Below are 72,089 nucleotides of genomic sequence, written 5' to 3'. Positions count from 1 at the left end.
CTGGACATTTCATTGCACTCCAGAGAGAAAAAATACAGCTCCACTCACCAGAACACCGACACAAGCTTCCCTAACCAGGAAACCTTGACAAACCACCTGTACAAACCCACACACAGTGAGGAAACGCCGCAATAAAGAGAACTCCACAAACTGCCAGAATACAGAAAGGACACCCCAAACTCAGCAATTTAAACAAGATGAAGAGACAGAGGAATACTCAGCAGATAAAGGAACAGGATAAATGCCCACCAAACCAAACAAAAGAGGAAGAGATAGGGAATCTACCTGATAAAGAATTCTGAATAATGATAGTGAAATTGATCCAAAATCTTGAAACTAAAATGGAATCACAGATAAATAGCCTGGAGACAAGGATTGAGAAGATGCTAGAAAGGTTTAACAAGGACCTAGAAGAAATAAAAAAGAGTCAGTATATAATGAATAATGCAATAAATGAAATTAAAAACACTTTGGAGGCAACAAATAGTAGAATAACAGAGGCAGAAGATAGGATTAGTGAATTAGAAGATAGAATGGTAGAAATAAATGAATCAGAGAGGATAAAAGAAAAACGAATTAAAAGAAATGAGGACAATCTCAGAGACCTCCAGGACAATATTAAACGCTACAACACTCGAATAATAGGGGTTCCAGAAGAAGAAGACAAAAAGAAAGACCATGAGAAAATACTTGAGGAGATAATAGTGGAAAACTTCCCTAAAATGGGGAAGGGAATAATCACCCAAGTCCAAGAAACCCAGAGAGTCCCAAACAGGATAAACCCAAGGAGAAACACCCCAAGACACATATTAATCAAATTAACAAAGATCAAACACAAAGAACAAATATTAAAAGCAGCAAGGGAAAAACAACAAATAACACACAAGGGAATTCCCATAAGGATAACAGCTGATCTTTCAATAGAAACTCTTCAAGCCAGGAGGGAATGGCAAGACATACTTAAAATGATGAAAGAAAATAACCTACAGCCCAGATTATTGTACCCAGCAAGGATCTCATTCAAGTATGAAGGAGAAATCAAAAGCTTTTCAGACAAGCAAAAGCTGAGAGAATTCTGCACCACCAAACCAGCTCTCCAACAAATACTAAAGGATATTCTCTAGACAAGAAACACAAAAACGGTGTATAAACTCGAACCCAAAACAATAAAGTAAATGGCAACGGGATCATACTTATCAGTAATTACATTAAACGTAAATGGGTTGAATGCCCCAACCAAAAGACAAAGACTGGCTGAATGGATACAAAAACAAGACCCCTACATATGTTGTCTACAGGAGACCCACCTCAAAACAGGGGACACATACAGACTGAAAGTGAAGGACTGGAAAAAGATTTTCCATGCAAATAGGGACCAAAAGAAAGCAGGAGTTGCAATACTCATATCAGATAAAATAGACTTTAAAACAAAGGCTGTGAAAAGAGACAAAGAAGGTCACTACATAATGATCAAAGGATCAATCCAAAAAGAAGATATAACAATTATAAATATATATGCACCCAACACGGGAGCACCACAGTACGTAAGACAAATGCTAACAAGTATGAAAGGAGAAATTTAGAATAACACAATAATAGTGGGAGACTTTAATACCCCACTCACACCTATGGATAGATCAACTAAACAGAAAATTAACAAGGAAACACAAACTTTAAACAATACAATAGACCAGTTAGACCTAATTGATATCTATAGGACATTTCATCCCAAAACAATGAATTTCACCTTTTTCTCAAGCGCACATGGAACCTTCTCCAGGATAGATCACATCCTGGGCCATAAAGCTAGCCTTGGTAAATTCAAAAAAATAGAAATCATCCCAAGCATTTTTTCTGACCACAATGCAGTAAGATTAGATCTCAATTACAGGAGAAAAACTATTAAAAATTCCAACATATGGAGGCTGAACAACACGCTGCTGAATAACCAACAAATCACAGAAGAAATCAAAAAAGAAATCAAAATTTGCATAGAAACGAATGAAAATGAAAACACAACAACCCAAAACCTGTGGGACACGGTAAAAGCAGTCCTAAGGGGAAAGTTCATAGCAATACAGGCACACCTCAAGAAACAAGAAAAAAGTCAAATAAATAACCTAACTCTACACCTAAAGCGACTAGAAAAGGAAGAAATGAAGAACCCCAGGGTTAGTAGAAGGAAAGAAATCTTAAAAATTAGAGCAGAAATAAATGCAAAAGAAACAAAAGAGACCATAGCAAAAATCAACAAAACCAAAAGCTGGTTCTTTGAAAGGATAAATAAAATTGACAAACCATTAGCCAGACTCATCAAGAAACAAAGGGAGAAAAATCAAATCAACAAAATTAGAAACGAAAATGGAGAGATCACAACAGACAACACAGAAATACAAAGGATCATAAGAGACTACTATCAACAATTATATGCCAATAAAATGGACAACGTGGAAGAAATGGACAAATTCTTAGAAAAGTACAACTTTCCAAAACTAGACCAGGAAGAAATAGAAAATCTTAACAGACCCATCACAAGCATGGAAATTGAAACTGTAATCAAAAATCTTCCAGCAAACAAAAGCCCCGGTCCAGATGGCTTCACAGCTGAATTCTACCAAAAATTTAGAGAAGAGCTAACACCTATCCTGCTCAAACTCTTCCAGAAAATTGCAGAGGAAGGTAAACTTCCAAACTCATTCTATGAGGCCACCATCACCCTAATACCAAAACCTGACAAAGATCCCACAAAAAAAGAAAACTACAGGCCAATATCACTGATGAACATAGATGCAAAAATCCTAAACAAAATTCTAGCAATCAGAATCCAACAACACATTAAAAAGATCATACACCATGATCAAGTGGGCTTTATCCCAGGGATGCAAGGATTCTTCAATATCCGCAAATCAATCAATGTAATACACCACATTAACAATTTGAAAAACAAAAACCATATGATTATCTCAATAGATGCAGAGAAAGCCTTTGACAAAATTCAACACCCATTTATGATAAAAACTCTCCAGAAAGCAGGAATAGAAGGAACATACCTCAACATAATAAAAGCTATATATGACAAACCCACAGCAAACATTATCCTCAATGGTGAAAAATTGAAAGCATTTCCTCTAAAGTCAGGAACAAGACAAGGGTGCCCACTTTCACCATTACTATTCAACATAGTTTTGGAAGTTTTGGCCACAGCAATCAGAGCAGAAAAAGAAATAAAAGGAATCCAAATTGGAAAAGAAGAAGTAAAACTCTCACTATTTGCAGATGACATGATCGTCTACATAGAAAACCTTAAAGATTCCACCAGAAAATTACTAGAAATAATCAATGACTATAGTAAAGTTGCAGGATATAAAATCAACACACAGAAATCCCTTGCATTCCTATACACTAATAATGAGAAAACAGAGAGAGAAATTAAGGAAACAATTCCATTCACCATTGCAACGGAAAGAATAAAATACTTAGGAATATATCTACCTAAAGAAACTAAAGACCTATATATAAAAAACTATAAAACACTGGTGAAAGAAATCAAAGAGGACACTAATAGATGGAGAAATATACCATGTTCATGGATTGGAAGAATCAATATAGTGAAAATGAGTATACTACCCAAAGCAATTTATAGATTCAATGCAATCCCTATCAAGCTACCAACAGTATTCTTCACAGAGCTGGAACAAATAATTTCACAATTTGTATGGAAAAACAAAAAACCTCGAATAGCCAAAGCGATCTTGAGAAAGAAGAATGGAACTGGAGGAATCAACCTACCTGACTTCAGGCTCTACTACAAAGCCACAGTTATCAAGACAGTATGGTACTGGCACAAAGACAGATATATAGATCAATGGAATAAAATAGAAAGCCCAGAGATAAATCCACGCACATATGGACACCTTATCTTTGACAAAGGAGGCAAGAATATACAATGGATTAAAGACAATCTCTTTAACAAGTGGTGCTGGGAAATCTGGTCAACCACTTGTAAAAGAATGAAACTAGACCACTTTCTAACACCATACACAAAAATAAACTCAAAATGGATTAAAGATCTCAACGTAAGACCAGAAACTATAAAACTCCTAGAGGAGAACATAGGCAAAACACTCTCTGACATACATCACAGCAGGATCCTCTATGACCCACCTCCCAGAATATTGGAAATAAAAGCAAAAATAAACAAATGGGACCTAATTAACCTTAAAAGCTTCTGCACATCAAAGGAAACTATTAGCAAGGTGAAAAGACAGCCTTCAGAATGGGAGAAAATAATAGCAAATGAAGCAACTGACAAACAAGTAATCTCAAAAATATACAAGCAACTCCTACAGCTCAACTCCAGAAAAATAAATGACCCAATCAAAAAATGGGCCAAAGAACTAAATAGACATTTCTCCAAAGAAGACATACAGATGGCTAACAAACACATGAAAAGATGCTCAACATCACTCATTATCAGAGAAATGCAAATCAAAACCACTATGAGGTACCATTTCACACCAGTCAGAATGGCTGCGATCCAAAAGTCTACAAATAATAAGTGCTGGAGAGGGTGTGGAGAAAAGGGAACCCTCTTACACTGTTGGTGGGAATGCAAACTAGTACAGCCACTATGGAGAACAGTGTGGAGATTCCTTTAAAAACTGGAAATAGAACTGCCTTATGATCCAGCAATCCCACTGCTGGGCATACACACTGAGGAAACCAGAAGGGAAAGAGACACGTGTACCCCAATGTTCATCGCAGCACTGTTTATAATAGCCAGGACATGGAAGCAAGCTAGATGTCCATCAGCAGATGAATGGATAAGAAAGCTGTGGTACATATACACAATGGAGTATTACTCAGCCATTAAAAAGAATACATTTGAATCAGTTCTAATGAGGTGGATGAAACTGGAGCCTATTATACAGAGTGAAGTAAGCCAGGAGGAAAAACAGAAATACAGTATACTAACGCATATATATGGAATTTAGAAAGATGGTAACAATAACCTGGTGTACGAGACAGCAAAAGAGACACTGATGTATAGAACAGTCGTATGGACTCTGTGGGAGAGGGAGAGGGTGGGAAGATTTGGGAGAGTGACATTGAAACATGTAGAATATCATGTAAGAAACGAGTCACCAGTCCAGGTTCGATGCGCGATACTGGATGCTTGGGGCTGGTGCACCGGGACGACACAGAGGGATGGTGTGGGGAGGGAGGAGGGAGGAGGGTTCAGGATGGGGAACACATGTATGCCTGTGGCGGATTCATTTTGATATTTGGCAAAACTAATACAATTATGTAAAGTTTAAAAATAAAATAAAATTAAAATAAATAAATTAATTAATTAAAAAAAATAATCAAAGGATCAAACAAAGAAGAAGATATAACAATTATAAACATATATGCACCCAACCTAAGAGCACCTCAATACGTAAAACAAATGCTAACAAGCATGAAAGGGGAAATTAACAGTAACACAATAAGAGTAGGAGACTTTAATACCCCACTCACACCTATGGATAGATAAACTAAGCAGAAAATTAGCAAGGAAACAAAAACTTTAAATGATACAATGGACCAGTTAGACCTAATTGATATCTTTGGATGCTTGGGGCTAGTGCACTGGGACGACCCAGAGGGATGGTATGGGGAGGGAGGAGGGAGGAGGGTTCAGGATGGGGAACACATGTATACCTGTGGTGGATTCATTTTGATATTTGACAAAACTAATACAATTATGTAAAGTTTAAAAATAAAAAAAAAAAATACAAAAAATACAAAAAAAAAAAAAAAAAAAAGACATTTCACCCCAAAACAATGAATTTCACCTTTTTCGCAAGTGCACACAGAACATTCTCCAGGATTAATCACATTCTGGGCATAGGTCTAACCTTAATAAATTCAAAGAAAATTGAAACCATTTCAAACCTCTTTTTTGATCATAATGTGGTAAGAGTAGATATCAACTCAAAGAAAGGCAATGCCAAAGAATGCTCAAACTACCGCACAATTGCACTCATCTCACATGCTAGTAAAGTAATGCTCAAATTTCTCCAAGCCAGGATCAGGAATACGTGAACCATGAACTTCCAGATGTTCAAGCTGAATTTAAAAAAGGCAGAAGAACCAGAGATCAAATCGCCAACATCCGCTGGATCATGGGAAAAGCAAGAGAGTTCCAGAAAAACATCTATTTCTGCTTTATTGACTATGCCAAAGCCTTTGACTGTGTGATCATAATAAACTGGAAAATTCTGAAAGAGATGGGAATACAAGACCACCTGACCTGCTTATTGAGAAACCTATATGCAGGTCAGGAAGCAACAGTTAAAAGCTAGAACATGGAACAACAGACTGGTTCTAAATAGGAAAAGGAGTATGTCAAGGCTGTATATTGTCACCCTGCTTATTTAACTTATATGCAGAGTACATCATGAGAAATGCTGGACTGGAAGAAGCACAAGCTGGAATCAAGATTGCCAGGAGAAATATCGATAACCTCAGATATGCAGATGACACCAGCCTTATGGCAGAAAGTGAAGAGGAACTAAAAAGCCTCTTGAGGAAAGTGAATGAGAAGACTGAAAAGGTTGGTGTAAAGCTCAACATTCAGAAAACTAAGATCATGGCACCTGGTCCCATCATTTCATGGCAAGTAGATGCAGAAACAGTGGCAACAGTGTAGGACTTTATTATTATCTTTTTTTTTTTTTTTTTGGCTCCAGGATCACTGAAGATGGTGATTGCAGCCATGAAATTAAAAGATGCTTACTCCTTGGAAGGAAAGTTATGACCAACCTAGATAGCATATTCAAAAGCAGAGACATTACTTTGCCAACAAAGGTCCGTCTAGTCAAGGCTATGGTTTTTCCAGTAGTCATGTATGGATGTGAGATTTGGACTGTGAAGAAAGCTGAGCACCGAAGAATTGATGCTTTTGAACTGTGGTGTTGGAGAAGACTCTTGAGAGTCCCTTGGACTGCAAGGAGATCCAACCAGTCTATTCTAAAGGAGATCAGTCCTGGATGTTCTTTGGAAGGAATGAAGCTAAAGCTGAAACTCCAGTACTTTGGCCACCTCAGGAGAAGAGTTGACTCATTGGCAAAGACTCTGATGCTGGGAGGGATTTGGGGCAGGAGGAGAAGGGGACGACAGAGGATGAGATGGCTGGATGGCATCACCAACTCAATGGATGTGAGTTTGAGTGAACTCTGGGAGTTGGTGATGGAGAGGGAGGCCTGGTGTGCTGCAATTCATGGGGTCACAGAGTCAGACTCGACTGAGTGACTGAACTGAACTCAACTGAATAGGGAAAAAACTATTAACAATACAAACATAAGGAGATTAAACAACACAGTTCTGAGTAACCAACAAATCATGGAATAAATCAAAAAGGATATCAAAATATGCACAGAAACAAATGAAAATGAAAACACGACAACCCAAAACCTATGGGATTCAGTAAAAGCAGCGCTAAGGGCAAGGTTCATATCATTACAAGCTTACTTCAAGAAACAAGAGAAAAATCAGATAAACAACCTAACTTTACATGTAAAGCAACTAGAAAAAGAAGAAATGAAGAACCCCAGGGTTAGTAGAAGGAAATAAATCATAAAAATTAGGGCAGAAATCAATGAAAAAGAAATAAAGGTGACTATGGGGCGGAAACGAGAGGAGTTACCTGGAGCCATGGCTGCGCGGGCGCAGGAGGGCCTAGAGGAGCTATCCCACATTGAAGGTCAGGAAGGGTGGCGGTGAGGAGATACACGTCGTCCAAGGTAAGGAGCAATGGCTGTGCTTTGCTGGAGCAGCCATGAAGAGATACCCCACACCCAAGGTAAGAGAAACCCAGGTAAGATGGTAGGTGTTGCAAGAGGGCATCAGAGGGCAAACACACTGAAACCATACTCACAGAAAACTAGTCAATCTAATCACACTAGGACCACAGCCTTGTCTAACTCAATGAAACTAAGCCATGCTCATGGGGCAAACCAAGACAGGTGGATCATGATGGAGAGACCTGACAGAATGTGGTCCACTGGAGAAGGGAATGGCAAACCACTTCAGTATTCTTGCCTTGAGAACCCCATGAACAGTATGGAAAGGCAAAATGATAGGATACTGAAAGAGGAACTCCCCAGGTCAGTAGGTGCCCAATATGCTACTGGAGATCAGTGGAGAAATAAGTCCAGAAAGAATGAAGGGATGGAGCCAAAGCAAAAAGAATACCCAGCTGTGGATGTGACTGGTGATAGAAGCAAGGTCCGATGTTGTAAAGAGCAATATTTGCATAGGAACCTGGAATGTCAGGTCCATGAATCAAGGCAAATTGGAAGTGGTCAAACAAGAGATAGCAACAGTGAATGTCGGCATTCTAGGAATCAGTCAACTGAAATGGACTGGAATGGGTGAATTTAACTCAGATGACCATTATGTCTACTACTGCAGGCAGTAATCCCTCAGAAGAAATGGAGTGGCCATCATGGTCAACAAAAGAGTCCGAAATGCAGTACTTGGATGCAATTTCAAAAATGACAGAATGATCTCTGTTTGTTTCCAAGGCAACCCATTCAATATCACAGTAATACAAGTCGATGCCCCAACCAGTAATGCTGAAGAAGCTGAAGTTGAACGATTCAATGAAGACCTACAAGACCTTTTAGAACTAACACCCAAAAAAGATGTCCTTTTCATTATAGGGGACTGGAATGCAAAAGTAGGAAGTCAAGAAACACCTGGAGTAACAGACAAATTTGGCCTTGGAATACGGAATGAAGCAGGGCAAAGACTAATAGAGTTTTGCCAAGAAAATGCACTGGTCATAACAAACACCCTCTTCCAACAATACAAGAGAAGACTCTATACATGGACATCACCAGATGGTCAACACCGAAATCAGATTGATTATATTCTTTGCAGCCAAAGAAGGAGAAGCTCTGTACAGTTAGCAAAAACAAGACCAGGAGCTGACTGTGACTCAGAACATGAACTCCTTATTTCCAAATTCAGACTTAAATTGAAGAAAGTTGAGAAAACCACTAGACCATTCAGGTATGACCTAAATCAAATCCCTTATGATTATACAATGGAAGTGAGATATAGATTTAAGGGCCTAGATCTGATAGATAGAGTGCCTGATGAACTATGGAATGAGGTTCGTGACATTGTACAGGAGACAGGGATCAAGACCATTCCCATAGAAAAGAAATGCAAAAAAGCAAAATGGCTGTCTGGGGAGACCTTACAAATAGCTGTGAAAAGAAGAGAAGCAAAAAGCAAAGGAGAAAAAGGAAGATATAAACATCTGAATGCAGAGTTCCAAAGAATAGCAAGAAGACATAAGAAAGCCTTCTTCAGCGATCAATGCAAAGAAATAGAGGAAAACAACAGAATGGGAAAGACTAGGGATCTCTTCAAGAAAATTATAGATACCAAAGGAACATTTCATGCAAAGATGAGCTTGATAAAGGACAGAAATGGTATGAACCTAACAGAAGCAGACAATATTAAGAAGAGATGGCAAGAATACACAGAAGAACTGTACAAAAAAGATCTTCATAACCCAGGTAATCACGATGGTGTGATCACTGACCGAGAGCCAGACATCCTGGAATGTGAAATCAAGTGGGCATTAGAAAGCATCACTACGAACAAAGCTAGTGGAGGTGATGGAATTCCAGTGGAGATATTCTGAATCCTGAAAGATGATGCTGTGAAAGTGCTGCACTCAATATGCCAGCAAATTTGGAAAACTCAGCAGTGGCCACAGGCCTGGAAAAGGTCAGTTTTTATTCCAATCCCAAAGAAAGGCAATGCCAAAGAATGCTCAAACTACCGCACAATTGTATTCATCTCACACGCTAGTAAAGTAATGCTCAAAATTTTCCAAGCCAGGCTTCAGCAATATGTGAACCGTGAACTTGCTGATGTTCAAGCTGGTTTTAGAAAAGGCTGAGGAACCAGAGATCAAATTGCCAACATCTGTTGTATCATAGAAAAAGCAAGAGAGTTCCAGGAAAACATCTATTTCTGCTTTATTGACTATTCCAAAGCCTTTGACTGTGTGGATCACAATAAACTGTGGAAAAGTCTTTAAGAGATGGGAATACCAGACCACCTGATCTGCCTCTTGAGAAATTTGTATGCAGGTCAGGAAGCAACAGTTAGAACTGGACATGGAACAACAGACTTGTTCCAAATAGGAAAAGGAGTTCGTCAAGGCTGTATATTGTCACCCTGTTTATTTAGCTTATATGCAGAGTACATCATGAGAAATACTGGACTGGAAGAAGCACAAGCTGGAGTCAAGATTGCCGGGAGAAATATCAGTAACCTCAGATATGCAGATGACACCAGCCTTATGGCAGAAAGTGAAGAGGAACTAAAAAGCCTCTTGATGAAAGTGAAAATGGAGAGTGAAAAAGTTGGCGTAAAGCTCAACATTCAGAAAATGAAGATCATGGCATCCGGTCCCACCACTTCATGGGAAATAGATGAGGAAACAGTGGAAACAGTGTCAGACTTTATATTTCTGGGCTCCAAAATAACTACAGATGGTGACTGCAGCCATGAAATTAAAAGACGCTTACTCCTTGAAAGGAAAGTTATGACCAACCTAGATAGCATATTCAAAAGCAGAGACATTACTTTTCCAACAAAGGTCCATCTAGTTAAGGCTATGGTTTTTCCTTTGGTCATGTATGGATGTGAGAGTTGGACTGTGAAGAAGGCTGAGCACTGACGAATTGATGATTTTGAACTGTGGTGTTGGGGAAGACTCTTGAGAGTCCCTTGGACTGCAAGGAGATCCAACCAGTCCATTCTGAAGGAGATCAGCCCTGGGATTACTTTGGAAGGAATGATGATAAAGCTGAAACTCCTGTACTTGGGCCACCTCATGCGAAGTGTTGATTCATTGGCAAAACTCTGATGCTGGGAAGGTTTGGGGGCAGGAGAAGAAGGGGATGACACAGGATGAGATGGCTGGATGGCATCACTGACTCAATGGACATGAGTCTGAGTGAACTCCGGTAGTTGGTGAGGGACAGGGAGGCCTGGCGTGCTGCAATTCATAGGTTCGCAAAGAGTCGGACACGACTGAGCGACTGATCTGATCTGATCTGATCTGATAGCAGTAATCTACAAAACTAAAAGTTGGTTCTTTCAGAAGATAAGTAAGATAGACCAACAATTAGCCAGACTCATCAAGAAAAAAAAAGGAGAAGAATCAAATAAACAAAATAGAAATGAAAATGGAGAAATCACAGCAGACAATGCAGAAATACAAAGGATCATAAAAGACTACTATCAGCAATTATATGCCAATAAAATGAACAACGTGGAAGAAGTGGACAAATTCTTAGAAAAGTATGACTTTCCAAAACTGGACCAGGAAGAAATAGAAAATCTTAACAGAGCTATCACAAGCATGGAATCAAAACTCTAATAAAAATTCTTCTAACAAATAAAAGCCCAGGATCAGGTGGCTTCACAGCTGAATTCTACCAAAAATTTAGAGAAGAGCTAGCGCCTATCCTACTCAAACTCTTCTAGAAAATTTCAGAGGAAGGTAAACTCCCAAACTCTTTCTATTGCACCATCATCACCCTAATACCAAAACCAGAAAAGATGCCATAAAAAAGAAAACTTTAGGCCAATATCACTGATGAACATAGATGCAAAAATCCTCAACAGAATTCTAGCAAACAGAATCCAGCAACATATTAAAAAGATCACACATCATGACCAAGTGGGCTTTATCCCAGGAATGCAAGGATTCTTCAATATTCACAAATCAATCAATGTGATACACCATATTAACAAATTGAAGGATAAAAACCATATAATTATTTCAATAGATGCAAAGAAAGCCTTTAACAAAATTCAACATCAATTTATAATAAAATCCTTCCAGAAAGCAGGCACAGAAAGAATATACCTCAACATAATAAAAGCCATATATGATAAACGCACAGCAAACATTATCCTCAGTGGCAAAAAATCAAAGGGTTTCCCCTAAAGTCAGAAACAAGACAAGGGTGACCACTCTCATCACTACTATTCAACATATTTTTGGAAGTTTTAGCCACAGCAATCAGAGCAAAAAAAGAAATAAAAAGAATCTAGATTGGAAAAGAAGAAGTAAAACTCTCACTATTTGCAGATGACATGATCTTTTACATAGAAAACCATAAAGACTCCACCAGAAAATTACTAGAGCTAATCAATGATTATAGAAAAATTGCAGGACATAGAATTAATACACAGAAATCCCTTGCATTCCTGTACACTAACCATGAAAATACAGAAGGAGAAATTAAGGAAACAATTCCATTCACCATTGTGATGAAAAGAATAAAACACTTCGGAATAAATCTACCTAAAGAAACAAAAGACCTATACATAGAGAACTATAAAACACTGATAACAAAATCAAAGATGAGACTAATAGATGGAGAAATATACTGTGTTCATGTATCAGAAGAATCAACATAGTGAAAATGAGGGTACTACACAAAGCAATCTATAGATTCAATGCAATCCCTATCAAGCTATCAACGGTATTTTTCACAGAACTAGAACAAATAATTTCACAGTTTGTATGGAAATACAAAGTCCTCGAATAGCCAGAGTAATCTTGAGAAAGAAGAATGGAACTGGAGGAATCAACCTGCCTGACTTCAGACTATACTACAAAGCTACAGTCATTAAGACAGTATGGTACTGGCACAAAAACTGAAATATAGATTAATGGAACAAATAGAAAGCCTATAGATAAGTCCATGCACCTATGCACACCTCATCTTTGACAAATGAATAAAAAATATACAATGGAGAAAATACAATTTCTTTAAGAAGTGGTGCTGGGAAAACTGGTCATCCACCTGTAAAAGAATGAAACTAGAACATTTTCTAACACCATACAAAAAAATAAACTCAAAATGGATTAAAGACCTAAATGTAAGATCAGAAAGTTTAAAACTCCTAGAGGAAAACATAGGCAAAACACTCTCTGACGTAAATCACAGCAAGATCCTCTATGACCCACTTCCCAGAGTAATGGAAATAAAAGCAAAAATAAATGGGACCTAATTAAACTTAAAAGCTTTTACACAACGAAGGAAACTATAAGGAAGGTGAAAAGACAGCCTTCAGAATGGGAGAAAATAATAGCAAACAAAGCAACTGACAAAGAATTTATCTCAGAAATATGCAAGCAGCTCATGCAGCTCAATTCCAAAAAGTAAACAACCAAATCAAAAAATGGGCCAAAAAACTAAAAGGACATTTATCCAAAGAAGACAGACAGATGGCTAACAAACACATGAAAAAATGCTCAACATCACTCATTATCAGAGAAATGCAAATCAAAACCACAATGAGGTACCATTTCACGCCAGTCAGAATGGCTGCTATCAAAAAGTCTACAAACAGTAAATGCTGAAGAGGGTGTGGAGAAAAGGGAACCCTGTTACACTGTTGGTGGGAATACAAACTAGTACAGCCACTATGGAGAACAGTGTGGAGATTCCTTAAAAAACTGGAAACAGAACAGCCATACAACCCAGTAATCCCACCGGTGGGCATACACAGGTAGGAAACCAGAATTGAAAGAGACACGTGTACCCCAATGTCCATCGTAGCACTGTTTACTATAGCTAGGACATGGAAGCAACCTAGATGTCCATCAGCAGATGAATAGATAAGAAAGCTGTGGTACATATATACAATGGAGTATTACTCAGCCATTAAAAAGAATACATTTGAATCAGTTCTAATGAGTTGGATGAAACAGGAGCCTATTATACAGAGTGAAGTAAGGCAGAAAGAAAAACACCAATACAGTATATTAATGCATATATATGGAATTTATAAAGATGGTTATGATGACCTTATATGCAAGACAGTGAAAGAGACACAGATGTAAAGAACAGACTTTTGGACTCTGTGGGAGAAGGCGAGGATGGGATGATTTGAGAGAATAACATTGAAACATGTATATTACCATATGTGAAACAGATCACCTGTCCGAGTTTGATGCATGAAACGGGCACTCAAAGCTGCTGCACTGGGACAACCCAGAGGGATGGGGTGGGGAGGGACGTGGGAGGGAGTTTGGGAGGGTGGATACATGTACACCTGTGGCTGATTCATGTTAATGTACAGCAAAAACCACCACAATATTGTAAAGTACTTAGCCTCCAATTAAAATAAATAAATTAGTTAAAAAATTAAAACTTCTGTGCATCAGTTGACACTATGAGAGAGTGAAAACATTGAGAGAAATGGTGGGCTGAGGTCCTTGCACAATTCATATAGACCCCATGGGTCTCAGTGTTTTCATCTGTCGAATAGAAACAGTAATACCTTATTTTCAAGTGGTGATGTGAAGAATATATGATTAGAAAACATGAGAACTGTTTTTGTAAACTCAAAAATACAAATTCTTGGTAAGATTCACAGTGCCAGGATCTCTCTATGACCTCTGTGATTTTTTTTGATGTTTTGCATTATTTGTGCATGTTGCAAATCCCAGGAATGATTACTTTTAAGGAAATTCTCCAATCTAATGTAATCCTTATACTTTACTTTTATGACTACATAAGCCGTGTATTTACTGTTTTCTATATACAGGGGTGGCTTCCCAGGTGGCACTAGTGGTAAAGAACCCATCTGCCAATGCAGAAAGATTCGGGAGATAAGCATTTAATACCTGGGTTGAGAAGATCCCCTGGAGAAGGGCATAGAAACCTACTCCAGTATTCTTGCTCGGAGAATCCCATGGACAGAGAAGTCTGGTAGGCTATGGTCCATAGGGTCTCAAAGAGTCAAACGTGACTGAAGCAATTTGGCACACACACACACACACACATATAGAGGGGTACTAGGGTTGATATGGGTTAAATGATGGTCCTGTGACTCTGGTTAGCTTGTGCGTCTGTGCTTCAGATCCACAGTTACTGCTTATTGAGCTTAACACAGGACTATACTCTTCCTTAAGAGTTTGTGCATGAAAAAGTCCATGCTGCATGGACAAAATAGGTGCTCAACCCAGGTGGAGAATAAGAAGATAGTTATGTATGAGAGTCAAGATGAGAATAGAAATGCAATGAGCAGAAGTAAGAGGAAGACATTCTTTCATGACAGAGGAATGTCCTGAGTGAGTTTAGATGTAAACCAGTGTGAGTCATCATAGGATATCACCTGATTTATACCCAATTGTCCAGTATGATAGGAATGTGCTGCTCAATGAATCAATCAGTGAAGTGCTCTGGGGAAATGCATGATTTTACCTCACTATGTTTAGAGGGTTCCGACATGGCCCTGCTGGAGAGTGTGTACTCCTCAGACTCAGTTTTCTTTTTCTTGATCACTTTGAACCATATATTGTATTGCTCTTGCACCTGTAGAGACAAAGCATGCTCTGCATCAGCTCTCAGAGAGAAAAGAGGATGAGAAGAGTCCTAAGCAGGAGTCAGACAGTGGTACCTGCTGGCTGAGGAGGCAGTACACCAGGAAGATGAAGAAACCTTGCAGGCTGTTGATGATGGTGAAGAGGTAAGCCATGACGTGGGGAGCTGGTCCCACCTGCAGGATTCCCAGACACCATGTACATCCCAAGATAAAGAGCTGAGCTGTGGCTTTAAATGTTAGCATCCTGAGTAGGAGGACAAAAAAGATTCACTATGCACCCTGACCAACACAATGAAATCCATCTCTTTTCAACTCAAACAATGCCTCTGACTTAGTTGTGGCCAATCTGATGTTTACTGTGAAGGATTATCTAAAAGAAATTTTTTTGTTGTTGTTCTGGAATGGCATATTATCTTAGACTGAAGTTGGTAGTGAAACTTCATAATATGGCTTTCTGTAATAGGATGAATATCCCAAGTTTCAATTAACTAATATTACTGTGGATGTTCTGTGCACATGGCTTTGTGCTGGCCCTGAGCATTAAAAATAAGAAAGGCAAGATTTCTGATTTCACAGACCTTACCACCTTTTGGGAAGACAAATACAATGGTCAATTATACTTGTGAAATTGAAGGTCCCTCTGCCCTGGTCCCTCCAATGATTTCCCTATCTTTTCCATCTCCATGAATTGACCCAGAGCATGCTTTGTCAGATGATTCATTCTGTGTAAAGGAAAAGAAAGCAAGGATATCCTTGGCTTATTAGAAGATATGATATATAGATAATCAACCTGACTTCACCAGGTAGAGCAGGGCAGATAAGGGTAGTGGGACGAACATGAATAAAGACATGGGCATGAAAGGGAATGCTGGGGCCTGTGTCAGGTATGTAAGTGATTTATAAGGATATACATATTCTCAGGACTTTTCTTATAGTGTCATGGTGGTAATCCCTGTTTACCAGAATAAAATCAATTTCCTTTGTAGCTAAAATAGTTCCATTCTCGGGTTAGAGATGAATGGAATATTTTTGACTTAGGTATCAGCAACAAAACAGTATTCAAGCTTCCAAGAGGGTGGCTGAACTCCTCCTCTCAAGTCCCCTTGAAACCCTGTGAAGGGACACTAGAAGCTTGGAACTCTATGTCCTTGCTCCTGGACCATGCTTTTTATGGTGCGGTGTGTGTGGGGGGGTGTGGTGGGGTAGGGTGGCGATATATACCTCTGATCCATCTCACCTAGTCTTCCGGAGAGTGGACACATCACTGTTGAGTGAGGAAAGCTTCTTTTTCACAATCCAGAATGTTATCAGGAAGAAAACTAAATTAATCTGCAGAAACATCACAAGGGATATTAAGTGCATCCAGATCTGCTAATCCTTCCCTGTGGCTCATCCAACATCTAAATCAGCAGGTAGGAAGGGTTTGTATTTCATAACAGTGATAGAAAACCAGACTGAACACCAGTAACTCACTTTGCATGGGGATTTACATGTTTAAACACCGAGAGTGCTATGTCTAAGGAAATGCTCCTTCCTGGTTTTAAAATGGGAATTTCTGCATCCCGGGACTCTCTCATTCCTCAGCTAATTGGAATAATTGGTCACCTTGTCCATAGCCCTCTTTTTGCTTGTGGTTTTAATTCACCCTCAGCCAGGGAGGAAAGATCCTCTGATGTCATCCATTACTCACAGAGAAGATGGTGCAGACAGGGCCAAGAAATGTCCATACAAATCCTTTCTCTGTGCTGAGCCAGCATCTAAGAGAGGTGGTTGAGAATCAAGAGTATATTAGCCTTTGTGGATAAAGAATTGATAGACGAACATATCTCTCATTCCTCAACGTTTTTCCTAACTCCTTTATTATTTTATTATTAATTATTATTATTATTTTTTTTTTTTTTGGTCAGAATATTTCACATAAGATCACCCTTAGCAAATTTCAATACACAACACAATATTAGCTATAGGCACTATGTTCTATAGTAGACTTTCTGAACTTATTATTTTGCATAATTGAAAGCTATGTATGTCCTTGATATTAGTAAAGGCCATGGGTGTGTACTTATTCCCAATTTGTCAGGTTATACACATTAATCATGTGCAGCTTTTTTCCCAAGTAAATCACAATGTAAAAAAGTGGTTTTAAATAAACATAAACTTATTTTAAAAAGCCCTTTTAAGTCTTGGCCCTCATATGCTGGCAGAAAGAAATGTACATGTTTTAAAGACAATAATCAATAAACATTAATTTATGGTTTATGAGACAAATATTGAGTCTGTCTTTCTCTATTAGGGTCAGTTCTTGGCTCTGAAGATCAAGTATGATTAAGAGAGCGATCTCTTTCTTCAAGGAGTTCCTAGCTCTGTAGGCTTATTGATAGTTAGACAATAGAAACAATAAAAATGATGAAGCTTATGATCAAATATGAGGAGTTGTGGGAACATGTAGGTGGATCTATAACCTAGTCAGACCTGTAGGATGTTCTGATACTGGGAAGGGTTCCCTGAGAGAATTCTGTTGTGTTTATGATGAGAGGTGAAGGATGAGTAGATGTAGATGGGGTGAAAAAATTGGGGACAGCCAAGAAGGGAGAGAGAGTGATAGAGAGAGAGAGAGAGAGAGATAATAACAGTAAGCCTGACACTGTTATGGCAGGCTCATGTGCGTTAAACAAGTTATTCCTCATGACGACACACGTAATCAAATGATTACAGATCAGGCATCTGAGGCATAGGGATACAGGGTCAGTAACTGAAGTTCACACTGATAGAAATTATAGAATTGGTGCTTGATCCTAAATAGGAACTGTGTGCGATTTGGGAGATGTTAGGACCACGCTAGTTGGATCCACCAGGAAGAACCAAAGAGAGAGTTACAGAGACAGGGGTTGACATACTGCAGCCTGTGGTCCACACTGGGTTGCTGTCTGATTTTGGAAATGCATTTTACTGGGTCAGAGTTACACTCATTTTCTTATATCTTTTCTGTGGCTGCTTTTGAACTACAAGGACAGAGGTGGAAAATTGCAACTGAGACTGTTTGACCCACAAAACCAAAGTATCTACTACCTTGTGTTTGTAGGGAAAGTTTTCTGACTTTTTGCTAAACTATCTAGAAAGGCCAGTGATTCAGAAACCATCTGATGCAGGTCGACATCAGTTTTTACCAGCATAAGAATTTGTTGTGAGTTGTTAAGTTGCTAAGTTTGTGACCCCATGAACTGCAGTACGCCAGGTTTCCCAATCTTTCACTATCTCCCTGAGTTTGCTCTAACTCATGTCATCTAGTTGGTGATGCTATCCAACAATTTCATCCTTGTCACACCCTTCTCCTGCCCTCAATCTTCCCAGAAACAGTCTTTTCCAATGAGTCTGCTCTTCACATCAGGTGGCCAAAGTATTGGAGCTTCAGCTTCAGCATCGTCCTCCCAGTGAATGTTCAGTGTTGGTTTCCTTAAAGATTGACTGATTTGATCTCCTTGCTATCCAAGGCAGTCTCTAGAGTTTTCTACAGCACCACAATTTGAAAGCATCAGTTTTTGGCATTCAGATTTCTTTATGGTCCAGCATAGAAATTTGTTGTGAGTACCAGTGTGCATTTTATCACATCTCTACCACCAACAGCCTAATTAAAAAATGGTACAGGACTAACGAGACATTTTCTAAAGAGGTCATAGAGATTATCAGCAGGCACATGAAAAATGTTCAACATCATGAATGTTAGGGAAATGTAAGTCAAAACCACAGTGAGACATTCCAGCACACTTGTTAGAGTGGGTCTTATCAAACACGTGTGTAATAATCACTGTAAGTGAGAATGTGGAGAAAAAGGAACTCTTATACATTGTTGCTAGAAATGTAAACTGATGCAATCACTATGGAAGACAGTACTGATACCTTCAAAAACATTAAGAATAGAACTACTATGTGATCCAGCTATCCTGTGCCTGGGTAATTATAAGGACTACAAAAACACTAACTCAAAATGATGTCCAGACTTTTATGTTCACTGCGGCATTATTTGCAATGGCAAAGATATGGAGGCATACTAAGTGCCTATCAAAGGATAAAGATGTGATACACACACATACACACCAGCCATGTAGTACTACCTAGCCATAAAAATGAGGAAATCTTGCTAATTGTTACAACGTGAATGGATGCTGGGTTTATTATGCTAAGTGAAAGAAGCCAGATAGAGAAAGACAAATACAGTCTGATTTAATTCACATGTGGACTATGACAAATCAATAAACAAACAAAATAAATGAACTGCCTAAACCAAACAACTGCCCTCTCCCTATAGAAGAAGATAATAGAGTACTGACAGAAGAGAAAATATGAGCTTGGGGAGAGGTGAAATGGGCAAAGTGGTTCAACTGTATGGTAATGGATGGAAACCCAATTATCAGTGGTAAACAGGTTGTAGGGTATACAAACATAGAAATACGTCCTACACATAAAACATATACAGTGTTGCAGAACAATATTGACACAATGAAAAGAATATATCAATGGAGAAAAGACAATCTTTTCAGTAAATGGTTCTGGGAAAACTAGACAGCTACACGTAAAGGAATGATATGAAACACTCCCTAACATCATATACAAAAATAAATTCAAAATGCATTAATGACCTAAATGTAAGGCCAGACATTATAAAACTCTTAGAGGAAAACATAAGCAGAACTCTCTTCCACATAAATTACAGCAAGATCTTTTCCCCCCATTCTTCTCCTAGAGTAATGAAAATAAAATTAAAATAAAAAATTGGACCTAGTTAAACTTAAAAGCTTTTGCACAGAAAAGGAGACCATAGTGGGGTGGTCCTAAGATGGCAGAGGAATAGGACAGGGAGACCACTTTCTCCCACAAAAATTCATCAAAAGAATATTTAAAAACTGAGTAAATTCCACAAAACAACTTCTGAATGTTGGCAGAGGACATCAGGCACCCAGAAAAGGAGCCCATTGCCTTCAAAAGGAGATAGAAAAAATTTAAAAGACAGAAAAAGAAACAAAAGAGGTAGGGACAGAGCTCCATCCAGGGAAGGGAGTCTTAAAAAGAGAGAAGTTTCCAAACACCGGGAAACACTCTCATTGCCGAGTCTGTGGCGAGCCTTGGAACCACAGAGGGCAACATAACTGGGAGGAAAAATAAATAATTAAACCCCATAGATTACGTGCCCAATGGTAACTCCCCCAGCAGAGAAGCAGCACAGACGCCTGCACCCGCCACTAACAAGCGGGGGCTGGGCAAGGAGGTGCAGGCTGCATTGCTTAGAGTAAGGACCAGGCCCGAATGCCCCAAGGTCAACCTGAGGGAACTAACTTGGGCTAGCAAACCAGCCTGTGGGATAGCTATCACGGGAAACACCCTAACCTAAGACACCACCAGGCCCGCTCACAGAACAAAGGACTGCCTAGAGCTATGTGAGGGGTCCTAACCTAGGACACCGTCAGGCCCGCTCACAGAACAAAGGACTGAACAGACCTAGCCAGCTGCAGACCATCCCCCTCCGGTGACAGGCAGCCAGAGCTGGAAGGGGGCAAGTGCAGCCCCAGAGAGACATTATCTACCAAACTGTAAGCAGGCTTCTTTGCTAACTAAGACTTCTTGGGGTTCTGGATGGTCAACATCCACCTGGGAAGGTGCGCCAGTTGTACACCCAGAAAACCCAGTGGCAGGGACGGGGGAGGCAGTAAGTCGCAGAGACCACGCTCGCCAAACACCTCATCACCTGAGCTGCTCGGACCTGGGAAGGGCACAAAATGAGGCCCAACCAAGTCTGTGCCTCTGAGGACTACCTGAGTGCCTTAGACCTGGGAGGTACATGCAGGCAAGGGCCGGCCTTGGACGGTTCCCAGCGGAGCAACCTAAAGCCTGAGCAGTGTAGTCAGGGAAAGCACACATGCTGTGAGTGGGGGCAGGCCCAGTTTGGCTGAGACACTGTGAGCACACGCCAGTGTTATTTGTTTGCAGCGTCCCTCCCTCCCGACAGCGCGATTGAACAAGTGAGCCTAAAAAAGTGTCCACCACCTCCCCCTTGTGTCAGGCAGTAAATCAGACACTGAAGAGACTAGCAAACGGAAGAAGCTAAAATAGAGGAAACTGCCATGGAAGTGACAGGTGTAATAGATTAAAACCCTGTAGTTAGTACTGACTACATAGGAAGGGGCCTATGCTGCTGCTGCTGCTAAGTCACTTCAGTCGTGTCCAACTCTGTGTGACCCCATAGACGGCAGCCCACCAGGCTCCCTTGTCCCTGGGATTCTCCAGGCAAAAACAGTGGAGTGGGTTGCCATTTCCTTCTCCAGTGCATTTAAGTGAAAAGTAAAAGTGCATCGAAACTGGGCTGGCTGGTGCACTGGAATGACCCAGAGGGATGGTATGGGGAGGGAGGAGGGAGGAGGGTTCAGGATGGGGAACACATGTATACCTGTGGCAGATTCATTTTGATATATGGCAAAACCAACACAATATTGTAAAGTTAAAAAAAAAAAGTAAATGTGAAGTCTCTCAGTCATGTCCAACTCTTAGCGACCCCATGGACTGCAGCCTACCAGGCTCCTCTGTCCATGGGATTTTCCAGGCAAGAATACTGGAGTGGGGTGCCATTGCCTTCTCCAAGGAAGAGGCCTATAGATCTTGGGAAATATAAGCTGGACCAAGAAACTATCTGAAAATGAACTGACCCCACACTGCCCACAACACCACCAGAGAAAGTCCTAGATATATTTTTACTATTTTTACTATCATTCTTTTTAAAACAATTTTAAAAATGTTTAAGTCCTCTATTACTCCTTTAATTTTCATTCTTATAACCTACTATTGCTTTGCAAAAAAAAAAAAAAAAAGAGAGAGAGAGACCCTATTTTTTAAAGCAAACTTCATATATAATTTAAAAAAATAATTTTTGTGACTTTTTTTTCTTTTCTTTAATACTGTATTTTTGAAAATCCAACCTCTACTCTAGATTTTTAATATTTGCTATTTGGCATTTGTTATCAATTTTGTACCTTTAAGAACCCAATCTTCAGTACCTACTTTACTTGGGAGTGAGATTACTGGCTTGACCGATCTCTCTCCCTTTGGACTTTCCTTTTTCTCCATCAGGTCACCTCTATCTCTTCCCTCCCCCTTCTTTTCTCTACCCAACCCTGTGAATCTCTTTGTGTGTTCCAGACGGTGGAGAACACTTAGGGAACTGATTACTGGCTGGATCTGTCTCTCTCCTTTTGATTCCCACCTTTATCCTCCTGGCCACCTCTGTCTCCTTCCTCCCTCTTCTCTTCTCTGTATAACTCTGTGAACATCTCTGAGCGGTCAAGACTGTGGAGCACACATAAGGAATTGATTACTGGCTAGCTTGCTCTCTCCTCTTTTGATTCCACCTCATCTCATTTGGGTCACCTCTAACTCTCTCCTCCCTCTTATCTTCTTCATGTAACTCTGTGAACCACTTTGGGTGTCCCTCACTGTGGAGAAAATTTTCATCTTTAACCAAGATGTTTTATCAATGGTGCTGTATAGATGGAGAAGTCTTGAGACTACTGTACAAATAAGACTGAAAACCAAAAGCAGGAGGCTTAAGTCCAAATCCTGAGAATACCTGGGAACTCCTGACTCCAGGGAACATTAATCAACAGGAGCTCATTAAATGCCTCCATACCTACCCTGAAACCAAGCACCACCCAAGGGCCAACAAGTTCCAGAGCAAGAAATACTACACAAATTCTCCAGCAACACAGGAACACAGCCCTGATCTTCAATATACAGGCTTCCCAAAGTCACTCCAAACCCACTGACATCTCCTAACTCATTACTGGACATTGCACCCCAGAGAGAAGAAATCCAGCTCCACCCACCAAAACACTGACACAAGCTTCCCTAACCAGGAAACCTTGACAAGCCACCCGTAAAACCTCACCCAAATGTGAGGAAACTCCACAATAAAGAGAACTCCACAAACTGCCAGAATACAGAAAGACCACCCCAAACACAACAATATAAACAAGATGAAGAGACAGAGAAATACCCAGCAGGTAAAGGAACAGGACAAATGCCCACCAAACCAAACAAAAGAGGAAGAGATAGGGAATCTACCTGATAAAGAATTCTGAATAATGATAGTGAAAATTATCCAAAATCTTGAAATCAAAATGGAATCACAGATAAATAGCCTGGAGACAAGGATTGAGAAGATGCAAGAAAGGTTTAACAAGGACCTAGAAGAAATAAAAAAGAGTCAATAAATAATGAGTAATGCAATAAATGAGGTCAAAAACATTCTAGAGGGAACAAATAGTAGAATAACCAAGGCAGAAGATAGGATTAGTGAATTAGAAGATAGAATGGTAGAAATAAATGAATCAGAGAGGAATAGAGAAAAATGAGTTAAAAGAAATAAGGACAATTTCAGAGACCTCAAGGACAATGTTAAACACACCAACATTTGAATCATAGGAGTCCCAGAAGAAGAAGACAAAAAGAAAGACCATGAAAAAAATACTTGAGGAGATAATAGTTGAAAACTTCCCAAAATGGGGACGGAAATAATCACCCAAGTCCCAGAAACCCAGAGAGTTCCAAACAGGATAAACCCAAGGTGAAACACCCTAAGACACATATTAATCAAATTAACAAAGATCAAACACAAAGAATAAATATTAAAAGCAGCAAGGGAAAAACAACAAACAACACACAAGGGAATTCCCATAAGGATAACAGCTGATCTTTCAATAGAAACTCTTCAGGCCATAAGGGAATGGCAGGACATACTTAATGTAATGAAAGAAAATAACCTACAGCCCAGGTTACTGTACCCAGACAGGATCTCATTCAAATATGAAGGAGAAATCAAAAGCTTTACAGACAAGCCAACGCTGAGAGAATTCAGCATCACCAAACCAGCTCTCCCACAAATTCTAAAGGATCTTCTCTAGACAGGAAACACCAAAAGGGTGTATAAACTTGAACCCAAAACAATAAAGTAAATAGCAATGAGATCATACTTATCAATAATTACCTTAAACATAAATGGGTTGAATGCCCCAACCAAAAGACAAAGACTGGCTGGATGGATACAAAAACAAGATCTCTATATGTGTTGTCTACAAGAGACCCACCTCAAAACAGGGGACACATACAGACTGAAAGTGAAGGGTTGGAAAAAGATATTCCACGCAAATAGAGATCAAAAGAAAGTAGGAGTAGCAATACTCATATCAGATAAAATAGACTTTAAAAAAAGGCTGTGAAAAGAGACAAAGAAAGACACTACGTAATGATCAAAGGATCAATCCAAGAAGAAGATATAACAGTTATAAATATATATGCACCCAACACAGGAGCACCACAATATGTAAGACAAATGCTAACAAGTATGAAAGGGGAAATTAACAATAACACAACAATAGTGGGAGACCTTAATACCCCATCACACCTATGGATAGATCAACTAAACAGAAAATTAACAAGGAAACACAAACTTTAAATGATGCAATAAACCAGTTAGACGTAATTGATATCCATAGGACATTTCACCCCAAAACAATGAATTTCACATTTTTCTCAAGTGCACATGGAAGCTTCTCCAGGATAGACCACATCCTGGGCCATAAATCTAGCCTTGGTAAAATAAAATAAAAAAAAAATGAAGCCATTCCAAGCATCTTTTCTGACCACAGTGCAGTAAGATTAGATCTCAATTACAGTAGAAAAACTATTAAAAATGGCAACATATGGAGGCTGAACAACACGTTGCTGAATAACCAACAAATCACAGAAGAAATAAAAAAAGAAATCTAAATATGCATAGAAACGAATGAAAATGAAAACACAGCAACCCAAAATCTGTGGGACACTGTAAAAGCAGTACTAAGGGGAAAGTTTATAGCATAGCAATACAGGCATACCTCAAGAAACAAGAAAAAAGTCAAACAAAGCAGACCATAAACAAGATGAAAAGACAACCATCATAATGGGAGAAAATATTTGCAAATGAAGCAACTGACAAAGGACAAATCTCTAAAATGTACAAAGAGTTCATGTACACAGCTCTCTCTCTCTCTCTCTCTTTCTATATGTATAGAAACAGCATTTTGTGGTCAAACGTTCATATAGTTAAAGCTATGCTTTTTCCAATAGTCATGTATGGGTATGAGAGTTGGATCATAAAGAAGGCTGAGTGCCAAAGAATTGATACTTTCAAACTGTGGTGTGGGAGAAGACTCTCGAGAGTCCCTTGAATTGCAAGGAGATCAAACTGGTCAATCCTAAAGGAAATCAACCCTTAATATTAATTGGAAGAACTGAGGCTGAAGCTCCATTACCTTGATTGCTTGATGTGAAAATCTGACTCATTGGAAAATATCCTGTTGCTGGGAAAGATTGAAGGCAGAAAGAGGAGGAAGTGGCAGATGATGAAATGGTTAGATAGCATCACTAATGCAACTGATACAAACTTAAGCAAACTCTGGGAGATAGAGGAAACTCAGAGGGCAACATAACAACAACAACAAAAAAATTCACCACAGAATACGTTCTGAACCTCAATTACTAGCAGAGAAACAGCTCAGATGCTGCTCAAGTCCACCAGCAACTAGTGGGGGTTGGGTGTAGAGGTTTGGGCTGGTGGCTGGTTCTTAGGGTAAGGACTGGATCTGAATGTTCTGTGGACAATCGGAGGAGGCTACTATAACACAGCAACCTAAACCATGTGAATGCCAGAGAGACAAAGAAAATCAAAGGACCTTTCCTGCAGGAAGGCTCAAGTGCTGCATGGTGAAACCTGGTCAGCTCACAGAACAAATATTGTGCCCTAGTGAAAACCAAAAAGGAGTAAGCTGCTGCCATTTATGACCCTCTTTCCCTGGAGGCAGAGAGGTAAGACTGTGACAGCCAGAGCTGGAATGCAAGGGGCTGCTGCAATCTTGGCCCCAGAGACTGCATTTCCCATCAAACTGTGAGCAGGCTGTCAGTCGATAACCATGTCTTCCTTGGATCCTGGACAGTTCACATTGGCCGGGAATGTCACAGGCTGAGACCAGCTCCCCAGAGGAGAAACACAGCACACCTGGCATAGTGCCCTCTTTGTGCAACAGAGAAATTGGGCAGCTTGGACCGGGGAGGTGCATAAGATGCATGGCCCACCCAGGACAGTGTGCTCGCCAAGCACCTGGTCACCTGAGTTGCTTGGACCTGGGAAAGGCACAAAATGCACAGCACACCTGGGTCTGAGCCTTATGGAGGCCACCATCATCCTGATACCAAAACCAAACAAAAGCCACAAAAAAGAAAACTACAGGCCAATATCACTGATGAACATAGATGTAAAAATCCTCAACAAAATTCTAGCAAACAGAATCCAACAACATATTAAAAAGATCATACATCATGACCAAGTGGGCTTCATTTCAGGAATGCAAGGATTCTTCAATATTCTCTAATCAATCAATGTGATACACCATCTTAACAAACTGAAAGATAAAAATGGTATGATTATCTCAATAGATACAGATAAAGCCTTTGACAAAATTCAATATCCATTTATGATAAAAACTCGAGAAAGTAGGCTGCTGCTGCTGCTGCTGCTAAGTCGCTTCAGTCATGTCCAACTCTGTGTGACCCCTGAGACAGCAGCCCACCAGGCTCCCCCATCCCTGGGATTCTCCCAGGCAAGAACACTGGAGTGGGTTGCCATTTCCTTCTCTAATGCATGAAAGTGAAAGTGAAGTCGCTCAGTCATGTCCGACTCTAGCAAACCCATGGACTGCAGCCTACCAGGCTTCTCCGTCCATGGGATTTTCCAGGCAAAAGTACTGGAGTGGGGTGCCATTGCCTGGGAAAGTAGGCATAGAATGAATATACCTCAACATAACAAAAACTATATATGACAAACCCACAGCAAACATTATTCTCAATGGCAAAAAACTGAAAGCCTTTCCTCTAAATCAGGAACAAGGCAAGGGTGCCCACTGTTACCACTACTATTCAACATAGCTTTGAAAGTCATAGCCACAGCAATCAGAGAAGAAAAAGAAATAAAAGGAATCTAGATAGGAAAAGAAGTAAAACTGTCACTGTTTGCTGATGACATGATCCTCTACATAGAAAACCATAAAGACTCCACAAGAAAATTACTAGAGTTAATCAATGAATATAGCAAAGTTGCAGGATATAAAATTAATGCACAGAAATCCCTTGCATTCCTATATACTAACAAAGAAAAATCAGAAAGAGAAATTATGGAAACAATCCTATATACCATTGCAACATTAAGAATAAAATACTTAGGAATAAATCTGCCTAAAGAAACAAAAGATCCATATATAGAAAAATATAAAACACTTATGAAAGAACTCAAAGATGACACAACTAGATGGAGAAATATGCCATGTACTTGGAGTGAAAGAATCAATATAGAGAAAATAAGTATACTACCTAAAGCAATCTATAGATTCAATGCAATCCCTATGAAACTCCAATGCTGTTTTTCACAGAACTAGAACAAATAATTTCACAATTTGCATGAAAACACAAAACCCATCAAGTAGCCAGAGGAATCTTGAGAAAGAAGAATGGAACTGGAGGAAACAACTTTCCTGACTTCAGACTATACTACAAAGCTACAGTCATCAAGACAGTACGGTACTGGCGCAAAGACAGAAATATAGATCAGTGGAACAAAATAGAAAGTCTGGAGATAAATCCATGCACATATAGACACCTTATCTTTGACAAAGGAAGCAAAAATATACAACGGAGAAAAGACAGTCTATTCAACAAGTGGTGCTTAGAAAACTGGTCAAACACCTATAAAACAGTGAAATTAGAACACTTTCTAACACCATACACAAAAATAAACTCAAAATAGATTAAAGACCTAAATGTTAAGACCAGAAACTATAAAACACTTAGAGGAAAACATAGGCAGAACAGTCTCTGACATAAATCACAGCAAGATCCTCTAAGACCCACCTCCCAGAGTAATGGAAATAAAAGCAGAAATAAACAAATGGCACCTAATTAAACTTAAAAGCTTGTGCCCTATGAAGGAAGGTATAAGCAAGTGCAAAGACAGCTTTCAGAATGGGAGGAAATAAAACAACTGACAAAGAATTAATGTGCCACATATATAAGCAGTTCATGCAGCTCAGTACCAGAAAAATGAATAACTCAATCTAAAAGTAGGCCAAAGAACTAAACAGACATTTCTCCATAGAAGACATACAGATGGCTAACAAACACATGAAAAGATGCACAACATCACTCATTATTAGAGAAATGCAAATCAAATCATTTCACCCTGGTCAGAATGGCCATTATCAAACTCTACAAACAAAAAATGCTGGAGAGTGTGTAGAGAAAAGCGAACACTTTTATACTGTTGGTGGGAATGCAAACTGATACAACCATTATGGAGAACAGTGTGGAGATTCCTTTAAAAATGGGTCATAGACCTGTCATATGACCCAGCAATCCCACTGGTGGGTATACTTCCCAAGGAAACCAGAAAGAGACTCATATACACCAATGTTCACTGCAGCATTATTTACAATTACTAGGACATGGAAGCAACGTATATGTCCACCAGCAGATGAATAGATAAGGAAGATGTGGTACTTATACAGAGTGGAATATCACTCAGCTGTAAAAAGAAACTCATTTGATTCAATTTAGTGAGATGGATGAAACTGGAGCCTATTATATAGAGTGAAGTAAATCAGAAAGAGAAAGACAATATGAAATTTAGAAAGATGGTAATGAAGATCCTATAAGCGGGGCAGCAAAAGAGGCACAGATGTAAAGAATAGACTTTTTGGGAGGAGGAGCCAAGATGGCGGAGGAGTAGGACTGGGAGAACACTTTCTCCCCCACAAATTCATCAAAAGAGCATTTAAACTTCGAGTAAATTCCACAAAACAACTTCTGAATGCCGGCAGAGGACATCAGGCACCCAGAAAAGCAATCCAACTCTTCGAAAGGAGGTAGGAAAAAATATAAAAGACAAAAAAGAGACAAAAGAGGGAGGGACGGAGTTCCGTCCTGGGAAGGGAGTCTTAAAAACAGAGAAGTTTCCAAACACCAGGAAACCTTCTCACTGCCGAATCTGTGCCGAGCTTTGGAAGCACAGAGGGCAACATAACGGGGAGAAAAAATAAATAAACAATTAAAACTCGCAGATTGTGAGTCCTACAGTAACTCCCCCAGCGGAGAAGCAGCGCAGACGCCTGCACGCGCCATTAGCAAGTGGGGGCTGGGCAGGGAGGCGCAGCGCGGGCTGCATCGCTTAGAGTAAGAATCTGGCCTGAATACCCTGAGCACTATCTGAGCAAAATAATTTGGGCTAGCAAACCAGACTGTGGGATATCTACCACGTGAAAAGCCAGCCCCAACCTAAGACACCGCCAGGCCCACGCACGGAACAAAGAACTGAACAGAGATAGCTGGCTGCAGACCTTCCCCCTCCAGTGACAGGCAGCCAGAGCCGGAAGGGGGCAATCGCAGCCCCAGAGAGACAATATCTATAAAACTGTAAGCAGGCTTCTTTGCTAACTAAAACTTCTTGGGGGTCTGGATGGTTAACATCTGCCTGAGAAGGTGCGCCGGTTTTACACGCAGATAACCGAGTGGCAGGGAGGCGATAAGTCGCAGCATTGGCGCTCACCAAACACCTCATCACTTGAGCTGCTCGGACCTGGGAATAACACAAAACTCAGGTCCAACTGAGTCTGCGCCTCTGAGGACTGCCCGAGTGCCTGAACCTGAGCGGCTTGGACCTGGGAGGTACATGCAGCCCAGGGCCAGCCTCGGATTGTTCCCGGCGGAACAACCTAGAGCCCAAGCAGTGTGGGCAGGGAGGCTACAGGCGCCATGAGCGGGGGCAGACCCAGTGTGGCTGAGGCACTGCGAGCGCACGCCAGTGTTATTTGTTTGCAGCATCCCTCCCTCCCTCCCCACAGTGCGACTGAACAAAGAGAAGAAATACAGCTCCACCCATCAGAACACCGACACAAGCTTCCCTAACCAGGAAACCTTGACAAGCCACCTGTACAAACCCACACACAGCGAGGAAAAGCCACAATAAAGAGAACTCCACAAACTGCCAGAATACAGAAAGGACACCCCAAACTCAGCAATTTAAACAAGATGAAGAGACAGAGGAATAGCCAGCAGATAAAGGAACAGGATAAAAGCCCACCAAACCAAACAAAAGAGGAAGAGATAGGGAATCTACCTGATAAAGAATTCCGAATAATGATAGTGAAATTGATCCAAAATCTTGAAATTAAAATGGAATCACAGATAAATAGGGTGGAGAAAAGGATTGAGAAGATGCAAGAAAGGTTCAACAAGGACCTAGAAGAAATAAAAAAGAGTCAATATATAATGAATAATGCAATAAATGAAATTAAAAACACTCTGGAGGCAACAAATAGTAGAATAACAGAGGCAGAAGATAGGATTAGTGAATTAGAAGATAGAATGGTAGAAATAAATGAATCAGAGAGAATAAAAGAAAAACGAATTAAAAGAAATGAGGACAATCTCAGAGACCTCCAGGACAATATTAAACGCTACAACATTCGAATCATAGGGGTTCCAGAAGAAGAAGACAAAAAGAAAGACCATGAGAAAATACTTGAGGAGATAATAGTTGAAAACTTCCCTAAACTGGGGACAGAAATAATCACCCAAGTCCAAGAAACCCAGAGAGTCTCAAACAGGATAAACCCAAGGAGAAACACCCCAAGACACATATTAATCAAATTAACAAAGATCAAACACAAAGAACAAATATTAAAAGCAGCAAGGGAAAAACAACAAATAACACACAAGGGAATTCCCATAAGGATAACAGCTGATCTTTCAATAGAAACTCTTCAAGCCAGGAGGGAATGGCAAGACATACTTAAAATGATGAAAGAAAATAACCTACAGCCCAGATTATTGTACCCAGCAAGGATTTCATTCAAGTATGAAGGAGAAATCAAAAGCTTCTCAGACAAGCAAAAGCTGAGAGAATTCTGCACCACCAAACCAGCTCTCCAACAAATACTAAAGGATATTCTCTAGACAGGAAACACAAAAACGGTGTATAAATTCGAACCCCAAACAATAAAGTAAATGGCAACGGGATCATACTTATCAGTAATTACCTTAAACGTAAATGGGTTGAATGCCCCAACCAAAAGACAAAGACTGGCTGAATGGATACAAAAACAAGACCCCTACATATGTTGTCTACAGGAGACCCACCTCAAAACAGGGGACACATACAGACTGAAAGTGAAGGACTGGAAAAAGATTTTCCATGCAAATAGGGACCAAAAGAAAGCAGGAGTTGCAATACTCATATCAGATAAAATAGACTTTAAAACAAAGGCTGTGAAAAGAGACAAAGAAGGTCACTACATAATGATCAAAGGATCAATCCAAGAAGAAGATATAACAATTATAAATATATATGCACCCAACACAGGAGCACCGCAGTATGTAAGACAAATGCTAATAAGTATGAAAGGAGAAATTAACAATAACACAATAATAGTGGGAGACTTTAATACCCCACTTACACCTATGGATAGATCAACTAAACAGAAAATTAACAAGGAAACACAAACTTTAAACGATACAATAGACCAGTTAGACCTAATTGATATCTATAGGACATTTCATCCCAAAAACAATGAATTTCACCTTTTTCTCAAGCGCACATGGAACCTTCTCCAGGATAGATCACATCCTGGGCCATAAAGCTAGCCTTGGTAAATTCAAAAAAATAGAAATCATTCCAAGCATCTTTTCTGACCACAATGCAGTAAGATTAGATCTCAATTACAGGAGAAAAACTATTAAAAATTCCAACATATGGAGGCTGAACAACACGCTGCTGAATAACCAACAAATCACAGAAGAAATCAAAAAAGAAATCAAAATTTGCATAGAAATGAATGAAAATGAAAACACAACAACCCAAAACCTGTGGGACACAGTAAAAGCAGTCCTAAGGGGAAAGTTCATAGCAATACAGGCACACCTCAAGAAACAAGAAAAAAGTCAAATAAATAACCTAACTCTACACCTAAAGCAACTAGAAAAGAAAGAAATGAAGAACCCCAGGGTTAGTAGAAGGAAAGAAATCTTAAAAATTAGAGCAGAAATAAATGCAAAAGAAACAAAAGAGACCATAGAGAAAATCAACAAAGCTAAAAGCTGGTTCTTTGAAAGGATAAATAAAATTGACAAACCATTAGCCAGACTCATCAAGAAACAAAGGGAGAAAAATCAAATCAATAAAATTAGAAACGAAAATGGAGAGATCACAACAGACAACACAGAAATACAAAGGATCATAAGAGACTATTATCAAGAATTATATGCCAATAAAATGGACAACGAGGAAGAAATGGACAAATTCTTAGAAAAGTACAACTTTCCAAAACTCGACCAGGAAGAAATAGAAAACCTTAACAGACCCATCACAAGCACGGAAATTGAAACTGTAATCAAAAATCTTCCAGCAAACAAAAGCCCAGGTCCAGACGGCTTCACAGCTGAATTCTACCAAAAATTTAGAGAAGAGCTAACACCTATCCTGCTCAAACTCTTCCAGAAAATTGCAGAGGAAGGTAAACTTCCAAACTCATTCTATGAGGCCACCATCACCCTAATACCAAAACCTGACAAAGATCCCACAAAAAAAGAAAACTACAGGCCAATATCACTGATGAACATAGATGCAAAAATCCTAAACAAAATTCTAGCAATCAGAATCCAACAACACATTAAAAAGATCATACACCATGACCAAGTGGGCTTTATTCCAGGGATGCAAGGATTCTTCAATATCTGCAAATCAATCAATGTAATACACTACATTAACAAATTGAAAAATAAAAACCATATGATTATCTCAATAGATGCAGAGAAAGCCTTTGACAAAATTCAACACCCATTTATGATAAAAACTTTCCAGAAAGCAGGAATAGAAGGAACATACCTCAACATAATAAAAGCTATATATGACAAACCCACAGCGAACATTATCCTCAATGGTGAAAAATTGAAAGCATTTCCTCTAAAGTCAGGAACAAGACAAGGGTGCCCACTTTCACCATTACTATTCAACATAGTTTTGGAAGTTTTGGCCACAGTAATCAGAGCAGAAAAAGAAATAAAAGGAATCCAAATTGGAAAAGAAGAAGTAAAACTCTCACTATTTGCAGATGACATGATTCTCTACATAGAAAACCCTAAAGACTCCACCAGAAAATTACTAGAACTAATCAATGACTATAGTAAAGTTGCAGGATATAAAATCAACACACAGAAATCCCTTGCATTCCTATACACTAATAATGAGAAAACAGAAAGAGAAATTAAGGAAACAATTCCATTCACCATTGCAACGAAAAGAATAAAATACTTAGGAATATATCTACCTAAAGAAACTAAAGACCTATATATAGAAAACTATAAAACACTGGTGAAAGAAATCAAAGAGGACACTAACAGATGGAGAAATATACCATGTTCATGGATTGGAAGAATCAATATAGTGAAAATGAGTATACTACCCAAAGCAATTTATAGATTCAATGCAATCCCTATCAAGCTACCAACAGTATTCTTCACAGAGCTAGAGCAAATAATTTCACAATTTGTATGGAAATACAAAAAACCTCGAATAGCCAAAGCGATCTTGAGAAAGAAGAATGGAACTGGAGGAATCAACCTACCTGACTTCAGGCTCTACTACAAAGCCACAGTTATCAAGACTGTATGGTACTGGCACAAAGACAGAAATATAGATCAATGGAACAAAATAGAAAGCCCAGAGATAAATCGACGCACATATGGACACCTTATCTTTGACAAAGGAGGCAAGAATATACAATGGATTAAAGACAATCTCTTTAACAAGTGGTGCTGGGAAATCTGGTCAACCACTTGTAAAAGAATGAAACTAGATCCCTTTCTAACACCATATATAAAAATAAACTCAAAATGGATTAAAGATCTCAACGTAAGACCAGAAACTATAAAACTCCTAGAGGAGAACATAGGCAAAACACTCTCTGACATACATCACAGCAGGATCCTCTATGACCCACCTCCCAGAATATTGGAAATAAAAGCAAAAATAAACAAATGGGACCTAATTAAACTTAAAAGCTTCTGCACATCAAAGGAAACTATTAGCAAGGTGAAAAGACAGCCTTCAGAATGGGAGAAAATAATAGCAAATGAAGCAACTGACAAACAACTAATCTCAAAAATATACAGGCAACTCCTACAGCTCAACTCCAGAAAAATAAATGACCCAATCAAAAAATGGGCCAAAGATCTAAATAGACATTTCTCCAAAGAAGACATACAGATGGCTAACAAACACATGAAAAGATGCTCAGCATATCTCATTATCAGAGAAATGCAAATCAAAACCACTATGAGGTACCATTTCACACCAGTCAGAATGGCTGCAATCCAAAAGTCTACAAATAATAAATGCTGGAGAGGGTGTGGAGAAAAGGGAACCCTCTTACACTGTTGGTGGGAATGCAAACTAGTACAGCCACTATGGAGAACAGTGTGGAGATTCCTTAAAAAACTGTCAATAGAACTGCCTTATGATCCAGCAATCCCACTGCTGGGCACACACACTGAGGAAAGCAGAAGGGAAAGAGACACGTGTACCCCAATGTTCATCGCAGCACTGTTTATAATAGCCAGGACATGGAAGCAACCTAGATGTCCATCAGCAGATGAATGGATAAGAAAGCTGTGGTACATATACACAATGGAGTATTACTCAGCCATTAAAAAGAATACATTTGAATCAGTTCTAATGAGGTGGATGAAACTGGAGCCTATTATACAGAGTGAAGTAAGCTAGAAGGAAAAACACCAATACAGTATACTAACGCATATATATGGAATTTAGAAAGATGGTAACGATAACCCTGTATACGAGACAGCAAAAGAGACACTGACGTATAGTACAGTCTTATGGACTCTATGGGAGAGGGAGAGGGTGGGAAGATTTGGGAGAATGGCATTGAAACATGTAAAATATCATGTATGAAACGAGATGCCAGTCCAGGTTCAATGCACGATACTAGATGCTTGGGGCTAGTGCACTGGGACGACCCAGAGGGATGGTATGGGGAGGGAGGAGGGAGGAGAGTTCAGGATGGGGAACACATGTATACCTGTGGTGGATTCATTTTGATATTTGACAAAACTAATACAATTATGTAAAGTTTAAAAATAAAATAAAATTAATTTAAAAAAAAAAGAATAGACTTTTTGGACTCTTTGGGAGAAGGGGACAGTGGGATGACTTGAAAGAATAGTACTTAAACATGTATATTACTACTTGTAAAACAGATGACCAGTGCAAGTTCAATGCAAGCAGCAAGGCACACAAAGCGTGTGCTCTTGTACAACCCAATGGGATAGGGTGGGGAAGGATGAAGCAGGGGGGTTAAGGATGGGGGGACACATGTACACCTGTGGCTGTTTCATGTTGATATATGGCAAAGCCACCACAATATCATAAAGTAATTGTCCTTAAATTAAAATGAATAAATTAAGAAAGATAAAATCAAAGTGCTATGTTGGTTCTATAATGGCCATAGTCATGCATGAGAAGTTAGGATGGCGGGAATTTGGTTTTACCGTTTGGGTGTTCCATAAAGATGAGGCCTGGATGCAGAAGAAATGGCCACAATCACCGCCGGGACTCCGTAGCCCACTGGGAACGTGAGCTTCTTCATGAATCTGTTGACACTGGTGTAGTTGACCACCGTCAGGTTGCGTGCAGTGAGGAAGAGCTGCAGACCCTCCAGCAGCATCCAGGTGAAGGAGGCCAGGTAGAGATAGTGTAAGGCACCTGCAATGATGGCACACAGCACCTGGGAGAGGAGGAAGGTGTCACCTGGATGGTTTGTCAGGATGGATCACAGCCCCAGGACTTCTTCTATGACTTGCCACTGGGGATAACTCTGATGTAAATGAATGAATTATCAATTGAGTGTTTGCTTTCTAGTTCTGTCAGTCCATGTGAATTGGCTACTTATCCATCTAACATTACCTGGGATCCCACTATATTAAGGAGTCCAATGCAGTATGGCCCCATGAACTCAGCATCCCTGGGGCAGGTATATTCTGGGACAGTATACGTACCTTGCTCTCAGTTCTGTCGATGGCTATCAGGAAGAGCAGGTGGGCCAGGAAGAGGCAGAGCGAGAGCTGCAGATGGAGTGAGGTGCTGATGCTCTGGATGGCTTTGCACAGCAGGAAGGTGAGGGCCGCCAGGAAGAGACACAGCAGAGAGAGGCTCAGTCCCATGTAGGTGATCACAGTCAGTGCGAGATCCTCCTCCTGGGACCCAGCAGAGAGATCAGTCATGCTTTCCTGCTGTGGGGTAATGACCCTTCCACCATTTTTATTTGTAGACATAGAAAAATCAGGAATGGAGGTGCTGAGTAGATGATGTTATGGATATGTTTACAGATATGTTATGTTTATGGATAACTTTCCCCCAGTTCCAAAATATAGAAATTTATGGGATCTGAATGATAAAATCTGTGCCAGGAAGGATCGAGGGATAAGAGAGTCCTAATGAAGACCAAGACCTGGATCTCACAAGGGTTTATTTCCCTCTAGACTTTTGAGCATGACTAAGCTTCTCAGTTACCTCAATAGGTTCACAGAGGCAAGAAGCTACATTTTGAGCACCATCCTCCATCCCCGTAATGTAATGATCTATGACAAAGTCTCTACCTGTTGTCATGATGTCCAGGTATCAATTCCCAACTCTTAATTCAGCACAGTTTATCCCTGTAATATTTCTTCATGTTTGGCCACTAATCCTTACAGATTTAGAGCTAAACTCTTGGGTAAGAGAGAAAAACTGCTATACTTGGATGTTGGCTGTAGCTTAAAATTGATAATGTCTGCCTCTTTTTGGTGTGCATGTGTTCTCAGTCACTCAGGCGTGTCTGACTTTTTGTGACCTCAAGGACTGTAGCCCCTCAAGCTCCTCTGTCCATGGAATTTTCCAGGCAAAAATATAGGACTGGGTTGCCATTTCCTCCTCCAGGGGATCTTCCCAATCCAGGCATTGAACCTGAGTCTTCTGCGTCTTCTGAGTTGGCAAGTGGATTCTTTACTACTGAGCCACCTGGGAAGCTTGCTTCTTTTTGGAAATCATCCTAAATACCTGAGCACAAGGAAAAAATATCTCCCAACTTCCTTTTAGTATAAGTCTGGGTGAAGAGAGAGAGGGAGAAAGACAGGGAGGTGCAAAAAGGATGAAGAAAATGAATGTTAAAACCTGCAAATTAAGTGCTTCTGGATAAAAAGCAATTGAGTATGGTAGCACCAAATTTATTTTTGCAGCATGTCTCTATGTTCGATTTTGTTTAAAAATGAAATGTTTAGAAATAAATAACTGGCCCTCCAGATGATTCTGATGCACTTTAACTTTTGAGAATGTTTGGCTTATTGCATAAAACTAATTTTTGTACTGTATTAAAGTTCCCAAGAGAGGTCCACATGGGAGGAAATGCAGGTAGCCCCTGTTGGGAAGTGCAGTGCAAAATAGCCTTGAAGGAGAAGGTCCTTGGGAAAATGGCAGAGGGCCAGAAGTACTCAGGCTTTGCGATAGCTGAAAAACATCTCCTGCTTTTAGCTATGCTCAGTGCCAAGATTTAATAATATTAAAGATGTTGCTTGAGAAAATGGATCATGGGATAAACACCTGGGTCATTTAGAATGTGCTGTCCTTGAAATATCTTTTACTGATTATGTCTTAACCCCGTATGCACTCTGCTGGCCATATACTCTAAGGTCTTTGTTCCTGCTTCTATAAAAAGGCTCGACTGCAGAAATAAATTTGTCAGTCCTTGCAAGAGACTGTCCGAGTGTTGTTCTTTCAGGTTCATCGTTTCCAAGTTCAGGGGAGAAAATCCCCACAAGTGGCGCCCGAACAGGGACTTGAAAGGAAGGCTAAACAAAGCAACGAGCCCTGCAGAAAGAGGTAAGCAAGATGGGACAACATAGCAATAAGATTCCTTTCATTTCTATAATGCATCATTTTCTGATACAAAATGGTATTAATATTTCAAGGGATCAATTGAACGACTGCTATCATATTTTACTGGAACAATTCATGGTTCCCAGAAGAGGGGACACTCAATCTAGACATAGAAAAGGGTTAAAAGTAATGTTTTGCGAGCATATCGGCAAGGGTTACATGGTCACTCATACGGGCTATCATAGAACAAATTGAAGGGCATAACATTGATTTGGAAGTAAAGACTATTCAGTCTTTATAAGAATGTTATGCTCAAGCAGACACAATCCTTAGAAAAACAACTTAGAGACATATATATACAGGATGTGTCAAAACTGAAGCCACTTAGAACAGAGGTCATTTCATTCAACGGACAGCCCAAATCTGAGGTTTTCCTTCTGCTCCGCCTGTAACAGCGGTTGCTAACTTTGTTCATACTAATCATTTCACTCCTCCTTGGGAGATGCCTGCTTGCACTTTTGCTTTCCCAATACAGTTTAATCAACCTGCCCAAGGCCAAAATACTTGGGCTAATCTAGATTTTGACGTGCTGTCTAGCCTTGAGAAAGCATGCACTCTGCATGGACCTACTTCTCCTTACTGTGTAGAATTCCTCAGAGGATGGGCTGATCATTGGATGCCATATGATTTTTTTCAAATAGCAAAGATGGTTCAAAATCCTTAACAATTACTTCAATGGCAAATATGGGTTAATGATGAGGCCCAACAAATAATGATTGACCAGCCATCTCATGGTAACCCTGCCAATTTAACCTATGATATACTCACTGGAACAGGATCCATGGCCGATATGATTGCACAATTAGCTAATATTACCCCTCAGATGTTACATTTCATTAAAGAAACTGCCTACAGGACGTGGGCAAAGGTTGATAGCACAAACTCTGATGGTTCATTTGTTAAGTTTATTCAAGGACATGAGGAGGAATATTCTCAATTTATAGGGAAATTACAGGATGCAATCAAAAAATCTATTAAGGATGTGATTTTACAAAATATTATTTTAAAACAACTTGCTTTTGAAAATGCTAATGAGGAATGTCAATCCGTGCTTAGACCAATTCGAGAGACTGGCTCTCTTATGGAATATTTGAAAGCTTGGAAGGATATTGGATCTATGTCCCATAGAGCAAAATTGGTGACATTAGAAACTTTTAATGTACAGAAAGCTATTAATGCCAAATGTTTTAACTGCAGGAAGGCCAACCATATGAAAAAAACAATGCTGCCTGCCAACACAGACCAGAAAAAATAATACTACTTCTAATAAGAAGAGACCCCCAGGAGTATGTCCAAGATATAAAAAGGGGTTCCATTGGATGAATGAATGTCATTCTAAATTTGATAAAGATGGAAACACATTGACCCCTGGTGCACAACAAAAACAACAGGGAAACTAATAAAGGGGCCATCCTCTAGCCCCATTACAAAAGGAGGACCCAACGTTATGATGCTACAAGTAGCTACATCTAAGAGTGCTTGCATTGATATACCTAGTCCTTATGACATATAATTAATGGAATTATATAACCTCCACAAAATTCCCACTGGATATTATGGCCTTATTCCATCTGGGATGATGGGACTAATTTTGGGACATAATAGCTGCACAATGAAAGGTTTAATGGTATTGACCGATGTTATGGATGAAGATTATAAAGGGGAAATACATGTTATGGTAAATGTTGTGAAAATGGGGAATGTATATTTACATAAAGGGGAACATTTTGCACAATTATTACTTTTACCATATGTCAAACCAATGAAAGCATCTGATAAAATTTTGCAGGGAAGCTTTGGTAGTACCAACCTTACTGCTGCACTATCCACCTTGTTAAAGGAACATCAGAAACCCATGCTCACTTTACACATACAGGAAAAAAAAATTCACAGGCATGCTAGATACCGGAGCTAACATTTCAATCATTAGAGCAGAAGAATGGCCCCTTGATTGGGGTAAAATTGTGGCTCTTCAAGACTATTAGGAGTGGATGAAACTGATGTAATAAAAAAGAAATCAAGAAAATGGAAAATGTTGATAGATCTAAGAAATGTTAATAATACTATAATTCCTATGGGGCCATTACAACCTGGATTACCCTCCCCTTCCATGGTACCAAAAGGCTAATCTATAATTATTATTTTATAAGATTGCTTTTTTACTATATTTTTGCATCCTAAAGATAGAAAACACTTTGCTTTTTCAGTTCCTTCTATAAATCACACGGCTCCTGTTAAAAGGTTCTACCTCAGGGAATGATGAACTCTCCTACCATTTGCCAATATCTCATATCTGTTTTATTACAACCCATTAGAGATAAATATCCTACTGCTTTCATAATTCATTATGTGGATGATATACTTCTCTTCATGGAATCTGAACTCTGTTTACAACAGTTATATAATGAAGTTACTACTACTCTTCAAAATCATGGCCTGCTTGTTGCGCCAGATAAAATTCAATTGAAAGCACCCTTTAATTATTTAGGACATGTTATGGAAGAATCTAAAATCAAACCTCAAAAAACTAAAATTTCTGTACAGTCTTTACACACACTGAATGATTTTCAAAAGTTGCTAGGAGATATTAATTGGCTACAGCCATTTGTTGGCATCCTCACCTATGCCTTACAAAATCTATTTAAAATTTTAGAGGGATCCCTTAGCCCTAATAGCCCTAGGCAGCTAACAAAAGAGGCCAGAGAAGAGCTAGCCTTAATGGAAGAACACATTCAACAATCTTTCTCAACTCGGCTAGATCATGATCAACCGGTTTCTTTATATATATTCCCCACTGAACATTTGCCCACTGCAATTATAGCTCAACACAGCCCAATAGAATGGGTATATTTACACACTAAACAGTCTAAAAAAATCGTATCATATATTGAGAAAATAGGGCAATTTCTCATGTCAGGGAGAAGCCATGTACAAACTTTGACTGGATTTGATCCATATACAATACACATCCCCTTGACAAAAAAGAATTGCAAATTGCCTTACAGTATAACCTGACCATGAAAATAGCATTAAGTGATTTTCAAAATGTTATCTCATCTCATTTGCCAAAAAGAAAATTATGGGACTTTCTGCAATGTACTAAATTCATTATAACTAATATCATTGCATCCTAGCCAATTTCCAATGCACCCACCTATTTCATTGATAGTAACAAGAAAGGCATAGCAGGGATTGTCGGCCCTAATATCAAAGAGAAATTACCCACTACCTATTCTTCAGTACAAAGAATTGAATTGTATGTTTTACATGTTCTTTTGTCTCTTCAACCATTATCCTTCAATGTATATACTGATTCCAAATACCTTGCTTCCCTTTTTCCCGACTTTGTTACCACCTTTTTATACAATCAAGATGAAGAATTGCATACTCTTTTCACAGACTCAAGCCTTAATTCGCTCACGTACAGAACCTTTCTTCATTGCACATATATATGCTCATTCAGGTTTACCTGGCCCTCTGGTTGCAAGAAATGATGCCATCGACAGGCTCATAGCTCCTGTCTTTACATCTGCCAGTGACGAACATGCTAATCTTCATACCAATGCTAACAGATTGCACTCTAAATATCATATTCCCCTCACTGAAGCAAGGCATATTATTAAAACCTATGACGTCTGTGCTCCTCTGCACTTACGAACTACGATTTCAAGAGTTAACTCCCAGGGGCAATAACCTAATTCCCTTTGGCAATCTGACTTCACTCACTGCTCCCTAAGAAAGTTTTCTTTGCTTTTTGTCTCAGTAGATACATTTTCCAGCTTTATCTGGGCAATACCTATCTCTTCAGAATCCAGCAAACACGCCATTTCCGCACTCTTACTCACCTTCCCAGTTATGGGGATTCCTTCAGTCCTGAAAACAGACAATGGACCTGCATTTATCTCACACTCATTTCATTCATTTTTATCGGAATGGAACACCACACACATTACAGGAATACTCTATAATCCCCAGAGTCAAGCCATTATTTAAAGAGCCCACCACACCCTAGAAACTCATTTATTAAAACAGAAAGGGGGAATTTGGAAGAGGAGATACACTTCTTATCCTATGAACCCTCAATTATTATTATCTTTAACTCTTTATTCCCTAAATTTTTTAAACTTAACAGAAAATGATTCTAACACTCGTGTAGATAGACATTTTGCAGAAGACAAAAACAACAAATTAGAAATCAATAAATACATCAATATGGTATAAGCAATTTAATCAATGGCTGCCAGGAATCTTACAACTCCTAGGCAAAGGTTATGGTCTTGTCATTGCAGATGGAGAGGAAACCTGGGTTCCCCTTCACCACGTCCGTTACCGAGAAGGACCCCAAGACCGGACTCCCTTGGCAAATGACAAAGCTGAAGCGAAGGGTCTCATCAATGACCTTGGAAGAGCCAATGAGGAAACACCATCGTCTGAATCCTTACCCTACATGGGCTCAAATGAAAAACATGACTCATCAGGCTGAGCAAACACTGAAGAACACTAGAACTCCTATGACTCCAGAGAAGCTATTTCTGGCAATGTTAGCTGTTCTTTCCTGTTCCTCTGGGGTAAATGTGGAATATGTTTATTGGGCATATATACCTAATCCACCTTTGTTATCCATAATGGATTGGGTTGACAAGGCCCCTATGGTATTCACCAATGATAGTCTGCACTTCTCTGCTCCATGGTCAGCACAGAGGCCAATTCACAAAGAAGATGAAGGAAAAAAGATAAATGTTTCAATTGGATTCAAAACACTACCTATATGCTTCGGAGCTCATTTTTTGTGCATGACTATATTCCCACAATGGTGGGCTTACTCTGTACACAATGTTTCCACCTGTAGTATAGGAATGTTTGCAACTGCATCCTTCCTCTTAAATGGTTCTGAAAGACATTATCCTGGACAAATAGCTAACTATACTAACTCACTTTTCCAGCCTGCAGAACTAATATGTGATGCTGTATCTTGGAGAAAGAAATGATCAATTCAACCACTATATTGGTCTGACTGTTGAGGACAGTTCAGGAAGGTTTCTATCAAACAACAAAATCAATCCATATTCAAATTCGTGGACTGGGGGCCCCATGGATTATTTACGAATTGCTCTGAGGAGCAAGAAAAAAATCATAGCTGTTCCTGGTATCATAGAGTCAACACATGGGGATTCCATAAGACCAATATTGGCTTTTGGACTGATAAGGATGTATTGTTAAACTAGTATAATGGAGGGTTGTCTCCACCTCAGCCCAGAATGATAGTCCCTCTTATAGGACCTGAACAATGGCATATTTGGAAGATTCCTGCTGCACTGGAACACTTTGCCAATATACATGGGACTGTGAAGGCTTTAAAACCCCAAAACTATACCTTTATGTATAATAATACAGGTTGTATCCAATCCTATGTGCACCTCCCATACATGTTTATTGTAGGTAACTTTGATATAGATCTTTCTGCTAAAATTGTTAACTGTACAGCTTATGCTTTATATACATGTTTAAACCATACTATTTCTTACCACAATGCCAATGTCACTTTGGTCAAGCAGAGGTCTGAACTATGGCTTCCTGTCAATTTAACAGAGCCATGGACTGACTCTATATTCCTTTCAGTTCTGCTCAGAAATGATCTGAAAAGGTCAAAGCGCATAATAGGGTGGATTATTGCTGGCATTCTTAGTCTAATATCCATTGTTACAGTAGGAACCCTGTCTGGTATGGCATTACACAATTCTATACAAAATCATGATTTTATCACTGCATGGCACAAAGACTCTCATGATCTTTGGACTCGACAAGCCCCAAATAGATCAGCAACTACAAACACGAATTAATGAGTTACAAACTATGATAATCCACTTAGGAGATCAAATGCAGCAACTGACTTTCCAAACACATATACGTTGTCACTAGAATTTTACGTCTTTTTGTCTGACTAACATGCCTTATAATAGCACTGAGTATCCTTGGGATAAAGTTAAAGCACATTTGCAGGATCTCACAGACAACTCAAGTTTAGACATCAATCTGTTGAAACAACAAATTGCTAATTTTCAAGTTGAGGTACCTAAGGAATTGTACAGCACTCAATTTTACGATACTTTAACTAAAACCCTGTCATCCCTAGACCCTAGAACTTGGTTTTCAGGAAGCAACATTTATATATATATATATATATATATATATATATATATATATATATATTAATCACCTTACTTGTTCTGTCATTGATTATAGGATACAGATGTCTCTACTCAAGACTCCATGCCTCTCACAACAGAGTCCAACTAGCAGCTGCCATGCTTAAACTAAAAACAAAAGGAAAATATGTTGGGGAGTGCAGTGCTAAATAGCCTTGAAGGAGAAGGTCTTTGGGAAAATGGCAGAGGGCCAGAAGTACTCAGGCTTTGCGATAGCTGAAAAACATCTCCTGCTTTTAGCTATGCTCAGTGCCAAGATTTAATAATATTAAAGATGTTGCTTGAGAAAATGGATCATGGGATAAACACCTGGGTCATTTAGAATGCGCTGTCCTTGAAATATCTTTTACTGATTATGTCTTAACCCCGTATGCGCTCTGCTGGCCATATACTCTAAGGTCTTTGTTCCTGCTTCTATAAAAAGGCTCGACTGCAGAAATAAATTTGTCAGTCCTTGCAAGAGACTTGTTATTCTTTCAGGTTCATCATTTCCAAGTCCCAGGGAGAAAATCCCCACAGCCCCTAAGAGCTAAACATGGACACCTGTTGTCAGATAGGAAGTCAAGGAGACCTCAGTCCTACCATCACAAGGAACTGAATTGTGCCCAAAACTAGAGGGTTAGAGGAGGACTGCAAACCTCAGATCAGAATGCAGTCCAGGCTGACAGAATGATTTCAGCCTTGGAAGAACTTGAGCAGACATCCCTGCTATACCGTGCCAGATTACTGATGTGCGATAACTGGGAGACGGTATTTTTTTCAGGTTTTACATGTGTTAGAATTTGTTCCACATCAAGATATTGAATGCAGCCCCTCTGAGGGGTGTCACCTGCACATCGTAGTAGGCCATGAGGACAGCAAAGCTGCTGAAGTGGGTGCACTGGCAGGTGGTGCTGTCGTCTCTGTTGTCCATTGTCCTGCAGCCTCTGGTTGCCCAATGACCACTTCCATTCTGGCCCTGCTCCCAGAAGACACAGTGCACCTTCCCCTTTGTTTCAGGGGTCCTTGACTGTAGAAACAGGAAGTAGGTTTGAGCTGGTGGTTCTGTTGCTCAGAAATGCTGACCCAAATCTAGCTCATGATGGACTTTCCTTGGGATATGATGCACCCGTGATGGACATCCCTGAAGCACAAAGGCTGTGCCCAGGACTCAGGTCTCTCCCACACCCATAGCTTCATCCCCTCAGGACTCACATGTTTGAAGACAAATTTGACTGGAGAACTGAGTTCTGTGTGTTACTGTTGCTGATAAAAACAGATATGACATCTGACAGCAGGATAGGGGGAATTTCCTGCAGCAATTCCCCACGTGTCTCATGTGGAACTGCCTGTTCCTCAGCGTCCACAATCAGGGGGACTTTATCCAGCAACTTTTCAATCCCAGGTATGGAGACAAGGCCCACCACAATGGGACCTGCAGGACAAAGGCAAGGTTGATATCTTGGGGTATCCATGACTCCTCCTTTAATTAATTATTTCCCTGTGGCCCCACCATCACCTATAGTTTCCTTTAAAGTATACATTTCTGTTTATTGCTTCTTTGAGTATCATGTTCCATTTTGAATTCCTAGGGATCTGTACCCTGCCACAACCATTACCTGAGTCATTAGATTCATGCACTGCATCCCAGATCAGTATCATCTTTATGTTATTCTGAATCAAGGTGACATTCTTATCTTCTTTATCCAGTGCCTTCAGTGACATTTCTGAGTTGTGAGGGTTATAGAAGGGAGTTAGATTAGTAATTGTGGCTATGATGGTACACATACTACCATTATTTGCATACATAAAAATAAGTATTTTAATATATTATGTGCTGTGTGCTGCCCTTATTTGGTCAATCGTGTCCAAAACTTTGCAACCCCATGGGTGGTAGCCTGCCAAGCTCCTCTGTCCATGGGGATTCTCCAGGCAGAATACTGGAGTGGGATATCATGCCCTCCTCTAGGAGACCTTCCTAACCCAGGGATCAAGCCCAGGTATCCTGCATTGTAAACTTTGGATTAATATTGGAACCTTTACTGTTGATCCACTAGGGAAGCTCAATAATATTAGTCTTGGTAGCCTATCCCTTCTCCAAGGGATCTTCCTGATGCAGGAATCAAATCAGGGTCTCCTGTATTGCAGGAAGATTCTTTACCAGCTGAGCTACCAGGGAAGCCCCTTAATATATTATATAAATATGTAGACAGTTTATATATTACATAATGTATATTATATGGGCTTCTGTGGTAGCTCAGGAAATGATATATTTTTATCATTGATTTACATATCTAAATATGATGTCAAAATATCTAAATCATATGACATATATAAATGATTATGTATCATTTTATCAATAATATATAAATAATATTTATAATAATGTATATTATAAATAATGATATTATTGTTTTAAGCAATATCATTTGGTACAATAATAGTGGTATATATATATATCATTTAAATTTACAAAGGATTGTAAGAGAACATATGAGCAATTATTCAACAACATGAAATGCAACCTAAATAAAATGGAGAAATTCCTATAGACACAAAATACAAAAAGTTGATTTAAGAAAATGGAAAATCAGAGCAATCCAGTAACAGATAAGTAGATTGAATCAGTATCCAAAACTTTACAAAATGAAAAGACCAGAACAGATGGCTTCTATAGTGAATGCTCTCAGGCATTCTGGAAAAAATTAATACTAATCCTTTGTAAACTTTTCTATAGAATAGAAGAGAAATAACTCTACCTAAATAGTTCTATGAGACCATCATTATCCCAAGAACAAAACAAGATAATGCATCACAGCAATCCCAATAAACCAATGTCAATTTGAACATAGATACACAAATAGTCAACAAAATATAAGGAAAAATTTTATCCAAGGAAACTCAAGACTTGTATATTGAACACTACAAAAGACTGTTGAAAGTAATTAGAAACTCTAAGTAAATCATAAGACATCCTGTGGTCATGGATCAGAACCATCATATTAAGATCTCAACAGTCCCCAAAATGATTTATCGACTCAATGCAATCTGTATCAAAATTCTGACATCATTAAATTAATTTTCAGCAGAAATGGAAAGTTCATCCTAAAATCCATAATGGACTGCAAGTGACCTGGATAAACAAAGCAATCTTAAAGGTGAAAAACAAATTTGGAGGCATTACAATTTCTGATTTCAAAACTTACTGCCAACCTACAGTATTCAAAATGGTGGGAAATTGCTATATGAATACAGAGCAGTAAAACAGAACTGAGGATCCAGGAATAAATCCATGCATCTATGGTCAGTTGATTTTCACAAAGGGGTGTCAAGACCATCAATGGGCAAAGGAGAGGGTGGGAAGATTTGGGAGAATGGCATTGAAACATGTAAAATATCATGTAAGAAACGAGTTGCCAGTCCAGGTTCGAGGCAGGATACTGGATGCTTGGGGCTAGTGCACTGGGACGACCCAGAGGGATGGTATGGGGAGGGAGGAGGGAGGAGGGTTCAGGATGGGTAACACATGTCTACCTGTGGCGGATTCATTTTGATATTTGGCAAAACTAATACAATTATGTAAAGTTTAAAAATAAAATAAAATTAGAAAAAAAAATAAGACAAAAAAAAATAAAATAAATAATACTAAAAAAAAAAAACAAAACAATGAGACATCCAGCTTTCCACAAGCAATGAAGGAATTCAGTGACCTACTTCATATAATAAATTTTAATAAAGAAATGGGTCAAAGACCCCTTGGGGTCAAAATGGCTCAAAGATCTACATTTAAAAGTTAAAACTAAAACAAGTAGGACAAAAACACATGAGTAACTCTTCCTGACCTTGGATTTGGAAATGGACTATTAGATATGGAGTAATTATGCAGGAGCAACAAAAGTGCCAATAGATTATATGGACTTCATCAAAATGGAAATATCTATTCATTAAAGTGAAAAGACCACAAAAAAGTGAAAAGGTAATCTACAGAATGGGAGAATATATTTGCAAAGACATATCTGATAGGATCTAAATTAAGATCTATGAAGATCTCTTATAGCTTAACAACCAAATGTAAAAAAATTGAAATTGAAAAGAAAGAAAAATACCTGAGTAGGTGTTTCTCCAATAAAATATAGACAAATTCAACAATGACATGAAAAGAGGTTCAACATCTTAGTCACTAGGGAAATGCAGATAGAACCATGTTGAGATATCACCTGACACACACTAGAATGGCTACAAGAAAAAGAAAGCAAAATGGAAGTAACGTGTTGCTGAGGATGAGGAAATTGGAACCCTCATACATTGCTGTTGATAATGTAAAATGAAGAAAAAGCCACTGTGGAAAACTCGTTTGGTGGTTCCTCAAAAAGCTGAAAATAGAACTACCACATCACCAAACAATTTTACACCCTATTATGTGCCCCAAAGAACTTTATTCAACAGTTATTCAAATCAAAACTTATGCTACAGGGACTTCCCTGGTGGTACAGTGCTTCCAGGACTCCATGCTTACAATGCAAGAGACACAGTTTTGGTCTCTGGTCAGGGAATTAAGATCCTACTTCCCATACGCTGTGAGGTGCACAGAAAAGAAACACCACATTCATAGTAGCTTTGGTCACAACAGTCAAAAGGTGGCAGTCAGCCAAAGTCCATCAATGGATGAATGGATAAACAAAAGGAGGTACATCCATGTACAATACATTATTATTCAGCCATAAAAGAATGAAATACTGATACATGCTACAACATGGATGAAACTTGGAAACATTATGCTAGGTGAAAGAAGCTAAACATTCAGGTCATATATCTTTAATTCTATTTATACAAAATTTCCAGCATGGCAAATTCATAGAGACAGAAAACAAATCAGTGGTTGGCAGGTACCAGGGGAACAGAGGATTGAGGAGTGTTTGCTTAGTGGCTACAGTTTTTACTTTTGGAGAGTTGAAGTTATTTTATAAATAGAGGTTATGATTACAACCTTGCTGCTGCTGCTAAGTTGCTTCAGTCGTGTCTGACTGTACGACCCCATAGATGGAGCACACCAGGCTCCCCCGTCCCTGGGATTCTCCAGGCAAGAACACTGGAGTGAGTTGCCATTTCCTTCTCCAATGCATGAAAGTGAAAAGTGAAAGTGAAGCCGCTCGGTTGTGTCCGACTCTTAGTGACCCCATGGACTGCAGCCCACCAGGCTCCTCCATCCATGGGACTCTCCAGGCAAGAGTACTGGAGTGGGGTGCCATTGCTTTCTCCGATTACAACCTTATAATGTACTAAATGCTACTAGATTTTACACTTTGATTAAAATTGTGAACTTTAGTGTCCATCAGTGGAGGAATGGGATAAAAAGATGTGATGATTATGTAGAATAGAATATTAATCTACCACAGCAAAAAATGAAATTCTGCCAGTTGCAACATTGTAGATGGACCTAGAGAGTATTATGCTTAGTGAAATAAGCCAGATAAAGACAAATACTGTATATCATTTCTATGTGAAATATAAAAATAATATAAACCAATATATGCAAAACAGAAACAGATTCATTGATATTGAAAAGAAACTAGTGGTTATCAAAAGGGAGATGGTAGGGTGGAAGGGCAAGCTAGGGTTATGGGATTAATAAGTGCAAACTGCTATGGCAACCCACTCCAGTGTTCTTGCCTGGAGAATCCCAGGGATGGGGGAGCCTGGTGGGCTTCCATCTATGGGGTCCCACAGAGTCGGACACGGCTGAAGCGATTTAGCATCAGCAGCAGCAGCTATGTTTAAAATAGATAAGCAACAGGGATATATTGTTTAGGATAAGGAATATAGCCATTGTCCTGTAAGAACTTGTAATCAAGTGTATTCTGTAAAAACACCAAATTACTATGCTGCACTCCTGAAACTACTATAAATAAAAATAAATTTTAAAAAAGTAAATAAATAATTGTGCTAAACAAAACAAATACTCAATTGAAACAGATTATACCTACATGACAAATAACATGAGAAAGTTATGTTATTCCAAATTAAAAATTTTCCCTTTTGTAACCATTTCTATTTTGTCTTAAACTTTTCATTATCATTATTTTTATGCTTATAATTTATTTACAATGAAAGTGTATATTGTATATAATTTTATTCATTTATGTTTTTCTTACTGAGGTATAATTGACAGGTATAGTGACTCCATACTTGAATATATTGCAAAACAATCACCACAAAAACTAGCTAAAATCTGTCATCATACAGAGTTCCAAATTTTTATGTGGTAAGTCCTTTTAAGATGTACTTTCATAGCAATTTAAAATACACAGTACAGTACTATTAACTATAGTTACCATGTTGTACATTCCAGTAACTTATTTTTAACTGGAAGCTTGTACCTTTTGACTTCTTTGCACCATTTCCTGTACTGCTATCCTTGTCTCTGGCAATCACCAATCTGTTCTCTATGTTGATGACCTTGGTGTTTGTATAGTTTTTTGAAAGTGTTAGTGGCTCAGTTGTGTCTGACTCTGCAACCCACGGACTGTAGACTGCAAGGCTCCTCTGCCCATGGGATTCTCCAGACAATAGTACTGGAGTGGGTTGCCGTTCCCTTCTCCAAGGGAACTTCCTGACTCAGCAATCAAGCTCAGGTCTCCTGCATTGCAGGCTGACTCTACCATCTGAACCATTAGAGAAACCAGGGTATTTGTCTTCCTCTGTCTTATTGTTTTGCTTAGCACAATAATTTATTTATTTTTTAAAATTTATTTTTGTTTATGAGGTCAACTTGAAATACAACCCTGGTCACTGGGCTCTAGTGAGGTTGGGAAAGGAATGAACCAGGAATGAGCAGAGCAGGAGCCTGGAGGCTGTTCCAGGTAATTACCTGTGCCTGAAGGTGAACTGAAGTGCAGTGATTCATTGTTCAGGGACTTGCTCAGTCCTCTCAAGACAGTTTCCAGGCCAATGAGCAGGTTAGAGGCCACAAGGTGCTGTTCTGAGTTGGGCAAGGTTTCTAGGTCCCGGGGGGCCTCCAGCATTTCATCCACCCCCTGTATGAGGTTCTGTGGAGATAAGGACACAGAGCCAGTAGATCACATACCTGAGAGGTTGTATGAAGCCATTACCCACTCACTCACAGAAAACAGAGATTGGAAACTGTTTGAGGGATAAAGGCAGTGCCAGGTAGGATTCTTTGGGTGGTCTTTGCATCTGGAATCCAGCCATTCAGAGGTCAATCTTGTACATGAATGCCAAGGATGATGCAAACCTAATATTCAGGGGCTGCAAGATTAAAGGTTTTTAAAAGGTGCATGTGGGAGTGACTACACATGGCAGGGCCTCGGAGCAGTGCACCATTATGTTGAAATATCTCCTCCTGGACCAGATTTTCCCACAGGACCTGTGGGAAGCCTCCACCTGCCTCCCTGGGTCCTACCCTTACCTGGATAGTGTCCTGGACAGGGACTGGCTCCACATTTTCACTAAGATTCTGGACTCTGTTGAAGAAGCAGGAGAGCATCTGGGGGGGGGGGTGGAGAATATGAGGAGGTTAGAACTTGGGGGAAATAGGTGGGCTATATGGAGGGATTTCCTGTTGCGTGTTGTCTGCTGGGCCACTCACCGAGCTGTTGATACTTGAGGGTGCGGTCCAGGTGTGGATGGAGATCTCTGCAGGGAACAGTACGGTGGATCATTAGGGGTGAGAGCATTTGTGTGTGTGTATGTTGTGAGTGGGATCTGTGGTCAGGTCAGGCCAGGTACCATCCCAGACATTAATCCCTGAATATTTGGTTCCTCAGAATAACAGTTTAAGAAGAACCATGAATGTAAGAATGAATCAAAAAGAAGGAACAGAATGCTCGATCCTGTATATTCTGATTAGGGAACCAAAGACTTTATGGCTTCACAGGACTCATAACATCATGATGAGTCAGGGCAGCTGTCTGGTCCCCCCAGATCAGAGTCCTCATCTCTGGACCTAAGGGTTTCCCTTCTAAGGCCCCAGACCCAGGTGGAGGGTCTTCAGTAAGACAGAACAAGATATAGGAGGGATGCACAACTGAGGGATTCAAATTCAACCTCTAACTGGGCATTGAGACTTCTTCCTGTCTTCTTAGATAGTGGCAGTCACTGGAGACCTGTCTTAAATGTTGATGAGATGAGATGGAATTGAGTGCAGGATAGTGGAAATGGGGTGTGAGGAGGGGAGGATATGAGGATCTGGAATTCCTCAACCTGACAAGTGTGCTCCTAGGAATGAGCTGGGACTAGCAGCCATATCTCTTCTCCATGTTCAGCAGTTTACAAATCTCCATGAGACACACATACAAATGCATCAAAGAAACTCTGGGAATACCTCTAGAGTGACAGAAAGACTGAACATCAGTCAAATACCTTTTTTGATAACAAAATCTGATAAAATCTACTTTTATAAAAAATATTAAGTAACACATGGATACTTGGAAAACAAAGATAATTTAAAACATAAAAAAAGAAGAAAGAAAGAAAATCACTCTTATGTCCATTACACAGATCCCTGGAAATTTCTTCAAAATTTTTTTCTCATCATATTGCACATATTCAGAATATTTTTCTTTAGTAGCAATAAATGTCCATCAAAAACTACTATCAGTAGACAAGGATTATTTCTTGTAAAAACTGTATAATTCTCCCCTACTTTTTAGTATTGTGGTAAAATTCATAAAACATAAAATGTACCATCTTATTAACTTTTTAAGCAATACAATTTCCCTTATGATTCTATATTGTTGAAAATAAAGTCTTTAAATTTTTGATCTGGATCTTGGTTCTATGACCCTACTAAATGTGTGACTTTGGATATATAACTTAAGCTCTTTGGGCCCAAATATGATTATTGAAAAAAAGATTCTGCCTTGAAAATGTAAAACTCCTAGAATAAAATATGACAGTTGGGCAAAGTGGGAGAAGGTGGGGAAAAAAATCTAAGTGTGCTAGCATCCTGGGTCTGCTGTGAGGATTGATGTGGGAAACCACAATGGTCAGTGGGGAGGAGTTCCTGGTGAGCTTGAGATAGTGAGAAAGCCTGAGCTTCCTCCTGGGAATTTCTTTCCTTCTGTCGGTCCATTTATTCCCCCCCCCTTTCTTTTTGCCATAATAATAATAATAGTGTAACACTATGAATGATGATAATAGCTCTCATGTGTTGACAATTTTCTCTGCACTAAGGTCCATCTAGTCAAGACTATGGTTTTTCCAGTGGTCATGTATGGATGTGAAAGTTGGACTATAAAGAAAGCTGAGCACCGAAGAATTGATGCTTTTGAACTGTGGTTTTGGAGAAGACTCTTGAGAGTCCCTTGGACTGCAAGGAGATCCAACCAGTCCATCCTAAAGGAAATCAGTCCTGGGTGTTCATTGGAAAGACTGATGTTGAAGCTGAAACTCTGATACTTTGGCCACCTGATGCGAAGAGCTGACTCATTGGAAAAGATCCTGATGCTGGGAAAGATTGAGGGCAGGAGGAGAAGGGGACGGCAGAGGATGAGATGTTGGGTGGCATTACTGACTCAATGGACATAGGTTTGGGTGGACTCTGGCAGTTGGTGATGGACAAGGAGGCCTGGCGTGCTGTGGTTCATGGGTTCACAAAGAGTTGGACATGACTGAGCAACTGAATTGAACTGAACTGAAACTTTAGCTTTTCTTAACTAAGGTAAATATTAAATCTAAGTTCATCCATATGGGGTAGGTACAACGACTACCTCTGGTTTACAGACTAGCAAATAATGCACAGAGAGGAAAACAACTTCCTAACTGTCAAAGAGCCTGTGTCATAGCCCAGCTCTGCTGTGTCGGCTCTCAGCCCTCTTCCAACTGATCATGAAAACAAGATTACCAACTCCCCTCATACTTTCCTGTGCTGTCACTTTTATGTTATGCTTGTTAAAATACTTTTGAGCTGCTCCAATGGCTGAGGGCTCTGGAGGTCCCATTGTGTCCTCCCACAATCTCTATATACCACCCCCAAGCATATGCCACCCACAAGTTAATGCCACCCCCAAGCCTCTGTACCATCACAAGTCTCTGAGCGGCTGGTGAGGACTTCCCCAGTTGAAGATGTGAATCCTGGAATGCAGCGACAGGTGTTGGCATCAACACATTTGGAGTTTGGAGGGCACCACCGAGCACAATGACTTATGATAGAGGCTGTGTGGATGAAGATCATGGTCAGAAGACCCAAGAAACTGAGGAAGTCAGCTTCATGCTAGAGGCCCAATAGTAGAGGAGGGGAGGAAAGTGTTGAATGGCTGCCACTGGAAGTGAAAAGCCTCAGAAAACTCTGGACGTAATGGGGAAGAGTAACAGCTGTTAGTATCCTTAGAGGATATTCTTGCAGAATAAACCTCCTTTCCCAATTTTATTGGTGAGAGGACCCAGACCATGGCATACACTCTCAAGCTTATGTCACCAATGGAGCTGGGTGCAGAGACTCACTTTTAAGGTTCTGGACTGCAGTGTTCATTGTCTTCAGCAGTAGTATATTCAGTTCTGTGGCAGAAAGACAGAGATGACAAAGAGGAGAGAGTTGAGCTCTAATTGCAACCACTATACCCATGGCCTTTGCCTTCTTACTGGATGGCTCTGGCTCTATAGCCCATCACTCTGAGCAACATTCCTGAGGCTCCTGTACTTTACTTGGAATCAAGGAATCAACACTTCCCCTCCATTTCTCAGGTCTCTTGAGGGATCAGTCACTGATAGACAGCCCCTGTGGAACCTCATGTGCTACACATTTGTAGAAAGAATAGTGCTCTCCCATCCATGCTAGCTCAGACTCTAACTCCATGAAGCTGGTCCAAGACCCATCCCTGAGCCAGGACCATCAATAAGCTTTCAGGAAGGGGTGAGGCGTGTAAAGATGATGCCAGAACAGGCCAGAGGCTCCTGGACACTGGGGACCAGACTGGGGATACAATGGAGGTCTACTTCCATCCATGCAGACTTGGTGTTGTGAGGATCCACTTCCTGTACCCTTGGAAGGCGTTTTCCAAACTGAAATTAAATGGTAAGACTCATCATCCGAGTGAGGCCAGCTTTGTGGGAGGGCTGGGTGGCTGAAGAAGGAAGCAGGTGCTGATGGATGAGGAGTGGCTGGTGTTTCTGTCTTCTTTGTCCTGGGCATCCAGCTAGGGATGCAAACTTGTGGGCTCCTTCTGTGCAAGGCTCAAGTGGTCTGAGTCAATGTAGGGCCTTTGTTGACCTCCTAAGTAGAGAGTTGGGCCAGGACAATGAAGCCCAGTGACACTCTCTCTTTCCATCTATGCCAAATGGGAGCCACTTTGAGTATATGTGGTATGGTTCATGTCATCTACCCATTCTGACATAACATCCTCCCGGTCCCAGTCATTTGAGTTTCCCATAGGCTTGTTAATAGAAATTATTGGTCAGGGGCATGGTGGATACTTTCATAGTGAAATAGACAAAGGCTGAGTGGCCAAGGAACTGGGTAAGGTTACCCAGGGACAGGGCTGGCTGGGGAAGATGGGACCACCCTTGAATATCCCCCTTCCAACATTTCTAGACAGAGTTCTCAGGTCCATCATTCCAGAAGAGTCTGAAAGGACCCCTAGCTTGCTCAAATCTGTATGGGATCCAGGTGAGAAAGGTCTCATCTTGGCAATTAATGATGAAGAATACAGATAATTTCCTGGGACTCATTGCACTGGACATCAACTCCTGAAATGTCTTGAATACCACTGTTCTGTTTATTTGAGAAAATAAGATGCCAAATGTCAAGGGGGCATCCAGTATTGCAGAAATGACACTCTATGTGGGGTTCTGATCCTTGGGGTTTGGAGAGAGAGGGGATACCAGTAGGCGCTGAGAACAGACCTCTGTGGCCTAGAGTAAGTGGCCAAACGTAATGAATGAGGAAATGAAAGAAATGGGTTCCTTCTTACCAAAGGTTTTCGTAGTACACTCATTCTCAAATTCTTTTTGAGAAAGAGTTCTGTTTCCTTTGCATTGACGCTGTGTGTTGTTAAAGTTCTGGCAGTCTACATATATTCCACAGGACACTTTCCATGATGGTCCACACTTGTTGATATCTGGAACACAACAGGACAAAATGTCACCTCTCAAAGGTATGAATTCCATTGTGAATTCACATGGCACTCACCTCCATCCTGATCTTGACACAAGACTGAACTAACTCAGCTCCTCATTAGCTCTTGTAGGGTTAGGCTGAACTAGCATCAGTTGCTCCAGAAAGCTGGCTTACTGTTCTGCTCATCCCTGCTCTCTGACTATCTGCATGTACCTTGATTCAAACACTCTGCTGTGTCATATGGGGACTGGAAGGAGGTCTGCCTCCTCACTGCAGGCCTTTTGGGGTAGACAGAAAAAATGACTTGGTTCTGGACCATCCTCTTGGTTGCTGTTTGCATCATCAGGGACATGCATTTGAGCTCAAGTCATTCCTAACTGTGAGTGACAGTGACACTGAAGGCTTCCCAAGATGCTGAGGAAATGGAGGCAGTTATGGCTGGGGAATGGTCCAGAGTGATATCCATCATTTACAGCTGAGGTTAGGGGTAGGTGATCAGGCTCTTACACATTGATCCCCTCAATCTCCACTTTAGTCATAGCAGTCCTAGTACACCCTACAATCTTCATCAAGCACTCCCCCAGCTCTCATGTTAAGACTTCTTGAGATTCCCCAGGATGTCTCTAGGGGAGACTTGCTCTCTCCACTTCTGTAGAAATCACGTTTTATCAGAGCCTGTTATGCATAGGAAAGAGGAAGCAGCTCACAGCTGAGTCACTGCAGGTGTTCTCTGGCATTTTACCTCTCCCTGTTCCTAAACTTAGGAGGAAAGGTGCCCATGAGCCAGGTCCCCTTGGAATAGGTCAGGGAACCATAGAGCAAGTGCTGGACACCAATGCTAAAACAACAGCAACTTAGTAAAAATTCAGAAATAGAATGTTTGGCTCTTGTACATATATGATCTCCTTCCAGTCAGGGGGCCAAAGACGTTTAAAGCCTGGAAGGACTCACACGGTCATGATCAGTCAGGGTAGACAACTGGTCTTTCCCAGGTCAGAGTTTCTTATCCAGACTTTTGACATTCCCTTCTAAGGCCCCAGATCCAGGTTGTGGGTAGTATTAACATAAGGATATGAATGGAAGGGGGAGGGATGCACACCTGAAGAATTGTTGTTTGGCCCCCATCTGATCACTGAGATTTCCTCCTCTCAGATGGAGACCCATATTAAAGGCTGAGGGATAGGGAGGAGTGAGTGGGGGCATATGGGAATGAGTGCTGGAAGGAGAAGACATGAGGATGGGAGACTCCTCAACCTGACAAGTGTAGTCCAAGGAAGGAGCTGGAATCCAGTTAAAGCATCAGCCAGATTTCCTCTCCATGTTCAAGAGTCTGCATATCTCCCTGAGACACACACATGCAAGTTCACAAAGGAATCTTTCAGATACTTCCAGGGTCAAGTAAGGGCTGTGCAGTAATTGCAACATCTTTTCCTTTCTTTGATAAAATTTACTTTCTCCCAAATTTTAAATAATACATCAATACTTACCTGTGGTGGATTCATTTTGATATTTGGCAAAACTAATACAATTATGTAAAGTTTAAAAATAAAATAAAATTAAAAAAAAAAAATACACACCAGAATTCAAAGACCAAAAAAAGAAAAAAAAACTTAAAAAAAAAATAAAACAGGGAAAAAGTTAAAAAAAAGGGGGGGGGGGAATCACCCAGAATTCTAGTATTCTAGAATATTGTAGATTTTTTCTTTTTTTTTTTCATTCATTGTTTCAAATATGCTAGGAATAATTTATTTTATTACCAATAACTCAGACTATTTTGAGCAGATGAAGAATATTTCTTGATGAAAAATCATATAATTTTCTTTTCCCTCATTAAAAAAAATTGCAGTAAAATGTCCATAACAAAAGTTTTCATCTTAACTTTATGTTTAATAATTTCCTTTTGTCGTTCTATTTCTTTGAAGAATAAAAACTCCTTGGCTTTAGACATAGTCTGTTTATACTACCTTATTAGTTATAGAACTTTGGACATCACTCAATCTCTTTGAGGCTGAATTTGCTAATTACAAAAATCAGGCTACCTTGAAATCATAAAATTCATAGAAAAAACCATACTGTATAAGCTCCTTGACATTGGTCATGGTAATAACTTTTTTTTTTTTTTTTTTTGGATTTGACAGCAAAAGCAAAGCAACAAAAGCAAACTAGAGAGGTGGGACTCCATCAAACTACATAGCTCTGTACAGCAAAATGAAGTGAAATCACTCAGTCGTGTCCCACCTCATGGACTCTACAACCCATGGAATTCTCCAGGCCAGAATACTTGAGTGGGTAGCTGTTACCTTCTCCAGGGGATCTTCCCGACCCAAGGATCGAACCCAGGTCTCCCACATTGCATGCAGATTCTTTACCAGCTGAGTCACAAGGGAAGCCCAAGAATTTTGGAGTGGGTAGCCTATCCCTTCTCCAGAGGATCTTTCCGACCCAGGAATTGAACCGGGGTCTTTTGCATTGCAGGCAGATTCTTTACCAACTGAGCTATCAGGGAAGACTGTACAGCAAATGAATCTATCCAAAAAATGAAAAGAAAATCTACAATATTGGATAATAATTTACAAATCATACATACATAAGGGGTTAATACCCAAAATATATAAAGAACTCATATGACTCAATAGCAAAAAAAAAAAAAAAAAAAAAGAACCAAATAAAGTGATTGAGTAAAAAATGGGTAGATGACTGAATAGATGTTTTTCCAAAGAAGACTACCAAATGGCCAACAGGTACATGGAAAGGTGTTCAACATCACCAATCAATGAAATGGAAATAAAAATCAGATATCACCTCACACTTGTTAGAATAACAAAAAGACAAGAAAGAACAAGTGTTAGTGATGATGTGGAGGAAAGGACTTTTTTTCCATTGTTGGTATCAAATTTGCAGCCCCTCTGGGACTGCTCACTTCCTTCATGCTTTCTTTTTTTTTTTTTTTTCTTTTTTTTTTTTATTCTTCCAATTTTATTTTATTTTTAAACTTTACATAATTGTATTAGTTTTGCCAAATATCAAAATGAATCTGCCACAGGTATACATGTGTTCCCCATCCCGAACCCTCCTCCCTCCTCCCTCCCCATACCATCCCTCTGGGCCGTCCCAGTGCACCAGCCCCAAGCATCCAGCATCATGCATCGAACCTGGACTGGCAACTCGTTTCCTACATGATATTTTACATGTTTCATTGCCATTCTCCCAAATCTTCCCACCCTCTCCCTCTCCCATAGAGTCCATAAGACTGTTCTATACGTCAGTGTCTCTTTTGCTGTCTCGTATACAGGGTTATCGTTACCATCTTTCTAAATTCCATATATATGCGTTAGTATACTGTATTGGTGTTTTTCCTTCTAGCTTACTTCACTCTGTATAATAGGCTCCAGTTTCATCCACCTCATTAGAACTGATTCAAATGTATTCTTTTTAATGGCTGAGTAATACTCCATTGTGTATATGTACCACAGCTTTCTTATCCATTCATCTGCTGATGGACATCTAGGTTGCTTCCATGTCTTGGCTATTATAAACAGTGCTGCGATGAACATTGGGGTACACGTGTCTCTTTCCCTTCTGGTTTCCTCAGTGTGTATGCCCAGCAGTGGGGTTGCTGGATCATAAGGCAGTTCTATTTCCAGTTTTTTAAGGAATCTCCACACTGTTCTCCATAGTGGCTGTACTAGTTTGCATTCCCACCAACAGTGTAAGAGGGTTCCCTTTTCTCCACACCCTCTCCAGCATTTATTATTTGTAGACTTTTGGATTGCAGCCATTCTGACTGGTGTGAAATGGTACCTCATAGTGGTTTTGATTTGCATTTCTCTGATAATGAGTGATGTTGAGCATCTTTTCATGTGTTTGTTAGCCATCTGTATGTCTTCTTTGGAGAAATGTCTATTTAGTTCTTTGGCCCATTTTTTGATTGGGTCGTTTATTTTTCTGGAGTTGAGCTGTAGGAGTTGCTTGTATATTTTTGAGATTAGTTGTTTGTCGGTTGCTTCATTTGCTATTATTTTCTCCCATTCTGAAGGCTGTCTTTTCACCTTGCTAATAGTTTCCTTTGATGTGCAGAAGCTTTTAAGGTTAATTAGGTCCCATTTGTTTATTTTTGCTTTTATTTCCAATATTCTGGGAGGTGGGTCATAGAGGATCCTGCTGTGATGTATGTCAGAGAGTGTTTTGCCTATGTTCTCCTCTAGGAGTTTTATAGTTTCTGGTCTTACGTTTAGATCTTTAATCCATTTTGAGTTTATTTTTGTGTATGGTGTTAGAAAGTGGTCCAGTTTCATTCTTTTACAAGTGGTTGACCAGATTTCCCAGCACCACTTGTTAAAGAGATTGTCTTTAATCCATTGTATATTCTTGCCTCCTTTGTCGAAGATAAGGTGTCCATATGTGCGTGGATTTATCTCTGGGCTTTCTATTTTATTCCATTGATCAATATTTCTGTCTTTGTGCCAGTACCATACTGTCTTGATAACTGTGGCTTTGTAGTAGAGCCTGAAGTCAGGTAGGTTGATTCCTCCAGTTCCATTCTTCTTTCTCAAGATCGCTTTGGCTATTCAAGGTTTTTTGTATTTCCATACAAATTGTGAAATTATTTGTTCTAGCTCTGTGAAGAATACTGTTGGTAGCTTGATAGGGAATGCGTTGAATCTATAAATTGCTTTGGGTAGTATACTCATTTTCACTATATTGATTCTTCCAATCCATGAACATGGTATATTTCTCCATCTATTAGTGTCCTCTTTGATTTCTTTCACCAGTGTTTTATAGTTTTCTATGTATAGGTCTTTAGTTTCTTTAGGTAGATATATTCCTAAGTATTTTATTCTTTCCGTTGCAATGGTGAATGGAATTGTTTCCTTAATTTCTCTTTCTGTTTTCTCATTATTAGTGTATAGGAATGCCAGGGATTTCTGTGTGTTGATTTTATATCCTGCAACTTTACTGTAGTCATTGATTATTTCTAGTAATTTTCTGGTGGACTCTTTAGGGTTTTCTATGTAGAGGATCATGTCATCTGCAAATAGTGAGAGTTTTACTTCTTCTTTTCCAATTTGGATTCCTTTTATTTCTTTTTCTGCTCTGATTGCTGTGGCCAAAACTTCCAAAACTATGTTGAATAGTAATGGTGAAAGTGGGCACCCTTGTCTTGTTCCTGACTTTAGAGGAAATGCTTTCAATTTTTCACCATTGAGGATAATGTTTGCAGTGGGTTTGTCATATATAGCTTTTATTATGTTGAGGTATGTTCCTTCTATTCCTGCTTTCTGGAGAGTTTTTATCATAAATGGATGTTGAATTTTGTCAAAGGCTTTCTCTGCATCTATTGAGATAATCATATGGTTTTTATTTTTCAATTTGTTAATGTGGTGTATTACATTGATTGATTTGCGGATATTGAAGAATCCTTGCATCCCTGGGATAAAGCCCACTTGATCATGGTGTATGATCTTTTTAATGTGTTGTTGGATTCTGATTGCTAGAATTTTGTTTAGGATTTTTGCATCTATGTTCATCAGTGATATTGGCCTGTAGTTTTCTTTTTTTGTGGGATCTTTGTCAGGTTTTGGTATTAGGGTGATGGTGGCCTCATAGAATGAGTTTGGAAGTTTACCTTCCTCTGCAATTTTCTGGAAGAGTTTGAGCAGGATAGGTGTTAGCTCTTCTCTAAATTTTTGGTAGAATTCAGCTGTGAAGCCGTCTGGACCGGGGCTTTTGTTTGCTGGAAGATTTTTGATTACAGTTTCAATTTCCATGCTTGTGATGGGTCTGTTAAGATTTTCTATTTCTTCCTGGTCCAGTTTTGGAAAGTTGTACTTTTCTAAGAATTTGTCCATTTCTTCCACGTTGTCCATTTTATTGGCATATAATTGTTGATAGTAGTCTCTTATGAATGATATCTTGCATCTTGGAAACTACTCTGAGAAGTCCAGTGAGATAGGAGAAATGACTGAAGCTCCCATGTGCACCCTAAAGGAGAAAACCTGGCACAAGCATTTGCTTTCTCTTAATGTCTTAGCAATTAAGAATCACATTCATTAGAGAAGAAAGACCAAAGAATATTGTATTTAAAGAGGCCCTATGGGAATTCACTTTCAGAAGTCCCAAAAAGTTACATAATTCTTTTCTTCAGTATAGTCAAGTCTGTCTCATCAAACTCAGGGTATGAGAAAACACAATTGTCTTGCAGAATTTTCATGAGTGGCCCCATCTCCTCACTGTTTTAGGGGAATCTTCCAATTTTGTCCATCATTCAAATTTGTCCATCATGTCCTCCCTGGATTGGAGGACATGAATGTTTCCCTGACAATATCTGGTGAGCCACAGCATCTTCATAGGTTCTGGAAAATATGGAGTAGCACAATGGGCCACTTTCATTTGTGAATTTTTATATGAATCAATGGGGAAAACAAGATAAAAAAGTTTAATAATCAAGAGACATTTCAAAACAGATTCTTGATTTTGTGGAGGAAAGAATTTTTGAGATAAAGACAGTTTGGGGAAATGATGAGTTTAGGTACAGTATTGACTCACAGTTGACTGTACCCAGGAGAAAGTAGACCAATTACATTCCTCTGAACATGTGCGTTGATTGCTCAGTCATGTCCAACTCTTTGTGACCCCATGGACTGTACCCTGCCAGGCTTCTCTGTCCATGAAATTCTCCAGGCAAGAATACTGGAGTGCATAGCCATTCCCTCCTCCAGGGAATCTTCCTGACCCAGGGACTGAACTTGTGTCTCCTGCATTGCGGGCAGATTATTTACCATCTGAGCCACTAGAAATCTCATAAGCAATATGGAACCAGGAAACCATACACAAGTTTCAGAATTTATGCTGCTTGGATTCTCAAAAGAGGCAGAGCTGCAAGTTCTCTTTTTGGGACTGTTCTTGAAAGTGAAAGAGGAGAGTGAAAAAGTTGGCTTAAAGCTCAACATTCAGAAAACAAAGATCATGGCATCAGGTCCCATCACTTCATGGGAAATAGATGGGGAAACAGTGGAAACAGTGTCAGACTTTATTTTTCTGGGCTCCAAAATGACTGCAGATGGTGATTGAGGCCATGAAATTAAAAGACACTTACTCCTTGGAAGGAAAGTTATGACCAACCTAGACAGCATACTGAAAAGCAGAGACATTACTTTGTCAACAAAGGTCCATCTAGTCAAGGCTATGGTTTTTCCACTGGTCATGTATGGATGTGAGAGTTGGACTATGAAGAAAGCTGAGCACCAAAGAATTGATGCTTTTGAACTGTGGTGTTGGAGAAGACTCTTGAGAGTCCCTTGGACTGCAAGGAGATCCAACCAGTCCATTTTAAGGGAGCTCAGTCCTGGGTGTTCATTGGAAGGACTGATGTTGAAGCTGAAACTCCAGTACTTTGGCCACCTGATGCGAAGAGCTGACTCATTGGAAAAGATCCTGATGCTGGGAAAGATTGAGGGCAGGAGGAGAAGGGGATGACAGAGGATGAGATGGTTGGATGGCATCACCGACTCAGTGGACATGGGTTTGGGTGGACTCCGGGAGTTAGTGATGGTCAGGAAGGCCTGACGTGCTGCAGTATATGGGGTCGCAAAGAGTCGGACATGACTGAGCGACTGAACTGAACTAAAGGCATCCTGTAAATTGAAATCAATGTCCTCTTAAACACCATCTCTTGTTTGAATTCTGACTTCTGTATTATAAGGGTCACCTTGGAATATACGGGGCTTCCCTGGTGGCTCAGAGGTTAAAGTGTCTGCCTGCAATGTGGGAGATACGAGACCTGGCTTGTACCACTGAGGACTGATTTCAGTTCACCACACACACACACACACACACAAGCATATGCAAACCCCTCTGCCCACACACACACCAGACCATTGCTTCCTGTGCTGTTCTTACTATACTTTTCTCATACTCAGCTTCTGTGGTTAATCTATTAATACAAGTGGGTATAACTCAATCTGACAGGATCACATCATTTCTGCAAAGAATGTAGAAATGGTAACTGAAATTCCAATTCGTACGTTTCTTATGGACAAATAAAGTTGAGGATACAGATTGGCGTACTCATTTTATGTCCTATATCAATGGAAACAGAAACAATCTGCTCAATAAACAGGAAAAGACAGAGAAAGAGAGAGAGGGAGGGAGAGAGAAATTGGACATGAATAAACATGAAAAGAGATCTAATAGCTCAAGTGGGTCCTGAGAAATGATGACAAAGAAAAAAAAATTCTTTTCACTCCAATTCTTACAGCTCCTTGATAGATAGGGAAAGTATATAAAAGAATAAAATAAATTTGGTTAGTAGAAGAAAGCAGTGATATTTTTATGGTATCAATCACTTGTAGATTCAAAGCTCCAAGAGAAAAATATGCTAAGGAAATAAATCAATATGTCACCAAAGGAAATATGCAAAGTACAATCACATTGGGCATAATATATATGAAGCAGTAGAAGGCTCCCCCCACCCCCGTGGCTCTTTCATACTTATTTGAACAATTGGATTTTATATGATATTATAGGACATGAGAAAAGTCTCTTTTATTTTCCTTAAGTGTCATCTTTTCTTTGCTATTCCTGGTTTCACATTTTTTATCTCTTTTGAAAACAATCAGTGGAAACACTCTATTCCTGGCTCTTGCTTTGTACAAAGGTCCCCTTAGACCATGTTATTAAGTTCTTCACACAACATGTAGTTTATTTTCTAACTCTGAATGATCTTCTTCACAAGATTCATGTCTGGGGTTGTAGGTCATATGCATATATATTTTATTTTGTTGTACCTCACCATTATAATGCAAGTCTCAGAGAAGCAGGGCTTTCATTTGTAATATCAGCCCTAATTTCTCAAAATGATATGTGAATAGATGTGTACTTGCTAAGTTGCTTCAGTCGTGTCCGACTCTTTGCGACCCCATAGACGGCAGCCCACCAGGCTCCCCAATCCCTGGGATTCTCCAGGCAAGAACAGTGGAGTGGGTTGCTATTTCTTTCTCCAATGCATGAAAGTGAAAAGTGAAAGTGAAGTCGCTCAGTCATGTCCGACCCTCAGCAACCCCATGGACTTCAGCCTACCAGGCTCCTCCACCCATGGCATTTTTCAGGCAAGAGTACTGGAGTGGGGTGCCGCTGCCTTCTCCAAGATGTGTACTTACATAGAAACAAATCTAAGAAAATGAGAAACTATGAAATAAAATGATTGACAGAGATAATGAACTCAGTTAAATAGAGTGGTATTATACAACTGTATTCAACAAATGATTAGATCACTGAAAACTAACTGAAATATGTACAATAGTAATAATTAGAAAAAAATTATTGAGTCAATATTAATAAAGCAAAGAATTTGATATAAGCAAACATAATATAAGGTAGTACTAGTTGTAAAGAATCTGCCTGCCAGTGCAGGAGATGCCAGAGATGCGGATTTGATCCCTGGGCTGGGAGAATCCTCTGGAGAAGGAAATGGCAACCCACTCCAGTATTCTTGCCTGGAGAATCCCTCGGGCAGAGGAGCCTGGCAGGCTATGGTCCATAGTGTCACAAAGAGTTGGATACTAATGAAGTGACTTAGCAGAACTCTTTGGCTTCTAGCAAATGTCCTGTTATTATTTGTTGAATGAATGAGAAATTAAGTTTCAGTACATGTACATTTAATATAGGACTAGATTTATTTCTTGTCCTATATTCTTGCCTGGAAAATTCCATGGACAGAGTAGCCTGGGGGCCTACAGTCCATGGGGTCACAAAGATTCATTCCATTCATATGAGTCAATAGTACCAGCCTTCCTACACACATGAACATGTTCTTTCAACTGCTTCTGGTGACTGGGAAATGAGTCCTTTGAAACACTATTTTTACAGAAATAACAGAGCAACCAAGAACACTGCTTCAAATATAAGAAAACTGCCAGGAATAATCAGCAGCAGATTATTCTCTTTGCTCTTACTTCTATTCACTTTTATCATTATAAAATAATGATCAAGTAGCAGCTTGCTATTGCTGCATAACAAACTACCCTAAAAGCAAATGATATAACATAATCCCTTTCTTACCAAAGATAATGGATGCTGTCCAGAGCCCCACTGCTCTCTCAAGTTTATAGTCAGCTATGAGTGTCTACATTTGTTTATAAGGCTGTTTAGTAACATGTGTGGAAAAAAAAGCACAGAAAATAGCAGAGGAATAGGATGGGGATACCACTTTCTCCCCAAAAAATTAATTGAAAGATCATTTGAATGCTGAGGAAATTCCACAAAACAACTTCTTAACGCTGGAAGAGGACACCAGGCACCCAGAAAGGCAGCCCATTGTCTTTGAAAGGAGGTAGGAGAAAACATAAAAGATAAAAAGAGAGACAAAAGAGTTAGGGATGGAGCTGTAAAAGAGGAGAAGTTTCCAAACACCAAGAAACCCTCTCACCAGCGGGTCTGTGGGGAGTTTTGGAATCTCAGAGGGCAAAACAACCAGAAGGAAAAATAAATAAAACCCACAGATTACGTGCCTAAGGGCAACTTCCAGTGGAGAAGTAGCCCATCCACTACCAACAAGCGGGGGCTGAACAGGGAGGGGTGGGCTGCATTGCTTAGAGTAGGGACTGGGCTTGAATGCTCCTGACCTCCGACGTGGGGTAGCTCCTCTCGGCCACTCACCCTGACCTTGGATGTGGGTTTGCTCAGAGGAAGGTGTAAAAACAGGCTGAGCTGCCAACCCTGTCCTTTGTTAGCAAATTCACAGTCAGCTGGCCAGGTTGCAACACAACCTGGCAAAATGATAGGATACTGAAAGAGGAACTCCCCAGGTTGGTAAGTGCCCAATATGCTACTGGAGATCAGTGGAGAAATAACTCCAGAAATAATGAAGGGATGGAGCCAAAGCAAAAACAATACCCAGTTGTGGATGTGACTGGTCACAGAAGCAAAGTCCGATGCTGTAAAGAGCAATATTGCATAGGAACATGGAATGTTAGGTCCATGAATCAAGGCAAATTGGAAGTGGTCAAACAGGAGATGGCAAGAGTGAACATTAACATTCTAGGAATCTAGGAATCAACATTCTAGGAATAAACATCTGCTTGAGAAGGTGTGCTGGTTGTACACCCAGAAAACCAAGCGGCAGGGGCAGGGGAGGTGATAAGTTGCAGTGACTGTGCTCGCCAAACACCTGAGCTGCTTGGACCTGGAAAGGGCACAAAATGCAGGCCCAACCGAGTCTGCGCCTCTGAGGACTACTGGAGTACCTGAACCGGAGTACCTTAGACCTGGGAAGTGCATACAACCCAGGGCTGTCTTCAGACAGTTCCTGGCAGAGCAACCTAGAGCCTAAGCAGTATACACAGGGAAAGCACACACGCTGTGAGTGAGGGCAAACCCAGTGTGGCTGACACACTGCGAGCACACTCCAGCGTTATTTGTTTGCAGCATCCCTCCCTCCCCACAGCATGACTGAACAAGTGAAAGGCTGTTGTTGAACAAAAAGATGCAGGGATTCCTGGCCCCCGGAGGAGAAGAATTCAATCCGGGGCCAGAGATGAGGCTTGATTGCTCAGAGCTTTTATGTAATAAAGTTTTATTAAAGTATAAAGGAGATAGTGAAAGCTTCTGACATAAGCATCAGAAGGGGGCAGAAAAAGTACCCCCCTGCTAGTTTTCAGCTGGATGTTATATAGTCACTAGCAGTCTGTTAATGAAAGAAAGGAATGTCTTAAAACTTAGAATGGCACCAGGCCCTTCACCCATAAGATGCATTTTGGGATAATCTTGGCACCAAATGGTTCATCCTGGGCCATAAAATGATAAACTTGAATCTTGTAGAAGGACAGATTACCATACAAATAGTTTCATTTACATAGATTAGGGGAACAATATCTGAGTATAACATACTGGTTTGTCAAGTAGGTTCTGAGCCATGAGGCGGAATTGACGTGAAGACAGAGTTTGGGGTAAATGCATAACACATTAGCATAGCTTAAGACAAACATTTCTGTAAGAAAATTGCATTGGTTATCTCAAGGTTTGAGAATAGTTAACTTCAGGTGAAACCAGGTATCATTATGACAACACAGTATTTTAAGAGAAACCTCCTTTTAAATTTGTATAGAGAAGGAAAAAAATATTGCTAGTTGGTTTCCTCCTGCCGCTTAAGAGAGATAAAAATGTCTGACACTTGCAGGCTACTTCCTCCTTTTGGAGACCCCTGGCCTTCTTGCCTGTTACCTCTCACAAGTGAGCCTTAAAAAGTGTCCACCACTGCCCCCTTGTGTCAGGATGGAAATTAGACACTGAAGAGACCAGCAAACAGGAAAAAGCCAGAACAGAGGGAACCTCCTTGGAAGTGACGGGTGCAATAGATTAAAACTCTGTAGTTAGTACTGACGACATAGAAAGGGGCCTATAGATCTTGAGAAAAGTAAGCTGGATCAAGGAACTATCCGAAAATGAACTGACCCCACACTGCCCACATCACCACCAGAGAAAGTCCTAGATATATTTTTACTGCTGCTACTGCTACTGCTAAGTCACTTGAGTCGTGTCTGACTCTGTGTGACCCCATAGACGGCAGCCCACCAGGCTCCCCGATCCCTGGGATTCTCCAGGCAAGAACACTGGAGTGGATTGCCATTTCCTTCTCCAATGCATGACAGTGAAAAGTGAAAGTGAAGTCGCTCAGTCGTGTCTGACTCTTCGCAACCCCATGGACTGCAGCCTACCAGGCTCCTCCATCCATGGGATTTATCATTCTTTAATTAAAATTTTGTTTAAAAAATTTTAAGTCCTCTATTACTCCTTCAATTTTCATTTTTATAATGTACTATTCCTTTGACTGTATGGATCAAATAAACTGTGGAAAATTCTGAAAGAGATGGGAATACCAGACCACCTGAACTGCCTCTTGAGAAATGTGTATGCAGGTCAGGAAGCAACAGTTAGAACTGGACATGGAACAGCAGACTGGTTCCAAATAGGAAAAGGAGGTGGTCAAGGCTGTATATTGTCACCCTGTTTATTTAAGTTTTATGCAGAGTATATCATGAGAAACGCTGGACTGGAAGAAGCACAAGCTGGAATCAAGATTGCTGGGAGAAATATCAATAACCTCAGATATGCAGATGACGCCACCCTTATGGCAGAAAGTGAAGAGGAACTCAAAAGCCTCTTGATGAAAGTGAAAGTGGAGAGTGAAAACGTTGGCTTAAAGCTCAACATTCAGAAAATGAAGATCATGGCATCTGGTCCCATCACTTCATGGGAAATAAATGGGGAAACAGTGTCAGACTTTATTTTTCTGGGCTCCAAAATGACTGCAGATGGTGACTGCAGCCATGAAATTAAAAGACGCTTACTCCTTGAAAGGAAAGTTATGACCAACCAAGATAGCATATTCAAAAGCAGAGACATTACTTTGCCAACAAAGGTCCATCTAGTCAAGGCTATGGTTTTTCCTGTGGTCATGTATGTATGTGAGAGTTGGACTGTGAAGAAGGCTGAGCGCCAAAGAATTGATGCTTTTGAACTGTGGTGTTAGAGACGACTCTTGAGAGTCCCTTGGACTGCAAGGAGATGCAACCAGTCCATTCTGAAGGACATCAGCCTTGGGATTTCTTTGGAAGGAATAATGCTAAAGCTGAAACTCCAGTACTTTGGCCACATCATGCAAAGAGTTGACTCACTGGAAAAGACTCTGATGATGGGAGGGACTGAGGGCAGGAGGAGAAGGGGACGACAGAGGATGAGATGGCTGGATGGCATCACTGACTCGATGGACATGAGTCTCAGTGAACTCCGGGAGTTGGTGATGGACAGGGAGGCCTGGCGTGCTGCGATTCATGGGGTCTCAAAGAGTTGGACACGACTGAGTGACTGATCTGATCTGATTTGATTACTTTGCAAAAAAAAGAGAGACCTTATTTTTTAAAGCAAACTTCATATATATATATATATATATATATATATATATATAATAATTTTTGTGACTTTTTTAAATATTGTATTTTTGAAAATCCAACCTCTACTGTAGATTTTTAATCTTTGCTTTTTGGTATTTATTATCAATTTTGTACCTTTAAGAACCTAATCTTGAGTACCAATTTTTACTTGGCACCGAGATTACTGGCTTGACTGATCTCTCCCACTTTGGACTCTCCTTTTTCTCCACCAGGTCAACTCTATCTCCTCCCTCCCCCTTCTCTTCTCTACCCAACTCTGTGAATCTCTTTGTGTGTTCCAGACTGTGGAGAACACCTAGGGAACTGACTACTGGCAGGATCTGTCTCTCTCCTTTTGATTCCCCCTTTATCCTCCTGGCCACCTCTGTCTCCTTTCTTCTTCTTTTCTTCTCTGTATAACTGAACATCTCTGAGCGGTCCAGATTGTGGAGAGCACATAGGGAAGTGATTACTGGCTAGCTTGCTCTCTCTCCTTTTGATTCCCCCTCTTCTCCGCCTGGTCACCTCTATCTCTCTCCTCCCTCTTCTCGTCTCCATGTAACTCTGTGAACCTCTCTGGGTTTCCCTCACTGTGAAGAAAGTTTTCATATTTAACCTAGATGTTTTATCAATTTTGCTGTATAGATGGAGAATACTTGAGGCTACTGTAAAAATAAAACTGAAAACCAGAAGCAGGAGCCTTAAGTCAAAATCCTGAGAACACCAGAGAACTCCTAACTCCAGGGAACATTAATTGACAGGAGCTTCCCTAGCCAGGAAACCTTGACAAGCCACCTGTCCAACCCCACCCACAGTCAGGAAACTTCATAATAAAGAGAACTCCACAAACTTCTGGAATACAGAAAGGCCACCCCAAACTCAGCAATATAAGCAAGATGAAGAGACAAAGGAATACCCAGCAGGTAAAGGAACAGGATAAATGCCCACCGAACCAAACAAAAGGGGAAGTGATAGGGAATCTACCTCATAAAGAATTCCGAATAATGATAGTGAAAATTATCCAAAATCTTGAAATAAAAATGGAATCACAAATAAATAGCCTGGAGACAAGGATTGAGAAAATGCAAGAAAGGATTAACAAGGACCTAGGAGAAATAAAAAAGCATCAATATATAATGACTAATGCAAGAAATGAGATCAAAAACACTCTGGACGGAACAAATAGTAGAATAACGGAGGAAGAAAATAGGATTAGTGAAGAAGAAGATAGAATGGTAGAAATAAATGAATCAGAGAGAAAAAAAGAAAAATGAATTAAAAGAAATGAGGACAATCTCAGAGACCTCTGGGACAATGTTAAACGTTCCAACACTCAAATCATAGGAGTCCCAGAAGAAGAAGACAAAAAG

General features: G+C 39.9%; 1 protein-coding gene and 1 pseudogene across 2 annotated transcripts; one reads left to right on the top strand and one right to left on the bottom strand.

Moving 5' to 3' along the window:
• Positions 1-15,263: 15,263 nt before the first annotated feature.
• Positions 15,264-57,257, bottom strand: LOC147368299 (adhesion G protein-coupled receptor E2-like). Its single transcript, XM_086413552.1, is given in 16 exon segments — positions 15,264-15,413; positions 15,499-15,667; positions 16,661-16,752; positions 17,114-17,180; positions 36,112-36,347; positions 36,619-36,816; positions 45,569-45,748; positions 45,934-45,965; positions 45,968-46,153; positions 46,338-46,445; positions 51,587-51,764; positions 52,145-52,222; positions 52,325-52,371; positions 54,757-54,891; positions 56,646-56,792; positions 57,170-57,257. Coding segments are annotated over 16 exon segments (2,091 nt in total).
• On the top strand, positions 38,243-45,203 carry LOC147368300 (endogenous retrovirus group K member 25 Env polyprotein-like; annotated as a pseudogene). Its single transcript, XR_015166600.1, has 2 exons — positions 38,243-38,476; positions 42,823-45,203. The product of XR_015166600.1 is annotated as an endogenous retrovirus group K member 25 Env polyprotein-like (transcript).
• Positions 57,258-72,089: the final 14,832 nt, after the last annotated feature.

Source organism: Bos grunniens, chromosome 7 (genome assembly GCF_055505025.1).
Source record: "Bos grunniens cultivar Pamir isolate PY7600 chromosome 7, Bosgru_T2T1.0, whole genome shotgun sequence".
Taxonomy (NCBI): Eukaryota; Metazoa; Chordata; class Mammalia; order Artiodactyla; family Bovidae; genus Bos; species Bos grunniens.
Note: the sequence above shows the minus strand (reverse complement) of the source record. Positions and strands in the feature narration are given on the sequence as shown.